We start from the raw sequence: 72089 nt of genomic DNA, 5'->3' as shown, positions 1-72089 counted from the left end.
GAATCTCTGAGTCCATTGTCGATCACAACCACGGGCCCACTCCAAGGATAAGGCCGGCGTCCTCTGGTCTCGGTGGATACATCTCTGGTCTCAATGCTGACCTTGGATGTGTCTGTCTTCTTGGTGAAGTCCCCAGTGGTTTGGACAGAGGAATCTCTGAGTCCATTGTCGATCACAACCACGGGCCCACTCCAAGGATGAGGCCGGCGTCCTCTGGTCTCGGTGGATGCATCTGTGGTCTCCATGCAGGCCCTTATGATATCGGTCTCATGTCTGATCTTTCGGAATCTGGGTCGTCTTACTATTTTCACTTTCTTGATAATTGCTACATATTTTGTTTTCATCACTGCCCTCTGTTGATGTTTTATGATCCACAAGTGGCAGATGATGAGAATAACATGAATAGCAGACATGTCTATGGATATTTTATGGACAATGGTCCACAATAAATTTGCAGTTTTCATAATCCCGTTATATACCATTGCATGCCCAACACCATTCCATATCTTTTTTAACAACTCAAACACTGCAGTTGCATCTTTGATGGAGGCCTCGCTCATAGCAATTATCGCAGAACTGGCCATATGGCCAAAGGTTTGCAGCCAATCCAGGTACTGACTGTTGAAAAGTATGAGAAATATGTAAAAAATCAAACCAAACGTTGCCATTTTTTCGAATTCTTTACACAAGCTCCAATATTAAATCGGTCTGGTGCAAGATGCTTTGTTTCCTGTGACGAGTCGACACTGCTGACAGTTTGAGAGTGCTTCAGCTTATATAGCCTGAGGGCCGGTGTGACGTCATTGTGACGTCACAATGATGGCACAGTAACGTCTGTGACATAACTGTTATGTCATTGTCACGTCACGTGATGTGATGTCACATTGCTGGTGCGCTCTAACATTATTTCAATGCAATTACAATTGACTGTATACCATTAAAACTGATAATTTGATGTTATAATATAGTACAATAACAGGTGTACATTTTATGTTGATTATTATCACGTAAAATGTTGAGTATTACTTGTGGGAATTTCGGCAAACCTGTCCGTAACCGTTTAAATTGACTTACTCTTGTTAAAACTATCATGATCCTTTTTATAATATCTCAAAAAAATTACAGTTTGAAATTGTGAATTCGCTTATAAAAAAATGTTTCCACATGATCAGCATGCCACCATCAGAGACAACCACGTTGTTTCAGTGAGGTTACAATAAAAAAAGACTTGGCAAATCGCTTGACAATCTATAATACGTTGACTTTAGGCATAATTTAAACTTGATGTGGATCCATCTTCTTTGGTTCTTTCGGTAAAGTCACGTAGAATGAGAATAAAATAATAAATTGATAAAATAAAATAACACAATAATATTCTCACGACATTTCGGCCACAACACAAGCGGCCTTCATCAGGTGAAGGGGACGAGACTGTCTGGAGGACAGCGCTGGAGTGAGAAAGCCACGCTGAGATCACGACCTTTAAGCTGTGTGAGAAGAAACAAAGCGCCTTGACAAAGGAATTAGCATATAATTTAGCATTGAAATGGCTGAGTGATTAGCTTGTGACTGGTCACAGAAAAGGCTATGTTAAAGTTAAAGCATACACATCCGCAAAGGCACCCCTTGACAAAGGAATTAGCATAGAATTTAGCATTGAAATAGCTAAGTTAAAGTATACACATCCGCAGAGGCACTCCTTGACAAAGGAATTAGCATAGAATTTAGCATTGAAATAGCTGAGTGATTAGCTTGTAACTGGTCACAGAAATAGCTATGTTAAAGTCAGAGCATATACATTCACCGAGGCACCTAGTACAAATCAAACAGGAGAATTTAGCATTGAAATAACTGGGCGAATTTAGCATTGTTGAAGCTAAGGCCTACACATCTGAGCTATTCACAGTAACTGGGTATACAATACAATATATAATGAATACTATATAGTGAACCAATAAAAAATACTAAAATATAAATTACCTCAATGTTATCAATACACTCTATATTCTCCAATCAGCTAAGCTACCAACAATAAGTCGTTATATATCACAATGCTATATGGCGAAAAATGGGTGGATTCTTACCCTCAACTTTAGCAACACGGATAGCTACGGGTCCCGTTCAAACGGACGAGTTCATCCATGGTCGGAACAGAGGAGGGGGAGAGAGAGAGCTGCGAGGCGCTGTTATACTCCATGTTGTAAACTATACCATTAACCGTGGTGTGAGAGGTATTAAGAGTCAATGCCAGCGAAAGAGCTGCGGTCTGAAGGTCATCGTAAAATACAATTAATTAAGAATGGAAATGGTTTAAAACATCTTTCCAATGGTTACTAAGCCAGAATCCATCTTCTCGGTTGAAATGGTCTGTGTGCTTGTATATGTGAATGGCCTCATTAATTATTTTATTCTCATTCTACGTGACTTTACCGAAAGAACCAAAGAAGACGAATCCTTGCAGTCACGAAAGCTTTAAATTGATGTGGATCCTGAAGTTCAGTCAAATAACTTTGGAGGAAATATTTCACGCGGTGTATTTCCCCTGTGGGTATGTGTCAATGAATCTGTCAGTTTGTATGCATGATTCACGTACAAGCAGCACAATAATTAACTGCTGACCATGTTGTGTTGGTTGATTTGGATGTTGCTGAGGAAAGATGGATTCCATGGAGACAATGTTTTTTTTTTCTTGCTCACTGTAGCCTCTTTCTGATACAATGGGGTGCACTGCATTGTGAGATGTTCGCACGGATTCTTTGTCTCGATTGAAAGACGAAACAAGTATTAAATCAAGAAACGAAACTCTGAGCAATTACCAAAAAGACAGGAAGAATTCGGGAAATATGTTTTAATGTTTGAATTTCGGTACAATGGTAATTGAAAACAACATAACATGTAAGGAGAAATCCTGGCGGGTGGCATACATAGTATTTAAAGTGTAAACCTCCGTGTATGCGAGTTTGCATATGCATGCCTGTGTGCATGTGTGAGACTTACATATCAGTCAGTCAACCCATGGCACCTGGGTCTGTCCCGTGACCTTCTGCCACAACCACTGGCCCACTCCAAGGATAAGGCCGGCGTCCTCTGGTCTCGGTGGATGCATCTTTAGTCTCAATGCTGACCTCGGATGTGTCTTTCTTCTTGGTGAATTCCCCGGTGGTCTGGACAGAGGAATCTCTGAGTCCATTGTCGATAACAACCACGGGCCCACTCCAAGGATAAGTCCGGCGTCCTCTGGTCTCGGTGGATGCATCTCTAGTCTCAATGCTGACCTTGGATGTGTCCGTCTTCTTGGTGAAGTCCCCGCTGGTCTGGACAGAGGAATCTCTGAGTCCATTGTCGATCACAACCACGGGCCCACTCCAAGGATAAGGCCGGCGTCCTCTGGTCTCGGTGGATGCATCTCTGGTCTCAATGCTGACCTTGGATGTGTCTGTCTTCTTGGTGAATTCCCCGGTGGTCTGGACAGAGGAATCTCTGAGTCCATTGTCGATCACAAACACGGGCCCACTCCAAGGATAAGGCCGGCGTCCTCTGGTCTCGGTGGATGCATCTCTGGTCTCAATGCTGACCTTGGATGTGTCTGTCTTCTTGGTGAATTCCCCGGTGGTCTGGACAGAGGAATCTCTGAGTCCATTGTCGATCACAACCACGGGCCCACTCCAAGGATAAGGCCGACGTCCTCTGGTCTCGGTGGATGCATCTCTAGTCTCAATGCTGACCTTGGATGTGTCTGTCTTTATGGTGAAGTCCCCAGTGGTCTGGACAGTGGAATCTCTGAGTCCATTGTCGATCACAAACACGGGCCCACTCCAAGGATAAGGCCGGCATCCTCTGGTCTCGGTGGATGCATCTCTGGTCTCAATGCTGACCTTGGATGTGTCTGTCTTCTTGGTGAATTCCCCGGTGGTCTGGACAGAGGAATCTCTGAGTCCATTGTCGATCACAACCACGGGCCCACTCCAAGGATAAGGCCGGCGTCCTCTGGTCTCGGTGGATGCATCTCTAGTCTCAATGCTGACCTTGGATGTGTCTGTCTTCTTGGTGAAGTCCCCGCTGGTCTGGACAGAGGAATCTCTGAGTCCATTGTCGATCACAACCACGGGCCCACTCCAAGGATAAGGCCGGCATCCTCTGGTCTCGGTGGATGCATCTATGGTCTCAATGCTGACCTTGGATGTGTCTGTCTTCTTGGTGAATTCCCCGGTGGTCTGGACAGAGGAATCTCTGAGTCCATTGTCGATCACAACCACGGGCCCACTCCAAGGATAAGGCCGGCGTCCTCTGGTCTCGGTGGATGCATCTCTAGTCTCAATGCTGACCTTGGATGTGTCTGTCTTCTTGGTGAAGTCCCCAGTGGTCTGGACAGAGGAATCTCTGAGTCCATCGTCGATCACAACCACGGGCCCACTCCAAGGATAAGGCCGGCGTCCTCTGGTCTCGGTGGATGCATCTCTAGTCTCAATGCTGACCTTGGATGTGTCCGCCGTCTTCTTGGTGAAGACCCCGCTGGTCTGGACAGATGAATCTCTGAGCCCATTGTCGATCACAACCACGGGCCCACTCCAAGAATAAGGCCGGCGTCCTCTGGTCTCGGTGGATGCATCTCTAGTCTCAATGCTGACCTTGGATGTGTCTGTCTTCTTAGTGAAGTCCCCAGTGGTTTGGACAGAGGAATCTCTGAGTCCATTGTCGATCACAACCACGGGCCCACTCCAAGGATAAGGTCGGCGTCCTCTGGTCTCGGTGGATGCATCTCTAGTCTCAATGCTGACCTTGGATGTGTCCGTCTTCTTGGTGAAGTCCCCGCTGGTCTGGACAGAGGAATCTCTGAGTCCATTGTCGATCACAACCACGGGCCCACTCCAAGGATAAGGCCGGCGTCCTCTGGTCTCTGTGGATGCATCTCTGGTCTCAATGCTGACCTTGGATGTGTCCGTCGTCTTGGTGAAGTCCCCGCTGGTCTGGCCAGAGGAATCTCTGAGTCCATTGTCGATCACAACCACGGGTCCACTCCAAGGATAAGGCCGGCGTCCTCTGGTCTCGGTGGATACATCTCTGGTCTCAATGCTGACCTTGGATGTGTCTGTCTTCTTGGTGAAGTCCCCAGTGGTTTGGACAGAGGAATCTCTGAGTCCATTGTCGATCACAACCACGGGCCCACTCCAAGGATGAGGCCGGCGTCCTCTGGTCTCGGTGGATGCATCTGTGGTCTCCATGCAGGCCCTTATGATATCGGTCTCATGTCTGATCTTTCGGAATCTGGGTCGTCTTACTATTTTCACTTTCTTGATAATTGCTACATATTTTGTTTTCATCACTGCCCTCTGTTGATGTTTTATGATCCACATGTGGCAGATGATGAGAATAACATGAATAGCAGACATGTCTATGGATATTTTATGGACAATGGTCCACAATAAATTTGCAGTTTTCATAATCCCGTTATATGCCATTGCATGCCCAACACCATTCCATATCTTTTTTAACAACTCAAACACTGCAGTTGCATCTTTGATGGAGGCCTCGCTCATAGCAATTATCGCAGAACTGGCCATATGGCCAAAGGTTTGCAGCCAATCCAGGTACTGACTGTTGAAAAGTATGAGAAATATGTAAAAAATCAAACCAAACGTTGCCATTTTTTCGAATTCTTTACACAAGCTCCAATATTAAATCGGTCTGGTGCAAGATGCTTTGTTTCCTGTGACGAGTCGACACTGCTGACAGTTTGAGAGTGCTTCAGCTTATATAGCCTGAGGGCCGGTGTGACGTCATTGTGACGTCACAATGATGGCACAGTAACGTCTGTGACATAACTGTTATGTCATTGTCACGTCACGTGATGTGATGTCACATTGCTGGTGCGCTCTAACATTATTTCAATGCAATTACAATTGACTGTATACCATTAAAACTGATAATTTGATGTTATAATATAGTACAATAACAGGTGTACATTTTATGTTGATTATTATCACGTAAAATGTTGAGTATTACTTGTGGGAATTTCGGCAAACCTGTCCGTAACCGTTTAAATTGACTTACTCTTGTTAAAACTATCATGATCCTTTTTATAATATCTCAAAAAAATTACAGTTTGAAATTGTGAATTCGCTTATAAAAAAATGTTTCCACATGATCAGCATGCCACCATCAGAGACAACCACGTTGTTTCAGTGAGGTTACAATAAAAAAAAGACTTGGCAAATCGCTTGACAATCTATAATACGTTGACTTTAGGCATAATTTAAACTTGATGTGGATCCATCTTCTTTGGTTCTTTCGGTAAAGTCACGTAGAATGAGAATAAAATAATAAATTGATAAAATAAAATAACACAATAATATTCTCACGACATTTCGGCCACAACACAAGCGGCCTTCATCAGGTGAAGGGGACGAGACTGTCTGGAGGACAGCGCTGGAGTGAGAAAGCCACGCTGAGATCACGACCTTTAAGCTGTGTGAGAAGAAACAAAGCGCCTTGACAAAGGAATTAGCATATAATTTAGCATTGAAATGGCTGAGTGATTAGCTTGTGACTGGTCACAGAAAAGGCTATGTTAAAGTTAAAGCATACACATCCGCAAAGGCACCCCTTGACAAAGGAATTAGCATAGAATTTAGCATTGAAATAGCTAAGTTAAAGTATACACATCCGCAGAGGCACTCCTTGACAAAGGAATTAGCATAGAATTTAGCATTGAAATAGCTGAGTGATTAGCTTGTAACTGGTCACAGAAATAGCTATGTTAAAGTCAGAGCATATACATTCACCGAGGCACCTAGTACAAATCAAACAGGAGAATTTAGCATTGAAATAACTAGGCGAATTTAGCATTGTTGAAGCTAAGGCCTACACATCTGAGCTATTCACAGTAACTGGGTATACAATACAATATATAATGAATACTATATAGTGAACCAATAAAAAATACTAAAATATAAATTACCTCAATGTTATCAATACACTCTATATTCTCCAATCAGCTAAGCTACCAACAATAAGTCGTTATATATCACAATGCTATATGGCGAAAAATGGGTGGATTCTTACCCTCAACTTTAGCAACACGGATAGCTACGGGTCCCGTTCAAACGGACGAGTTCATCCATGGTCGGAACAGAGGAGGGGGAGAGAGAGAGCTGCGAGGCGCTGTTATACTCCATGTTGTAAACTATACCATTAACCGTGGTGTGAGAGGTATTAAGAGTCAATGCCAGCGAAAGAGCTGCGGTCTGAAGGTCATCGTAAAATACAATTAATTAAGAATGGAAATGGTTTAAAACATCTTTCCAATGGTTACTAAGCCAGAATCCATCTTCTCGGTTGAAATGGTCTCTGTGCTTGTATATGTGAATGGCCTCATTAATTATTTTATTCTCATTCTACGTGACTTTACCGAAAGAACCAAAGAAGACGAATCCTTGCAGTCACGAAAGCTTTAAATTGATGTGGATCCTGAAGTTCAGTCAAATAACTTTGGAGGAAATATTTCACGCGGTGTATTTCCCCTGTGGGTATGTGTCAATGAATCTGTCAGTTTGTATGCATGATTCACGTACAAGCAGCACAATAATTAACTGCTGACCATGTTGTGTTGGTTGATTTGGATGTTGCTGAGGAAAGATGGATTCCATGGAGACAATGTTTTTTTTTCTTGCTCACTGTAGCCTCTTTCTGATACAATGGGGTGCACTGCATTGTGAGATGTTCGCACGGATTCTTTGTCTCGATTGAAAGACGAAACAAGTATTAAATCAAGAAACGAAACTCTGAGCAATTACCAAAAAGACAGGAAGAATTCGGGAAATATGTTTTAATGTTGAATTTCGGTACAATGGTAATTGAAAACAACATAACATGTAAGGAGAAATCCTGGCGGGTGGCATACATAGTATTTAAAGTGTAAACCTCCGTGTATGCGAGTTTGCATATGCATGCCTGTGTGCATGTGTGAGACTTACATATCAGTCAGTCAACCCATGGCACCTGGGTCTGTCCCGTGACCTTCTGCCACAACCACTGGCCCACTCCAAGGATAAGGCCGGCGTCCTCTGGTCTCGGTGGATGCATCTTTAGTCTCAATGCTGACCTCGGATGTGTCTTTCTTCTTGGTGAATTCCCCGGTGGTCTGGACAGAGGAATCTCTGAGTCCATTGTCGATAACAACCACGGGCCCACTCCAAGGATAAGTCCGGCGTCCTCTGGTCTCGGTGGATGCATCTCTAGTCTCAATGCTGACCTTGGATGTGTCCGTCTTCTTGGTGAAGTCCCCGCTGGTCTGGACAGAGGAATCTCTGAGTCCATTGTCGATCACAACCACGGGCCCACTCCAAGGATAAGGCCGGCGTCCTCTGGTCTCGGTGGATGCATCTTTAGTCTCAATGCTGACCTCGGATGTGTCTTTCTTCTTGGTGAATTCCCCGGTGGTCTGGACAGAGGAATCTCTGAGTCCATTGTCGATAACAACCACGGGCCCACTCCAAGGATAAGTCCGGCGTCCTCTGGTCTCGGTGGATGCATCTCTAGTCTCAATGCTGACCTTGGATGTGTCCGTCTTCTTGGTGAAGTCCCCGCTGGTCTGGACAGAGGAATCTCTGAGTCCATTGTCGATCACAACCACGGGCCCACTCCAAGGATAAGGCCGGCGTCCTCTGGTCTCGGTGGATGCATCTCTGGTCTCAATGCTGACCTTGGATGTGTCTGTCTTCTTGGTGAATTCCCCGGTGGTCTGGACAGAGGAATCTCTGAGTCCATTGTCGATCACAACCACGGGCCCACTCCAAGGATAAGGCCGGCGTCCTCTGGTCTCGGTGGATGCATCTCTAGTCTCAATGCTGACCTTGGATGTGTCTGTCTTCTTGGTGAAGTCCCCAGTGGTCTGGACAGTGGAATCTCTGAGTCCATTGTCGATCACAAACACGGGCCCACTCCAAGGATAAGGCCGGCGTCCTCTGGTCTCGGTGGATGCATCTCTGGTCTCAATGCTGACCTTGGATGTGTCTGTCTTCTTGGTGAATTCCCCGGTGGTCTGGACAGAGGAATCTCTGAGTCCATTGTCGATCACAACCACGGGCCCACTCCAAGGATAAGGCCGGCGTCCTCTGGTCTCGGTGGATGCATCTCTAGTCTCAATGCTGACCTTGGATGTGTCTGTCTTTATGGTGAAGTCCCCAGTGGTCTGGACAGTGGAATCTCTGAGTCCATTGTCGATCACAAACACGGGCCCACTCCAAGGATAAGGCCGGCGTCCTCTGGTCTCGGTGGATGCATCTCTGGTCTCAATGCTGACCTTGGATGTGTCTGTCTTCTTGGTGAATTCCCCGGTGGTCTGGACAGAGGAATCTCTGAGTCCATTGTCGATCACAACCACGGGCCCACTCCAAGGATAAGGCCGGCGTCCTCTGGTCTCGGTGGATGCATCTCTAGTCTCAATGCTGACCTTGGATGTGTCTGTCTTTATGGTGAAGTCCCCAGTGGTCTGGACAGAGGAATCTCTGAGTCCATTGTCGATCACAACCACGGGCCCACTCCAAGGATAAGGCCGGCGTCCTCTGGTCTCGGTGGATGCATCTCTGGTCTCAATGCTGACCTTGGATGTGTCTGTCTTCTTGGTGAATTCCCCTGTGGTCTGGGCAGAGGAATCTCTGAGCCCATTGTCGATCACAACCACGGGCCCACTCCAAGGATAAGGCCGGCGTCCTCTGGTCTCGGTGGATGCATCTCTAGTCTCAATTCTGACCTTGGATGTGTCTGTCTTCTTGGTGAAGTCCCCAGTGGTCTGGACAGAGCAATCTCTGAGTCCATTGTCGATCACAACCACGGGCCCACTCCAAGGATAAGGCCGGCGTCCTCTGGTCTCGGTGGATGCATCTCTAGTCTCAATGCTGACCTTGGATGTGTCCGTCTTCTTGGTGAAGTCCCCGCTGGTCTGGACAGAGGAATCTCTGAGTCCATTGTCGATCACAACCACGGGCCCACTCCAAGGATAAGGCCGGCGTCCTCTGGTCTCGGTGGATGCATCTCTGGTCTCAATGCTGACCTTGGATGTGTCTGTCTTTTTGGTGAAGTCCCCAGTGGTTTGGACAGAGGAATCTCTGAGTCCATTGTCGATCACAACCACGGGCCCACTCCAAGGATAAGGCCGGCGTCCTCTGGTCTCGGTGGATGCATCTCTGGTCTCAATGCTGACCTTGGATGTGTCTGTCTTCTTGGTGAAGTCCCCAGTGGTTTGGACAGAGGAATCTCTGAGTCCATTGTCGATCACAACCACGGGCCCACTCCAAGGATGAGGCCGGCGTCCTCTGGTTTCGGTGGATGCATCTGTGGTCTCCATGCCGGCCCTTATGATATCGGTCTCATGTCTGATCTTTCGGAATCTGGGTCGTCTTACTATTTTCACTTTCTTGATAATTGCTACATATTTTGTTTTCATCACTGCCCTCTGTTGATGTTTTATGATCCACATGTGGCAGATGATGAGAATAACATGAATAGCAGACATGTCTATGGATATTTTATGGACAATGGTCCACAATAAATTTGCAGTTTTCATAATCCCGTTATATGCCATTGCATGCCCAACACCATTCCATATCTTTTTTAACAACTCAAACACTGCAGTTGCATCTTTGATGGAGGCCTCGCTCATAGCAATTATCGCAGAACTGGCCATATGGCCAAAGGTTTGCAGCCAATCCAGGTACTGACTGTTGAAAAGTATGAGAAATATGTAAAAAATCAAACCAAACGTTGCCATTTTTTCGAATTCTTTACACAAGCTCCAATATTAAATCGGTCTGGTGCAAGATGCTTTGTTTCCTGTGACGAGTCGACACTGCTGACAGTTTGAGAGTGCTTCAGCTTATATAGCCTGAGGGCCGGTGTGACGTCATTGTGACGTCACAATGATGGCACAGTAACGTCTGTGACATAACTGTTATGTCATTGTCACGTCACGTGATGTGATGTCACATTGCTGGTGCGCTCTAACATTATTTCAATGCAATTACAATTGACTGTATACCATTAAAACTGATAATTTGATGTTATAATATAGTACAATAACAGGTGTACATTTTATGTTGATTATTATCACGTAAAATGTTGAGTATTACTTGTGGGAATTTCGGCAAACCTGTCCGTAACCGTTTAAATTGACTTACTCTTGTTAAAACTATCATGATCCTTTTTATAATATCTCAAAAAAATTACAGTTTGAAATTGTGAATTCGCTTTTAAAAAAATGTTTCCACATGATCAGCATGCCACCATCAGAGACAACCACGTTGTTTCAGTGAGGTTACAATAAAAAAAGACTTGGCAAATCGCTTGACAATCTATAATACGTTGACTTTAGGCATAATTTAAACTTGATGTGGATCCATCTTCTTTGGTTCTTTCGGTAAAGTCACGTAGAATGAGAATAAAATAATAAATTGATAAAATAAAATAACACAATAATATTCTCACGACATTTCGGCCACAACACAAGCGGCCTTCATCAGGTGAAGGGGACGAGACTGTCTGGAGGACAGCGCTGGAGTGAGAAAGCCACGCTGAGATCACGACCTTTAAGCTGTGTGAGAAGAAACAAAGCGCCTTGACAAAGGAATTAGCATATAATTTAGCATTGAAATGGCTGAGTGATTAGCTTGTGACTGGTCACAGAAAAGGCTATGTTAAAATTAAAGCATACACATCCGCAAAGGCACCCCTTGACAAAGGAATTAGCATAGAATTTAGCATTGAAATAGCTAAGTTAAAGTATACACATCCGCAGAGGCACTCCTTGACAAAGGAATTAGCATAGAATTTAGCATTGAAATAGCTGAGTGATTAGCTTGTAACTGGTCACAGAAATAGCTATGTTAAAGTCAGAGCATATACATTCACCGAGGCACCTAGTACAAATCAAACAGGAGAATTTAGCATTGAAATAACTAGGCGAATTTAGCATTGTTGAAGCTAAGGCCTACACATCTGAGCTATTCACAGTAACTGGGTATACAATACAATATATAATGAATACTATATAGTGAACCAATAAAAAATACTAAAATATAAATTACCTCAATGTTATCAATACACTCTATATTCTCCAATCAGCTAAGCTACCAACAATAAGTCGTTATATATCACAATGCTACATGGCGAAAAATGGGTGGATTCTTACCCTCAACTTTAGCAACACGGATAGCTACGGGTCCCGTTCAAACGGACGAGTTCATCCATGGTCGGAACAGAGGAGGGGGAGAGAGAGAGCTGCGAGGCGCTGTTATACTCCATGTTGTAAACTATACCATTAACCGTGGTGTGAGAGGTATTAAGAGTCAATGCCAGCGAAAGAGCTGCGGTCTGAAGGTCATCGTAAAATACAATTAATTAAGAATGGAAATGGTTTAAAACATCTTTCCAATGGTTACTAAGCCAGAATCCATCTTCTCGGTTGAAATGGTCTCTGTGCTTGTATATGTGAATGGCCTCATTAATTATTTTATTCTCATTCTACGTGACTTTACCGAAAGAACCAAAGAAGACGAATCCTTGCAGTCACGAAAGCTTTAAATTGATGTGGATCCTGAAGTTCAGTCAAATAACTTTGGAGGAAATATTTCACGCGGTGTATTTCCCCTGTGGGTATGTGTCAATGAATCTGTCAGTTTGTATGCATGATTCACGTACAAGCAGCACAATAATTAACTGCTGACCATGTTGTGTTGGTTGATTTGGATGTTGCTGAGGAAAGATGGATTCCATGGAGACAATGTTTTTTTTTTTCTTGCTCACTGTAGCCTCTTTCTGATACAATGGGGTGCACTGCATTGTGAGATGTTCGCACGGATTCTTTGTCTCGATTGAAAGACGAAACAAGTATTAAATCAAGAAACGAAACTCTGAGCAATTACCAAAAAGACAGGAAGAATTCGGGAAATATGTTTTAATGTTGAATTTCGGTACAATGGTAATTGAAAACAACATAACATGTAAGGAGAAATCCTGGCGGGTGGCATACATAGTATTTAAAGTGTAAACCTCCGTGTATGCGAGTTTGCATATGCATGCCTGTGTGCATGTGTGAGACTTACATATCAGTCAGTCAACCCATGGCACCTGGGTCTGTCCCGTGACCTTCTGCCACAACCACTGGCCCACTCCAAGGATAAGGCCGGCGTCCTCTGGTCTCGGTGGATGCATCTTTAGTCTCAATGCTGACCTCGGATGTGTCTTTCTTCTTGGTGAATTCCCCGGTGGTCTGGACAGAGGAATCTCTGAGTCCATTGTCGATAACAACCACGGGCCCACTCCAAGGATAAGTCCGGCGTCCTCTGGTCTCGGTGGATGCATCTCTAGTCTCAATGCTGACCTTGGATGTGTCCGTCTTCTTGGTGAAGTCCCCGCTGGTCTGGACAGAGGAATCTCTGAGTCCATTGTCGATCACAACCACGGGCCCACTCCAAGGATAAGGCCGGCGTCCTCTGGTCTCGGTGGATGCATCTCTGGTCAAAATGCTGACCTTGGATGTGTCTGTCTTCTTGGTGAATTCCCCGGTGGTCTGGACAGAGGAATCTCTGAGTCCATTGTCGATCACAACCACGGGCCCACTCCAAGGATAAGGCCGGCGTCCTCTGGTCTCGGTGGATGCATCTCTAGTCTCAATGCTGACCTTGGATGTGTCTGTCTTCTTGGTGAAGTCCCCAGTGGTCTGGACAGTGGAATCTCTGAGTCCATTGTCGATCACAAACACGGGCCCACTCCAAGGATAAGGCCGGCGTCCTCTGGTCTCGGTGGATGCATCTCTGGTCTCAATGCTGACCTTGGATGTGTCTGTCTTCTTGGTGAATTCCCCGGTGGTCTGGACAGAGGAATCTCTGAGTCCATTGTCGATCACAACCACGGGCCCACTCCAAGGATAAGGCCGGCGTCCTCTGGTCTCGGTGGATGCATCTCTAGTCTCAATGCTGACCTTGGATGTGTCTGTCTTTATGGTGAAGTCCCCAGTGGTCTGGACAGTGGAATCTCTGAGTCCATTGTCGATCACAAACACGGGCCCACTCCAAGGATAAGGCCGGCGTCCTCTGGTCTCGGTGGATGCATCTCTGGTCTCAATGCTGACCTTGGATGTGTCTGTCTTCTTGGTGAATTCCCCGGTGGTCTGGACAGAGGAATCTCTGAGTCCATTGTCGATCACAACCACGGGCCCACTCCAAGGATAAGGCCGGCGTCCTCTGGTCTCGGTGGATGCATCTCTAGTCTCAATGCTGACCTTGGATGTGTCTGTCTTTATGGTGAAGTCCCCAGTGGTCTGGACAGAGGAATCTCTGAGTCCATTGTCGATCACAACCACGGGCCCACTCCAAGGATAAGGCCGGCGTCCTCTGGTCTCGGTGGATGCATCTCTGGTCTCAATGCTGACCTTGGATGTGTCTGTCTTCTTGGTGAATTCCCCTGTGGTCTGGGCAGAGGAATCTCTGAGCCCATTGTCGATCACAACCACGGGCCCACTCCAAGGATAAGGCCGGCGTCCTCTGGTCTCGGTGGATGCATCTCTAGTCTCAATTCTGACCTTGGATGTGTCTGTCTTCTTGGTGAAGTCCCCAGTGGTTTGGACAGAGCAATCTCTGAGTCCATTGTCGATCACAACCACGGGCCCACTCCAAGGATAAGGCCGGCGTCCTCTGGTCTCGGTGGATGCATCTCTAGTCTCAATGCTGACCTTGGATGTGTCCGTCTTCTTGGTGAAGTCCCCGCTGGTCTGGACAGAGGAATCTCTGAGTCCATTGTCGATCACAACCACGGGCCCACTCCAAGGATAAGGCCGGCGTCCTCTGGTCTCGGTGGATGCATCTCTGGTCTCAATGCTGACCTTGGATGTGTCTGTCTTTTTGGTGAAGTCCCCGCTGGTCTGGACAGAGGAATCTCTGAGTCCATTGTCGATCACAACCACGGGCCCACTCCAAGGATAAGGCCGGCGTCCTCTGGTCTCGGTGGATGCATCTCTGGTCTCAATGCTGACCTTGGATGTGTCTGTCTTCTTGGTGAAGTCCCCAGTGGTTTGGACAGAGGAATCTCTGAGTCCATTGTCGATCACAACCACGGGCCCACTCCAAGGATGAGGCCGGCGTCCTCTGGTTTCGGTGGATGCATCTGTGGTCTCCATGCCGGCCCTTATGATATCGGTCTCATGTCTGATCTTTCGGAATCTGGGTCGTCTTACTATTTTCACTTTCTTGATAATTGCTGCATATTTTGTTTTCATCACTGCCCTCTGTTGATGTTTTATGATCCACATGTGGCAGATGATGAGAATAACATGAATAGCAGACATGTCTATGGATATTTTATGGACAATGGTCCACAATAAATGTGCAGTTTTCATAATCCCGTTATATGCCATTGCATGCCCAACACCATTCCATATCTTTTTTAACAACTCAAACACTGCAGTTGCATCTTTGATGGAGGCCTCGCTCATAGCAATTATCGCAGAACTGGCCATATGGCCAAAGGTTTGCAGCCAATCCAGGTACTGACTGTTTAAAAGTATGAGAAATATGTAAAAAATCAAACCAAACGTTGCCATTTTTTCAAATTCTTTACACAAGCTCCAATATTAAATCGGTCTGGTGCAAGATGCTTTGTTTCCTTTGACGAGTCGACACTGCTGACAGTTTGAGAGTGCTTCAGCTTATATAGCCTGAGGGCCGGTGTGACGTCATTGTGACGTCACAATGATGGCACAGTAACGTCTGTGACATAACTGTTATGTCATTGTCACGTCACGTGATGTGATGTCACATTGCTGGTGCGCTCTAACATTATTTCAATGCAATTACAATTGACTGTATACCATTAAAACTGATAATTTGATGTTATAATATAGTAAAATAACAGGTGTACATTTTATGTTGATTATTATCACGTAAAATGTTGAGTATTGCTTGTGGGAATTTCGGCAAACTTGTCCGTAACTGTTTAAATTGACTTACTCTTGTTAAAACTGTCATGACATTTTTATAATATCTCAAAAAAATTTACAGGTTGAAATTGTGAATTCGCTTATAAAAAAATGTTTCCACATGATCAGCATGCCACCATCAGAGACAACCACGTTGTTTCAGTGAGGTTACAATAAAAAAGCCTTGGCAAATCGCTTGACAATCTATAATACGTTGACTTTAGGCATAATTTAAACTTGATGTGGATCCATCTTCTTTGGTTCTTTCGGTAAAGTCACGTAGAATGAGAATAAAATAATAAATTGATAAAATTAAATAACACAATAATATTCTCACGACATTTCGGCCACAACACAAGCGGCCTTCATCAGGTGAAGGGGACGAGACTGTCAGGAGGACAGCGCTGGAGTGAGAAAGCCACGCTGAGATCACGACCTTTAAGCTGTGTGAGAAGAAACAAAGCGCCTTGACAAAGGAATTAGCATATAATTTAGCATTGAAATGGCTGAGTGATTAGCTTGTGACTGGTCACAGAAAAGGCTATGTTAAAGTTAAAGCATACACATCCGCAAAGGCACCCCTTGACAAAGGAATTAGCATAGAATTTAGCATTGAAATAGCTAAGTTAAAGTATACACATCCGCAGAGGCACTCCTTGACAAAGGAATTAGTATAGAATTTAGCATTGAAATAGCTGAGTGATTAGCTTGTAACTGGTCACAGAAATAGCTATGTTAAAGTCAGAGCATATACATTCACCGAGGCACCTAGTACAAATCAAACAGGAGAATTTAGCATTGAAATAACTAGGCGAATTTAGCATTGTTGAAGTTAAGGCCTACACATCTGAGCTATTCACAGTAACTGGGTATACAATACAATATATAATGAATACTATATAGTGAACCAATAAAAAATACTAAAATAAAAATTACCTCAATGTTATCAATAAACTCTATATTCTCCAATCAGCTAAGCTACCAATAATAAGTCGTTATATATCACAATGCTATATGGCGAAAAATGGGTGGATTCTTACCCTCAACTTTAGCAACACGGATAGCTACGGGTCCCGTTCAGACGGACGAGTTCATCCATGGTAGGAACAGAGGAGGGGGAGAGAGAGAGCTGCAAGGCGCTGTAATACTCCATGTTGTAAACCATACCATTAACCGTGGTGTGAGAGGTATTAAGAGTCAATGCCAGCGAAAGAGCTGCGGTCTGAAGGTCATCGTAAAATACAATTAATTAAGAATGGAAATGGTTTAAAACATCTTTCCAATGGTTACTAAGCCAGAATCCATCTTCTCGGTTGAAATGGTCTCTGTGCTTGTATATGTGAATGGCCTCATGAATTATTTTATTCTCATTCTACGTAACTTTACCGAAAGAACCAAAGAAGACGAATACTTGCAGTTACGGAAGCTTTAAATTGATGTGGATCCTGAAGTTCAGTCAAATAACTTTGGAGAAAATATTTCACGCGGTGTATTTCCCCTGTGGGTGTGTGTGTGTCAATGAATCTGTCAGTTTGTATGCATGATTCACGTACATGCAGCACAATAATTAACTGCTGACCATGTTGTGTTGGTTGATTTGGATGTTGCTGAGGAAAGATGGATTCCATAGAGACAATGTTTTTTTTTTCTTGCTCACTGTAGCCTCTTTCTGATACAATGGGGTGCACTGCATTGTGAGATGTTCGCACAGATTCTTTGTCTCGATTGAAAGACGAAACAAGTATTAAATCAAGAAACGAAACTCTGAGCAATTACCAAAAAGACAGGAAGAATTCGGGAAATATGTTTTTATGTTTGAATTTCGGTACAATGGTAATTGAAAACAACATAACATGTAAGGAGAAATCCTGGTGGGTGGCATACATAGTATTTAAAGTGTAAACCTCCGTGTATGCGAGTTTGCATATGCATGCCTGTGTGCATGTGTGAGACTTACATATCAGTCAGTCAACCCATGGCACCTGGGTCTGTCCCGTGACCTTCTGCCACAACCACTGGCCCACTCCAAGGATAAGGCCGGCGTCCTCTGGTCTCGGTGGATGCATCTCTGGTCTCAATGCTGACCTTGGATGTGTCTGTCTTCTTGGTGAATTCCCCGGTGGTCTGGACAGAGGAATCTCTGAGTCTATTGTCGATGACAACCACGGGCCCACTCCAAGGATAAGGCCGGCGTCCTCTGGTCTCGGTGGATGCATCTCTAGTCTCAATGCTGACCTTGGATGTGTCTGTCTTCTTGGTGAATTCCCCGGTGGTCTGGACAGAGGAATCTCTGAGTCCATTGTCGATCACAACCACGGGCCCACTCCAAGGATAAGGCCGGCGTCCTCTGGTCTCGGTGGATGCATCTCTAGTCTCAATGCTGACCTTGGATGTGTCCGTCTTCTTGGTGAAGTCCCCGCTGGTCTGGACAGAGGAATCTCTGAGTCCATTGTCGATCACAACCACGGGCCCACTCCAAGGATAAAGCCGGCGTCCTCTGGTCTCGGTGGATGCATCTCTGGTCTCAATGCTGACCTTGGATGTGTCTGTCTTCTTGGTGAATTCCCCGCTGGTCTGGACAGAGGAATCTCTGAGTCCATTGTCGATTACAACCACGGCCCACTCCAAGGATAAGGCCGACGTCCTCTCGTCTTGGTGGATGCATCTCTGGTCTCAATGCTGACCTTGGATGTGTCTGTCTTCTTGGTGAAGTCCCCAGTGGTTTGGACAGAGAAATCTCTGAGTCCATTGTCGATCACAACCACGGGCCCACTCCAAGGATGAGGCCGGCGTCCTCTGGTCTCGGTGGATGCATCTGTGGTCTCAATGCTGAACTTCGATGTGTCTGTCTTCTTGGTGAATTCCCCGGAGGTCTGGACAGAGGAATCTCTGAGTCCATTGTCGATCACAACCACGGGCCCACTCCAAGGATAAGGCCGGCGTCCTCTGGTCTCGGTGGATTTATCTCTAGTCTCAATGCTGACCTTGGATGTGTCTGTCTTCTTGGTGAATTCCCCGGTGGTCTGGACAGAGGAATCTCTGAGTCCATTGTCGATCACAACCACGGGCCCACTCCAAGGATAAGGCCGGCGTCCTCTGGTCTCGGTGGATGCATCTCTAGTCTCAATGCTGACCTTGGATGTGTCCGCCGTCTTCTTGGTGAAGTCCCCGGTGGTCTGGACAGAGGAATCTCTGAGTCCATTGTCGATCACAACCACGAGCCCACTCCAAGGATAAGGCCGGCGTCCTCTGGTCTTGGTGGATGCATCTCTGGTCTCAATGCTGACCTTGGATGTGTCTGTCTTCTTGGTGAATTCCCCGGTGGTCTGGACAGAGGAATCTCTGAGTCCATTGTCGATCACAACCACGGGCCCACTCCAAGGATAAGGCCGGCGTCCTCTGGTCTCGGTGGATGCATCTCTAGTCTCAATGCTGACCTTGGATGTGTCCGTCTTCTTGGTGAAGTCCCCGCTGGTCTGGATCGAGGAATCTCTGAGTCCATTGTCGATCACAACCACGGGCCCTCTCCAAGGATAAGGCCGGCGTCGTCTCGTGTCGGTGGATGCATCTCTGGTCTCAATGCTGACCTTGGATGTGTCTGTCTTCTTGGTGAAGTCCACAGTGGTTTGGACAGAGGAATCTCTGAGTCCATTGTCGATCACAACCACGGGCCCACTCCAAGGATGAGGCCGGCGTCCTCTGGTCTCGGTGGATGCATCTGTGGTCTTTATGCAGGCCCTTATGATATCGGTCTCATGTCTGATCTTTCGGAATCTGGGTCGTCTTACTATTTTCACTTTCTTGATAATTGCTGCATATTTTGTTTGAGTATGATCTTTAAATTGATCCTGGACTCAGTCGGGGGATATTTGAACAATTTGAATATTGGGGCGATATCGTCTTGCTACGGGTCTGAGTGAGAAGTCTCCCAGCGGTTGTTTGAGTCCATAATCGAGATTTTTGGGTTAGAGCACGTAAACATGCACTCAATAATACACTAAATATGCACTATTTATTTATATATACAGTGAGGGAAAAAAGTATTTGATCCCCTGCTGATTTTGTACGTTTGCCCACTGGTAAAGAAATTATCAGTCTATAATTTTAATGGTAGGTTTATTTGAACAGTGAGAGACAGAATAACAACAACAAAATCCAGAAAAAACGCATGTCAAAAATGTTATATATTTGACCCCCTCTCAATCAGAAAGAAATTAGGTTAGCTTTACATTTGTCTGACAGTGAATCAGCAGAAGAAGCAGTCATGTTGTCTATGTGATTCCAATCAGAAGGTGACATTTTTTGTGTTAACATTAAATGAGCTTGTAGGAGAGTCCTGTCTAAAGTATCGAGTTCAAATCGGAGTAGCCTTATCCTCTCTGAGATTTAAGATAGGCTGGCCTTAAACAGAATCTGTTTAGAATTTGGAGAAGATACAGCAGAAGAAATGAGTGTGAAAGCGATGGGTATTACCTTGTGATCGCGGCATCTTTTGAGGAAGGTCAGAGTCTCGATGAGCTGTGACTTCTTGTCCCGTTGTCTGTTTAAAGCTCTAACAGATGGGTGAAGGCCCTCCCCGTAGAGGTTATCAATTCTAGATTTAAAGCTTTCGTGACTGCAAGGATCCATACTCTTTGGTTCTATTCGGTAAAGTCACGTAGGTAAATAATAAAACAACAAAAATCACGACGTTTCGGCCACAAAACAAGCGGCCTTCATCAGGTGAAGGAACCAGGCTGTCTCGAGGACAGCGCTGGAGTGAAACACAGCCACGCTCAGACCGCGACCGTTAAGCTGTGTGCGAGGAAACAAGGTGCCTTGACAAAGGAATTAGCATAAAAATTAGCATTTGATTGGCCGACTTAGCATGATGAACGGTGTAGAGGTGGTGTACATGCGGGTGCACATACCGGTTGGTGCGGATTGGAATCACATAGACAACATGACTGCTTCTTCTGCTGATTCACTGTCAGTCAAATGTAAAGCTAACCTGATTTCTAAATTCAACCAGCTATTAAAGAAAAACCCAGTTCCACATATAACAAAACTCGACGTCAACAAAATCGTCATTAATCAGAGTAGCACGCCGATTTCGGACAATCTGAAAACAGTACTGGCTAGGGGACTGAATTTTGCTGTCACCCCAAAACACATACCAGTAGATGATATCATCTCTCAGGTCGATGTAACCCTCAAAGGCGTGGGACACATCCAAGCAGACGTTGCGAGAGCTGAAATAGCCCCGATTCTTAAGAATGCTAAGAAACCCATTAGTAACATCAGCAAAAATGAACGCTCTGAACTCGCGAATTTAAAAAAACAGAAGTGATATAGTCATCCTCTCAGCCGATAAAAGCAACGCTACTGTAATCATGGATAAAGACTCATACAACAACAAAATCCAGAATCTGCTCAATGATGGAAGTTACTCAAAAATTAAAAATGACCCTATCAATAGCCTAGCGATAAAAACCAACAAGATCATCACAAGTTCGACCTCCCTAATCGACCCAACTAAACGTCCCTCCCTAAAACCTTCTGCTGCAAGACTCCCTAGATTATATGGTCTTCCCAAGATCCATAAAGAAGGCACCCCACTACGACCCATCATATCCATGATCAACTCCCCTACCTATAGACTAGCCCGTTTTCTGTCATATTCCTTGCTGCCTTTCACTGGCAAGACCGCCTCAGCAGTACTTAACTCAGCCCAATTGGTCTCTATGGTCAAAGACGTTGTACTGTCCCCTGACGATATCCTTGTCAGCTTCGATGTGGTCTCTTTGTTCACCAAGGTCCCAGTACCTGATTCCATTGAAATAATTGAAAATTTGGTCCAACATGGACTAGATGCCGATACACCTGTACTGGTTAGGCACTGCCTCAACAATACCTACTTTACTTGGAATGGCTCCTTCTACAAACAAAATGAGGGTACCCCCATGGGTTCCCCCTTGTCACCAGTGATAGCCAATATTTTCATGGAGAAATTTGAATCAGATGCCATCCAGACTTCCACCCTCAGACCTTCCCAGGGGAAGAGATATGTGGATGACACTTTCGTCATTTGGCCACATAGCCTCCCAGCTTTGAACCTTTTCCTACACCACATCAATTCCAGACATCCCGCCATCAAATTCACCATGGACGTGGAAAAAGATGGCAAGCTACCATTCTTAGATGTTCTGTTTCAGAGGAGACCTGATGGCTCATTGGGGCATTCTGTCTACAGGAAACCCACCCACACAGATTCCTACTTGAAACCTCATTCCCACCACCACCCAGACCAAAAGAATCATCTCATCAAAACTTTATACCATTGGGTTAATTGCATTTCGGACCAACACCACCTGACCAGTGAATTAAAACATGTGCACCTGGCCCTCAAAAGGAATGGATACTCTGACCGTACCATCCGCCAAGCTGTTTCTCCCTCCATACAGAAACAACCACTTGATACTCTGGTCAAAACCATCACACTACCATATATAGCAGGCGTTACTAAAAAGATTTCCAAAATTCTAAACAAACACAAGATCCAGGTCCAGTTCAATACAGTACACAAAATTCGTGATCTGATCCCATCCGTGAAGGATGTCATTCCTGACTTACAGTACCCCGGGGTTTACAAATTGAGTTGTACCTGTGGTGATTGCTATATCGGGGAGACAAAGCGACATGTCTATGACCGAATTCGCGAGCACAAATGAGATTTGAAACACGGCAGAACGAATTCTTCTGCTGTGGCTGATCATTGTCACAACGCTATGGGTGATCATGAGATTGTCTTCTCCGATACCAAGGTTCTCTGTAAACCTATAGGTTATCACCAGAGATGTGTTCACCAAGCCATTCAGATATACAAATACAGGCATACCTTCAACCGAGAGGATAGTTTCAAATTAAGCAACCACTGGAAGGACGTTTTAAATCATACCAAACGTCAACTAATTTCTAACAGCAATTTCAAGTAGTGGTATACCAAGCATATTCCTTCCGAACTTTCTATTTCCCTTTTTTCTACTTCCCCCTGACAGCACATTCTTGCCGATCTTTAATTTTTCTATTTTTTTTCCGTTTCTATTGCACACACACAGTGACCCACCCCCCACACCCTCTACACAACAAAAGACGGATTAACTCAGCCCCTCACCCCACCAAGGTCCCCCTACATGGCTCCTCCCGCCCCCTCCCTTAACCTGTATTTAAGCCAGAGGTTTCCAGAGCCTCGCCACTTGGTGCAGCGATTTTTTGCTGTGACTGTTTCCACCTGAAGACGGAAGCTTGTGTTGCCTTCGAAACGTCGTGTTTTATTTTTTTCTTTTATTTAATTTTAGTTTACTTTTTTACCTACGTGACTTAACCGAATAAAACCAAAGATTATAAAATAAAACCCCAATTCAGGACCCTACTGTGACTCAGTGTGGATTTCTTGGAGTAATTCTTTTATTATAAAGAATTACAGGGGCTGTTTGATGACACGACTAGGGAGCTGGCTTGCATTGCGGGGAACTTAATATTCAATTTGGATTCTGCAACCCTCAATGGCCTTTTTAAGTTCCATTTGTGCATGTAAAACTCGCACAAACAACCATACCCAGAAACCCATAGACTCCAAGAGAGACCCATGCATTCCTACAGACAATCAGACTCACACAGCAACCCCATAGACTCACACAGAGTCCTTTTGACATGCACATAGACCAATAGCCTCACACAGAGATCCATACACTCAAGAGACCCAAAAACTCACACAGAAATCCATAGATTCGCACAGAGGTCAATAGAATTTTAATCTGAATATTTATTTATACTGGATGAATCTGATGAGCTATGACGATCTGTTTTCACAGACGTCCAATCGGGCGGGTCAGAACATAACAAAAATACAATACAAAAACACGACAGGAAAGGTAAACAAATTGTTTGAATATATACAAATTAAACTGAACTGTTTTTATCTTACCATAGACTAAAATAAACCTGTTGGACTCGCACAGAGACCTTAACCACTAAACCTCGAACAAATAAAACCCTCTAAACCTCTAAACCCCGTAACTATCTAAATCCCTAACCATTTAAACCCATAACCATCTAAACTGCTAACCCTCTCAAAAACTTTACCCTTAAAACCCTAACCCACCAAAAACCCCTCACTCTCCAAACCCCTTAGTCTTTTAACCCTAACCTTCGAAGCCATTAAAAACCAAACCCTCAACCCTCTGAATCCCTAACCCTCTAAACCTTGAAACTCGATCCTTCTAAAACCCTAAATCCCTAATATTCTAAATACCAACCAATCTAAACCACAACCCTCTAATGAACTAACCCTCTAGACCCCTAACCCTCTGAACTCACAACCTTCTAAATCCTCAACTTCTAAAACCCAAACCCTCAAAACCCTAACGTTCTAAAAATCTAAATCCCTAATCTAATCCCAACACATTTAAACCCCAACCCTCTAAAGAACTAACCCTCTAGATGCCTAACCCTTAAAACACCTATACCCCTAAAATGCTAACCCTCTAAACACATAACCCACTAAACCCTCTAAACCCATAAATGTTTTTTTGGGGTTAGATTGTGTAACTATAAATGTGTCGTTAAACCAGCCACCACCCGACACAGCCAATTAGGAAAATTTGTCACATCAACAAAAAGTACCATTTAGTGTTGGAGACTAACCCAATATTAGTTGTGAAAGTCTAGGTGTTAAACCCTCAACTCTCAAACCACTAAACCCCTAACACTCTAAATCCCTAACCCTTGAAACCCCTATACCTCTAAACCCCTAAACACATACCCTTATAACCTCCTCAACTCCTAACCATCTAAACCATTCAACCTCTAACAATCGAAACCCATAAACCTCTAAACACGTAACTCTCTAAACCCTCTAAACTCAAAACGTTCTAAACTCTAACCCTCTAAACACCAAATCCTCTAAAGGACTTTACCCTGAAGACTCCAACCGTCTAAACACCTCACCCTTTAGAACCCTAACCCATAAACCCCAAAAACTCTTAACTGTCTAAACCCTTAACCTTCTAAACCAGACATGGGCAAAGTACGGCCCCCGGGCCGTATACGGCCCGTTGGGCTTTTTAATCCGGCCCGCCGAACTTATACAAATATTATTATTATTAAATTAAATTTTACCTTTCTCCTGTAATGCCCCCATTTCCCCATTTAGATGGCGCACTTTGACCGGGAGTTACGACATGTTTTTGTATTGTTCATGTTCGTGCAATTTGTTAAATTGCCTTGCAAATAAATGCTTTGCTACCTGTTAAAGGCCAAATCCTTTCATGTTATTATTTTTACACGACATTTATATTAGTTCACACAAACACTCCATCCATCTGTTCCTGGCCCGGCCCCTCTGTCAAATTTTAGAACCCATTGTGGCCCGTGAGTCAAAAAATTTGCCCACCCCTGTTCTAAACCCTTAAGCCCCAAACTGTCTAAACACCTAAACCTGTAAAACCATAACCCTTTAAACCCCTCACCTTATAAACCTCTAATCCCCGAAACACCGAAACCTCTAAACCCAAAACCTTCTAAAACTCGTAACCTTGTAAACCAAAACACCGAGCAATCAAAACCCATAAACCCCCTAAACCTCTAAACACCGACAGTAACTCTAAACCCTTAACCCTCTAAACCCATAACCTTCTAAACTCTACCAAATAAAAACCTCAGCCTCTTCACCCTTAAAACCCTATCTGTCTAAACTCCTCACCCTTTGAAATCCTGACCCAAATACCACGAAAACCCCAACCCTCTAAACCCCTCACCCTCTAATCCCCTAACCCTCTACACCCTTAACCCACTAAAACCCTAACCCTCAAAACCCCTAATACGCTCAACCCCTAAACATCATAACCCTTAAAACCCCCCAAACCTCTAAACTGCTTACCCCCTAAAAGCCCCAAAACCTCTAAACCCCTAAGTCCATAACCTTATAAACTCCTAACCCTCTAAACCACTAACCCTTTAACAATTAAACCCCATAAACCCTCTAAACACCTAATTCTCTAAACCGAGAACCCTCTAAAACCACAACCTTCTAAACTGTAACCCTCTAAAACTCAACCCTCAAAACCCCTTTACCCTTAAAACCATAACGGTCTAAACCCATCACCCTCTAAAATCCTAACCCATAAACCCCCAAACCTCTAACCCACTGAACCCCTAACCTAAACCCTTAAACACAAAATCGTTAAATTCAAAACCCTCTAAATCCCTAACCCTCTTAACCCCTCTACCCTTAAAACCATAACCCTCTGAACCCCTAAACCCCTAACTCTTTAAACCCCTATACGCCTAATAGCCTAATCCTCTAAACACCTAACCCTTTAAACCCCTTTACCCTTAAAACCCTAACCCTCTAAACCCCTAACTCTAGAATCCCCTAAACCGCTAACACTCTCAACCCCTAAACCCTATAACCCTCGAAATACCTAAACATATAAACCCCTTATCCCCAAAATACCCCAAAACCTCTAAACCCATAACTTTATAAACCCCTAACCCTCTAAACGCCTAGCTCTTTGTGTAGTGTGTGGTGGGTGTCACGGGGTGGGTGGGTGCAGGATGTGTGTGGTGGGTGGTGGGTATCACAGGGGGGTGTATGTGTGGAGTGTGCATGTGGTGGGTGTGGTGATAGTGGTCGTGGTGCACAACTGTCCATAACCACCACCTCTACTGTGTGGTGGACCGGCCACCACACAGCAGCGCGCGTCGGAGGAGTGAACGGATGGTTCTCCCTATGCGGGCCAGGCCCCCTCGCTTCCTCTTCTCCTCCTGCATCACCATCGCCTGATCCTCTTTCCTTGTCATCTCCTTCTCATCCACCACCATCTCCTGCACCACCATCTCCTCCTCCTGCTCCTTCTTCGTCTCCACCTCCTCTGTCTCCCCCCCCATCTCCTCTTCGTCCTGCACCACCAGCTCCTCCACCCGGGTCTCCTCCTCCTGCACCACCAGCTCCTCCACCCGGGTCTCCTCCTCCTGCACCACCAGCTCCTCCACCCGGGTCTCCTCCTGCACCACCAGCTCCTCCACCAGGTTCTCCTCCTGCACCACCAGCTCCTCCAGCAGGGTCTCCTCATCCTGCACCACCAGCTCCTCCACCAGGGTCTCCTCTTCCACCACAACCGTCAGCTTCCCTTTAGAGGCCAGGGCAAGCGCGGAGGATGGGGGCAGCGCCGGCTCCGCTCTGTGAAGAGATGCGCACGACACCGTTCCAACTTCCTGCTACAGCAGAGATCACAGTCCGTCCCCCCTCCCCCCATCGTCCGCGTACGGACTGTGTGCAGAGATAGATTAACTAGGCTAATAACGATGCTGCAATAATGCAGCATACCATGCCCATCGTGGGTCTGGTTACAAAATGGGCATTAGTCTTGCGATATCACACTGGATGAAGGGCTACATGGCAAAGATATGGCTGCCTCATTATTTGTCCTCACCCAGGAACCAATTATAAAAATACATCCGTATATAACCGAATGTACACGTGGGGTTTGAACTGTACATGTGTTCGTTTGCGGGTGGCAGGGCTGGAACTCAGTCAAAGAAGGACCTGGGTTTGATTCCCATACTTGGGCCACTTCTCCGTGTGGAATGTGGAGTGTGTTTTACCCCTCCCCCCCCCCCCCCGTTTTGTCCTGCATTGGTTTCCAAATCAGAATACATTATTTAGACTGGATGAAGAGGAATCCGATGAGCTATGAAGCTCTTTCTTCACAGATATGCAGTCGAGGCACAGGGTAAGCAAGTTACAACAACAAACAAAAGGAGTGCAACGTGTAAAAATGTAAGCAAGTCACAAAAAATTGAGCACATAAGCACAAAGTACATAAAATCCTGCCAGTTTTCAACACTAACTGTAAATTTGAGCAAGGCAGCAAAACATCAACAAAAACAGCCCCAGACCCCACCAAGACAACACACAGTCCCTCAATAAAATTGTACATTAAAATGTAACTTTCATTCCTTTGGGTTTGGCATTTTCCTCCACGTAACTGAACCCTGACACACGCCACGCAACCAGTTTTGGATGGACATCCTCGTCAGTGTTAGAAATTGAACCTCCAAATCATTAAATCGGGATCGCATAGCAGCAGTAGCAAAAGCAAATTTGTTCTGTACTGCAAACAACTTGGCAGGACTCTACTGAAAAAGAGTCTTGAGACTGAGTGAGGCTCATGCTGGCTAAATAAGGGTAGTAGTAATAAATATAAATACATTAACAGGAGCAGAGCCGTTCCCCGGGTACGGTGTACTGGGGAAACCGCCCCGGGCACCGTGCTTTTGGCGGCCCTGTGCTTCGATGTCACGGTGTCAGACGTAAAATGTCTTTTTAACACGTAGGCTTTCGCACCAGATTGGCTCACAAATGATGACATCACATTCACATTTATCACTATTTAAGACCGAAACAGGAGTATTTCTCCACAATTCTGGCCGTCACCTTATGAGGCTGGTTGCAATCCCCGGCAAAATGTCGTACTCGAATAGTAAATGTGGTGGGTTTACTTTCCAACACACTGGTGTGCTGATCTAGTAACTAATTGGCACATTTTGTTTACATGATACACCTTACTAATTGGCTGTGTTGGGTGGTGGTGAGTTTAACAACACATGTATATCTATGCGATCTAACCGAAAAAAAACCCTGTATTGTTGGTAATACTTCCGATTTAATTGTGACTTGCCCCGGGCCCCACACCTCCCTATGGACTGCCTTGAATATTGGACAAGCAGCTCATGGCTTACCGTCGCTCAGCAGCTCCAAAACACTGTACACTGCCAGGAGCAGCAATGGTGGTGGCGGTGGCGTTGCTGGTGGTGCTGGTGGCCACCGTCCGGAGCCAGCTGTGACCCAGCGCCTGCGCTGGCGTCATGCGACAATCCGGATCCCATCTGTTGAGAGACGCACGGGGGTCACACGCAGCGCACGTGGTGAGAGAGGCGTGGTGAGAGGATTGACGTTCCTTCCCTTTCTCCCACGAGGTCCAGGATCGCACGGCATCAGCGGTAGTCTTGGTAGCAGCGGCAATCCTTCAATACGCGGTACTCTAAAAATGTCCTGAGCCTTGCACTGCCGAGGATCATCTTTAACGGACCTCCAAAGAGGGCGATCTTAACAAGGGTGGTACTGGTTATCGGCAGGTTAACTCAGCTCCACATCTTCCTGGTGATCGGTGGAGGGCGATCGTTGATCACCTTGGTGGGAGAAATCCTCATGGGGAGGGGGGAGGGGGTGGGGGATGATTCTTACTGCAGGCAGGAGCTGACAAAGTCAACAAACTCCGGGTCGTGGCTTTTGAGTGCCCCGTGAAGTGACAAGCTCCCTGGCACCCTTCTCTTGACTGGGGAGAACATCATGCCCAAACGATCTGCAGGAGACATGCACAGCAGAAGAGACACACAGTCACCAACCACCACTTTGCCCACCTACCCACTTGCCCACGCGCCCATTTACCCACCCACTCACCCAAGGAATTGAAAATACAAAGAGGCCCCCCCCCCCATGGCCACCCCCCCAAAAAGAACTACAACAGCTCCAGGCCACACCCTAACACTGAATCCGGCCGGTTGCTCGCCCCACCCTTCAACTCACCAAAGTAGTGCATTCCGTCAGGAGCTGCATCCATCATGCATCTTGGAGGCAACCCGAGGATCTGCACATGGTTGAGATAAAGGCAAAAGTCACCCGTGTAGCCGCAGCAGACTGTAGGGGCAAGTGCTTATAGTAGTGAGTAGAAACATCAGCAGCAACAGTAGCGGCACCTGTTGAGGGCCAGGACTGTGGCACACACAGAGAGGGGATGGTTGGCCATATTGAAGCAGGTACACACGGCACCAGGTACTCATTTGAGGCTGATTTATACTAGGGGATGCCCAGTACCGGTTCAGATAATCCTCACTGATGTTGGCCGTGAATTGGAATCAAACTCGCATTACCGGGTTTGTAGCTGAGCACGCTAACCGCTACACCACTGCTCCCACAACACGTACAAGACACACACGTGTACACACATACAACATACGATGGCTGCCATTCGCCAGATCACCAAGTAGCCAATCGCCCCCCCCTCTCCTGGCTCCCCACCCCCCCATAGCCTACAACTTCAAGAAAGGAGGGGGGAATCACGAGCGGGTGAACGTCCAGTTGGAAATACCTCCATGCAGCACGGGAGGTGGTCGTCGCGGCTGTCCGAATGGAATAATTCCCTGCCGGTCGCCAACTCTGCCACTGTGCAGCCCAGTGCCCACATGTCCACTGCACACGTTAATCTGTAGCCCAGCAATACCTCCGGAGAGAGGTATGGCAGGGTCCCACCCACATGCAGAGCTGCACAACAACAACAAATATATATGTACGTGTGTGTGTATACTCACTGTGTCATGAACAGCATCGTTATCACACACTGTCACATGTACAGACACTAAGAGACTTACACACACACACTGGAACACAGACACACCCACATGCAGAAACTCACACCCACACGCAGAAACTCACACCCAGGTGAATTTACTCACGTTGCCTTTTCACAAAAAAGCTGTTGCCAAAGTCCGTGACCCTGACGGTGCCGGTCACGGTATCCTTGAGTAGAACATTTTCCTAAAGGAAGAAAGACAGAAGGAATTCACACTCGGAGGTTACGCCGATAGCATTCAGCCAGCAGTGGATCAATCACGTACCACGGTACAAACTAAACAGGGGAACTAGGTGAGGCGTAGCGCCGTCATCAACCTTGAGTCAAGTGCAACAATCGCTGTTTTCTGACAGCTGCCACTGGGGGTGCCCCTTTCAAATGCGTCAAGATGAGCGATGTTAGTCGAGGCTCATCACATTTAAAGCTCTCTGAAGCACCATATAAGTAAAAGGGTGCGGCTCTATCGACAACTTATCATAGATGCTCACAGCTGCCCGATAACGAGTTATGGACCAAAAACCACACTCAAGGGCGCACGGATTTCGTGACGCTTTCCACCGCGCGTTTGTCTTGGGAAGTTTTCCATTCACAGCATGGAAGCTGACAACGGGCAGCTGTCAGTTCAAACGCGTGTTTGGCACGTTTTGAAAATCATTCTTTTCGGCTCCGGTTTGTGTTTCCCAAAGTTTGGGGCAACGCTGTGATCTACATTGCTAGTTTTCTCTGTGGTGAGTACCCCAATAGCGACACGACTCTACACGACAGTTTAATTCATACCAGATCATCACCAGAGGTAACGTGACCCTGCTTCCTTCCAGATAGACGGACAGAGCTAACACATCGACCCTGTGACCAACGTGGTCAGTTTTCTCTATGGACCGAGTCCCCAATAATGACACAACTCCGGAACAAAGTCACGCTGATTGCTGTGTCCACTCACTGGCTTGATGTCTGCATGGATGATGCTCCTGGCCTTGGTGTGGCAAAGGAACTTGAGGATGCCCCTGGTGTAAGTTTTCACCATCCCCATGTGCAATTTCCGGAGCCCCGCTTCCATAATCACATCATAGAGGCTCTCCCTGTGAAAGAGGCAGCAGCAGCAACAATGACAACAACGAAGCAGCGTCAGTGTCATACCCTGCAATACTGCGTGGATTCTGATAACGAAATATTAATATTCTATTTGCACATTCACGACTAATACGATTCATAGCTCAGTGTGGGTTTAGGTCATCGGTTTGCTGATAAACCAAATCAGTTAGCACCATTGTCCACTTGCTTTCATTGGCTCTGTTTCCGGGTGGTGGAATTATCCATTAGGAGATACAAACTCCACAGAGAAAGGCGTCCGAGTTGAGAATCGAACTCAGGGATTTTCACCGAGGGGCTCAAGCATCACCACTGCGCTGATCGAGTGGAGGCGTGGCTATATAAAAGTGGGCGGGGCTGATTGAGAAAAGAGGCGTGGCCTCGTGCACCGGGGACACATGACAGCTCCACAGTATCACAATGCGTGGGTGGCACAGGAATCCCAAAAGTAACATCTAGCCCCGGTGGTGTGACGTTATCACCCTCCCCTGGTGTGGAAGAGATCGGGGCTTTGATCCCGACCGTGACGCATGTATATTTTGAGTTTGCATGTTCTACCCCTGGTCACGTGGCTTTTTCTCCGGGTTCTCTGGTTTTTCCCACCACATTTAGAAACATATGTTTAGAGTATTTGGCTGCTATACATTTCCACATCAGCCACTTTTTTTAGCTATCATTTGTAGCCAGGCCGCTTGTGAAAAATAACTGATAGGGCAGTGGGCTTTACCTGTTAAATAAAAGTTTTAGTTTAGCTAATGAAGTTAACCACGCTATGGGTGGGAGGGGGGGGCGGTGGGAACACATGGTACGTACTTCAACAGCTCCAGGACAATGCAGTGGTGTCCTCTGAAGTCAAAATGATTCAGGACTTTGACAACGTTGTAGTCCTCATCACTGTCCTCGCCCTGAAGTTCCAGAGCCATCTGGAGCTCCATTCTCTGAAATTTATCATGCTTGGAGCTGTGCAGAGAAAATCCACAAATGAATCATGACTTAGACTTGCTTAAGGAATGACCAGAAACAAATTCTATTCAGAATTAAATAAATAAATATTCGTTCCCCGGGTGTAATGGCATTGTGAGTTCCGGTAGTGCGCTCATGGAAGGTTCCAGAAAGGATCGGGAAGAGGATCAAATAAGCAAGGGATAGAAGGGGGCTTGGGGTGCTGCCTGAGCGTAGTGATTCCCTAATGTGTGAATTGAGCCGACTCCGAGCATGGCCCCAGCCACACTCAGGATTCCCAGGAGCTGAGCCAAGCCACGGCTGAGCCACTCATGTATCTTTAACAGTAGCTGAGCGGCTCAAGCCTGGGCCAAACCACGGCTGAGCTAGAGCTGAGCCTGAGTTTTAGAGACTGAGCCACAGCTGAGTCATGACTGAATGTGGCTCTCACAGAGCAAGGCATTATAACGTGGAATATCATGGGACCTCCTTTGCCAGTACCAAAATATCACAATATATTTTCTCCTTTTTTCTAGCAAGAAAACAGGTGTTAAGATGTTAAAATACCAAACTGAAACCTTTTACAAGGAATTCTGTCTGCATTAACCACAATACTTGTGGTCAGAATGCAAACAAAAAACATACTCTGATAATATATGCATTGTCTTTGAAACTGATTGGTCCACACCAGAAACAGCTTTCTTTTGAGCATCGTCTCAAAAACGGTGTTAGACCAGGGGACGCCAAAAGGCGTACAGCACAAAGACAAGCGTTATCAGAGTAATGAGAGCTCGGGGTGAATGGCTACATCATGGGAAATCCTTTGGGAGTATATTTTGGTACTGGCAAAGGAGATCCCATGATGTAGCTGCTATAACGCAGAACGCACACGTTATAACACGGAACACACCCGTTATGACATGGGACAACTCCATTACAGCGTGGAACATGCCTTTTATAGCGTGGAACGTGCCCATAATAACGTGGAAGGCTCCCATTATGACGCGGACTGCACCCATTATAATCCGGAATGCTTCTGTTCTAATGCAGGAAAGCGCCCATTATAACGTGGAATGTGCCCGCTATAAAATTGCACGGCTGAGCGGTATGACACAGTAGGCAGAATGCAGAATGATCACGTGACGTGACAGCATGCCCTCCGTTATTGGTCTCTTCACATCACTGTGTGCGTGTATTATATCTTGCAAAACTTTATCGTTACATTATATATGGTGATATTATGTTTGCTTAATGTGCTTTCCCTTAACGTGGCACTTTTCAGGAATGCCTCTACTAGGTTAAATGAAGACTTAATGTAATGTAAGCGTGAACTGATCCAGAACAGGGGGAGAACATAAAAACTCCACACAGGAGGGCACCCGAGTCAGGAGTCGAACCGGGGACTCTGTACGTGAGGCACGAGTTGTCACCACCTCATCACACGGCCGCCCACAGCACTGGACGTAACAACATCATCCTTGTGACGACACCGCTCTGAATTCTTACCTCAATGGTGATACCAAGATCTTCACGGCCACCAGGGTGTTCATCTTGTGGTCAAGGCACCGGATCACCTGGCCTTGACCTCCGCGCCCAATCCTCTTCAGCACCTCATAGCGGTAGTGAAGGTGCTCATGGTGGACCTGCACAAATATTACACAAATTTAGACTGACTGTATTTTGAAAATCACAACATGTGAGCATTATTTTACGAAATAATTGCTTTTTTTAAGTGTTTGGTTTTCTTAAATCTGTAATTGTGGAATGCTCTGATGTCTGCTGGCCGAGTCACCCTAAAAAAAGCTCTTTAGCTCAATGGGCTTAACTTGGGAAATAAACTTCTGATTGTGGAGTGTGTGGAAGAGTGCACGTGTGCTTTCTCTGGTTGGTTGGTGCTTAAGTTGCAATGACAAGAAGCCATAAACCCCGCGACCGCTACGCCCTGTGACCGCCCCCACGGCGGGGGCTTTGTGGCGAGTCTCACCGGAATGTAATGATGTTCGTGGTTGTCGTATCCATCGTTGTTGTGTCCCCGGAATCTGTTGCTGAGCGCAAAGTACCATACTTTCTGTATGGCGACAAGCTCCAGCTTCTCCCGGTGGGTCATTTGAGGGCCAAAGAGAGCCAGGATTGCTGCAGGCAAGAGAATGACAGCTGTCGGTGATCTTTCGTTTACGCAGCACAGCCTCAAAAAGTCTCAAGATTCCTTTTCAGGAGGTTCCTGCAGATGATTTACAGAGAATGGGGGTGACTCTGCTGCCATTACGTCTGCTGTGTGATCCCAATTTGAGGAATTTGCAGGGGATTTGGATGTTTTGGCCAATACCAGTTATGTCCGTATGTTAAACCGTGCTTCGGCAGCCGTGCTAATCAGAAGTGAGGGGGAAAGGCAACAAACTAACAAGTTCGCAAAAAATATTGATTTAAAAGTGCATCGCTCTAGTGGCTGCCTAATGTCGGAAGAGCATTCCAGATGAATGCAGAAGCACATCTGAAAGCGTGCCATGCAGTGACCATCTTTGTTTGATGTCCAGCTATATGTAGCTCTGAGGACATCTTAGGTTGCTTGGGTTTGACAACAGGGTTAATGAATTAGATAAATATAACACAGATATGCCATGAAGGATTTTATGAAATAAGAATAGCTTTTACCCTTTCTGGCACAAAAACAGGTGTTAATATGTTCAAACACCAAATAGCTACCTTTTGCAAGGCATCAAGTCTGCATTTACCACACGTACTTGTGGAAAAATATGCAAACAAACATGCTCTGATAATATATGGGCATTGTCTTTGAAACTGACTGGCCTGCACCAGAGACAGCCTTCTTTATGACCTTGTCTCGTCGGTGTTAGACCAGAGAACGGCAAAAGTCGAACGGTACATCACCCATGCAACATGGCCACCATGAAGTCCCCCCATGCATCATGGTCACTGTGACGTCCCCCTTGAAACATGACCATCGTGATGTCCCACCATTCAGCGTGGCCATCTTGACGTCACTCATTTCTGTTCTTACCTTGTGGCGATTTGCTGCGGATGGAGCCGGTGCGCGCTGAGGACAACGCACTCCACGTGGTGCAAGACTCGCCGTTACTCCGAGCCTCTCCAGCTCGGCTGATCTACACACACAAAGAGGAAGGTCCACCACATGGGCTTGATTAAGATGTTGGAGCAAGTGCAGTGGGCGAGCACTGAGCCAGCATCTCTGACATCCTGGGCTCCACATTCAGGAGAGTCCTGCCGAGATGTTGCCAGTTCTCAGCGTTGGGATATTTGGCCAATATCAGTTGCCATGCTTGGATTTACAATGAAAGACGTGTGGATTTCGAGGTCACAGGCAGGTCAATGGGATCGTTCAAACTGTTAAGAGGAGTGAGTGGGACTCGGGCCGGACGAGCCATGGCTAGTAGGGACAACAATGGCTCACGGTCAAGAATAATAACAGAGCGACAACCAAGGAACAGAACACATCAGAGAGGAGAGCCGCCAGAGAGATGGTGCGACGAAATCGGCGCTTGGCAGATTATTCCATCACAGGATGTGAGGGGTAGTAGGGTCTCAGGGAGGGAGGCGTTCATCCATCAGTGGATAGATAACAGCGCTGTAGATGCTCACGCGTAGACGGGCACGTACACCAACAGGATCTCAGAGAGACACTCTGATAGACGCGCACACACTTAGGCGGGCAAGGAGAAGCACACCCAGGTATACAGGTGACAGGTAGGCATACGCAGAGGGGAGAACACACGTCCACCCATACTTCACCACACGAGTCAAGGAGCCACATGTACCTCCATAGTAGCAACTTGCAGACGAGGGTGCTCAGAGCTCACGGTGTCTCTCGCGCGGTCCGGGTCTCTGCGTGGAGAGCGGGAGACAGAGGTGAGGGACACGCAGAGTTGAAGGGGCGTGACACACCCACGTCTAAACGCACGTCACGTCACAATGCGGACTCTCATCATCAACACGGACTCACATCCTCACCAGTCACCCACAATACGAAAAACACAAAAAACAACAACTGACATTCGCCACTAAGTAGCGGTGATGTGACCACGGCGCCTGTGCCAGGCCAGGTGCACTTTGAGACCACGTGAAGTGCCGAAGGCTCACTGACAGGCGGTCACAGGTCAGACCCAGGTGCCATGAGTTGTCTGACTGAGATGACTGTGCCAACTTGCTGCATTTTAGATGCCCGGCTCAAAGGTTGTTGTCGTGAGCGTTGCTCCTCTGTTCGGACACCACTACTAACACTACTCCTAACACCACCAACACCACCACTACGAACACCACCACTACGAACACCACCACTACGAACACCACTACTACGAACACCACTACTAACACCACAATTAACACCAAGAACAAAGACAAAGATCCCCCGTATAGCCTTAACAGACTGTTGGGGCAAGTGCTGTCCGCGAGCACCTATGAAGGCCGGCACGGCACACGAGGGGGTGGGTGGCCAACACCACGCCCGGCCGCCTTTGTCTCCCCAGTGGCAATGTTTGCACCTCGCACCAGGTACTCATTTAAGGCTGAGTCGATCTAGGGTGAGGCCCAGGACCAGTTCAGATAATCGTCACCAATGTTGGCCGTGAGCGGGAATCAAACCCAGGTCGCCAGGTTCTTAGCGCAGCACGCTAACCGCTACACTACCCCACTAACACCATCACTAACACCACTACTAACACCACCACCAATAATACCACCACCACCAACACCACCACTAAGACCACCACGAACACCACTACCAGCACCAATAATACCACCATCACTAACACCACCACGACTAAGACCAGCAACAAAAATTACACCATCACTAACACCAACAACAACAACAACCGCCATTCGCCGCTAAGTGGCGGTGATGTCACCACGACGCTTGTGCCAGACCATGTGCACCTTGAGGCCACGTGAAGTGTCGAACGCCCGCCCGCTGGCAGGAGGTCACAGGGCAGACCCAGGTGCCACAGGTCGACTGACTGAGATGACTGGCTGATGCACCACCTGTGCCCCTTACTGTGCCAACTTGCTGTGCTTTAGCCATCCGGCGCTCTGCTCGTTGTTGTGAGCGTCGTTCCTGCGCTCTCCGTTGTTGTTGGAGGGCGACTGCCTCCAACTGCCCAGTAGCGTCCTTCACGAGCCTCTTCCACAGAGGCCGATCTTGACACAGCTGGTACCAGTTATCGGCAAGTCCACTCAGCTCCACATCCTGCTGTACCACATCACTCCATCTCTTCTCTAGCCCGTGCCGCGTCCGTTCAGCCCCCTCGATCCGGCCGAATAAAAGCTGCTTGCGCATGCGGTGATTGGGCATGCGGGCTACATGGCCCAGCCAACGCAGCCTTGCCTGCTGGAGGAGCTCACTGATGGGGCTTTGTCCAGATCTTTCGAGGATTTGTGAGCTCCTCACACAATCCAGCATGGGTAAACCCAGGATTGATCGGAGGCAGGCCAGCCTCAACGTTTCTAACTGGCAAAGATGTTCCATTAGGGGGGTCCACGTTTCACAAGCGTAGAGAAGGGAGGGAATGACTGCGGCTGAGAAGACCCGAAGCTTCGTGTGGAGCGACAGACCAGGTAGCTTCCACACAGCGTTACGCAACTGCTGAAAAGATAATGCCGCTCGACTGATTCGGAGTGAGACCTCTGCTGTTAAACCGGAGACGGTCATGAGCACACTGCCCAGGTATGGGAAACTTTCCACTCTCTCCACAACTGCCCCATCACCGATTGGGAGTTGTGGGGGTGGAGTGCTCGATGGTACAAAATACCCAGACAGGTGCTTCATTTTGGTGGGGCTGATGGTAAGGCCCCACCTCTTAGTGGCACACTCCAGTTTTAGCAGAAGCGCCTCCAACTCCTCCTCTGAGTGAGCCGCAATTATCAGGTCATTGGCATACATAACGTGGTTGACCAATAGGGAGCCATCCCTTGACGGCATCCGGGCATTGATCAGCCTCCCACTGTATCTGTACCAGATGGAAATTCCTCCGGTACTGCTACTGAAGGCTTCACGAACTACGTGGTTGAAATAGATGTTAAATAATGTTGCAGCCAGAGGACATCCCTGTCGCACCCCAAGGTGAACAGGGAATGGCTCCGACTCCCGGCCATGTAGTTTTACCCGGGTCCGCTAACCATAATGAAGGTCCTTAAAGATCGTGAGCAGCGGGTCAGGGACTCCGAAAGCACGAAGAACCCAGAGCCCAGGCCTACTGATGGTGTCATAGGCCTTTACCAGGTCAATAAAGCAGAGATGAAGGTCTTGTTGGAATTCCCTACACCTCTGCTTTAGCAAACGGACAGAAAATATGGCATCTGTGCAGGACCGCCCTTTCCTGAAACCACATTGGGGCTCCGCAAGCCTCTCCTCAGCATGCCTGGTAAGGCAGTGTTGAATAATCCTTGCCAGGACCTTTCCCGGCACACTGAGTGAGATGCCCCTGTAGTTGTTACAGTCTGTGCGTTCTCCCTTCTTAAAGATGGGGATCACCATGGCATCCGATCACCTCACTTACACCACCATCACTAATACCACCAACACCAACACCACCATCACTAACACCAGTAACACCACCACTATCACCACTACTAACAACCACAATCACTAACACCACCATCACTAACACAACTAACACCACCACCATCACGAGCACCACCACCACTAACACCACCAACATTAACACCACCACTCCTCCCCCTGCCAGTATGGGACACCAAAGACAAAGATCCCCGTAGAGACTTAACAGGCTGTAGGGGCAAGTGCTGTTAGCCAGCAGTACGTATGAAGGCCGGCACGACACACGAGGGTGTTGGATTGCCAGGACCACGCCCGGCCGCCTTTGTCTCCCCAGTGGCGATCTTTACACACCACACCAGGTACTCATTCGAGGTTAAGTCGATCTAGGGGAGGCCCAGCACCGGTTCAGATAATCGTTACTGCTGTTGGCCTTTAGAGGGAATCCAACTCGGGGTCGCCGGGTTCATAGCGCAGCGCGCTGTCAGCTCCACGACCGTTCCACACACACACAGACTCACACAGACTCACACACACAGAGAGACTCACACAGAGCGTCTCACACACACAGACTCACACAGAGACTCACACACACACAGAGACTCACGCAGAGATACACACACACAGACTCACACACACAGACTCACACACACACAGAGACTCACACAGGGAGACTCACACAGAGTCTCACACGCACACAGAGACTCACACAGAGAGACTCACGCACACAGACTCACACACACACAGACTCACACACACACAGACTCGCACAGAGAGACTCACACACAGACTCACACAGAGAGACTCACACAGCCTCGCACAGAGAGACTCACACCACCACCGCCACCACTCACCCACAGCTCGGTTCCACTCCTGCTCTGGGGTCTGTCCGGGCCTCTCTAACGGCCAAACTGCCAATGGGAAGCACGTGGCACGAGACGCGGGGGCGGTACAAAGTAACCACGCCCCGTGACGTCAGAGCCATGAGCTCCTCCCCCTCACACCTGAGCTCCTCCCCCCCTGCTCCCCATGCGCGACCACGCCCCATGGCCCGACATTTCCCTCCCCCTCGCTACCCCCCCTGCCCCCCCCCGCCCCTCCTCGTGACCCCCCTTCCCCCCCCGCCCCTCCACATTCGCAACCCCCCATGCCCCCTCACAACCCCCCATGCCCCCCCTCGCGACCCGCCCCCTCACCCCCCATGCCCCAACCCCCTCCCCTCGTCACCCGCCCCCTCACCCCCCATGCCCCGCCCCCCTCCCCCGCTGCTACTTCCGCTTAGGCCGGGGCCGAGTGGAGGCGGCGCGCGCTGTGGATTGTGGGTGGCGAGCGGCTGATTTGGATTCCAGCTCACGGCCACCGTCAGTGGCTCGCGAAAGCTTCTGAAGCGGCGGCTCGCTGGGCCTCCTCTACGTCGACTCAGCCTGAAGGTGAGAACCTCGCGCGGTGTGTCCACATCAGCAGTGGCGGCGGCGGCGGTGGGGGGAGACAGAGGAGGCGCCTGGCCCACAGCCGTCACGTTCTGCTGAGTTTGCTTCAAGCAGAGCTCGGCCCTGCTGCTGCTGCTGTTGAGAGGCACTCCCAGAGGGCCGTGTGGCTGATGGGAATTATAGTTGTGGTTAAATTATAGTTGTGGTTACAGTTCATAATAACGGTTTTTGGGTTAGATCGCGTTTATTTATAAATGTGTCGTAACCCTCCACCACCCGACACGGCCAATCAGCAAAAAAAGTGTCACGTTGACAAAAGACAAATAATTCACTACTTTAGCCCAGTACTCAAACTGTAAATGTGGATTCACTCTTCAACACACCGGTGGGCTAAAGTAGTGAATTATTTGTCTTTTGTCAACGTGACACTTTTTTTGCTGATTGGCCGTGTCGGGTGGTGGAGGGTTACGACACATTTATAAATAAACGCGATCTAACCCAAAAACCGTTATTATGAATAATATTGGTCGCGAAAGCCTACGTGTTAAACTGTGGTTACAGTTGTTGGTCGTGGTTATTGTTGTGTGGTTGTTATTGTGGTGGTTGTGCAGGTGGTGGCACACGAGTTAACCCATAGCACCAGGGTCTAGCCCTCCTCTTGTACCTAGCCAGGTAGAGCAGTCAACCCATGGCACCTGAGTCTGGCCCGTGGCCTCCTCCTGCACTTAGCCTGGCACAGCCGTCAAACCTTGGCACCTGAGTTATTGTGGGGACATCACCGCCACGTAGTGGTGAATGGCGACAGTTGATGTGTGTGGGCTTGTGTGTGAGTATGATGGTGAATGCGTGAGTATGATGGTGAGTATCATGGCGAGTGTATCATGGTTAGTTAGTAATACTGAGTGTGAGTTTGACTAATTCTCCTCTCTCTCGCTGTCTCTGCTTTCCCCCCTAACTACCTCGCCTGGTGTACAGGAGGTTGTGGGTTCGACCCCGACCCTGATGCCTGCTGTATATTTGGAGTTTGCGTGTCTCTGTCTCTCCCCGTGGTCGTGTGGACTTTTTCTCCGGGTCCTCCGGTTTTTCCCTCCACATTTAGAAACATTCGTTTAAAGTTTTTACTTAAAACTTTCGTGACTGTGATGATGAGCCACTTCGTTGAGCTATCATTGGTGCCAAATCGCTTCTGAAGAAGAGATGTTTAGCTCAGTGGACCTTAGTCTAGTTTTCTCTCTCCTTCCCGAGCACAAAAACAAGCAGGAGCAGGGGTAGGAGCATTCTCCACTTAGTGGTGGTGATGACGCCACGGCGCTTGTGCCAGGATATGTGCACCACAGATATCCATCACATAGAGACCCATAGAGTCATCACACATAGACCTATACACTCACCACGCACATACCCTCAGACTTGCACAGAGAACCATAGACTCACCACAGAGACCCATAGACTCATCAGACAGAGAACCACAGACTCAAACAGATCCACAGACTCGCACAGAGCCCTATAGACTCACCAAACAGAGACATAGACTCACCAAACAGAGACATAGACTCACCAGACAGATACCCATAGACTCAATCGTACCCATACTCACACAGAGACCCATAGACTCACCACAGAGACCCATAGACTCACCACAGAGACCCATAGACTCACCACAGAGACCCATAGACTCACCACAGAGACCCATAGACACATCAGACAGAGACGCATAGACTCACCCCACAAAGACGCATAGACTCACCCCACAGAGACCCATAGACTCAGAGAGAGACCCATAGACTCACCAAACAGACCCATAGAATCACCACATAGAGACCCATAGAGTCATACAAAAACGCATAGACTCATCACACAGAGAACCACCGAATCAAACAGACTCGTACAGAGCCCTATAGACTCATAAAACAGACACACATAAACTCACCACACAGAGACCCACGGACTCTCACAGAGACCCATAGACTCACCACACACAGATCCATCGACTCACAGAGAGCCCCAAGGGCTCGCGTGTGTGGTTATTTAGTTGAAGATGGAGGGGGATTACCAGCCCCTTGCACCCATCCAGAACTCCCTGTTGCCACTGTGTGGCTGCGAGGCGACGTGAGGTTTACAGCTGGTCAGGTTTGGCGCCCCCCCCCCCCCCCCCCCCCCCCAAAATGGCATTTCTCACAACCACCGCCGCGTTATCGACCGTCGCCATTCGCCAATATGTGACAGTGACGTCACCACGGCGCCTGTGCCAGGCCAGGTGCACTTTGAAGCCACGTGAAGTGTCGAAGGCTCGCTGACCGGAGGTCCTGGAACAGACCCAGGTGCCATGGGTTGGCTGACTGAGATGACTGGCAGATGCACCACCTGTACCCCGTACTGTGCCAAATTGCTGCATATTTATCATCCGGTGTTCCGCTCGTTGTTGTGAGCGTCACTCCTCCGTTGTTGGTGGAGGGCGACTGTCTCCAACTGCCCAGTAGAAGCGTCCTTCACGAGCCTCCCCCGCAGAGGCCGATCCCGACACCGCTGGTACCAGTCGTCGGCAAAGCCCACTCAGCTCCATATCCTCCCGTAACGCATCAGTCCGCCTCCACTCCAGCCCATGGCGTTCCCGCCCATCCCCCTCCATCCACCCACATACTCACCTACCGGCTTACTGACGCACTCACCCACTCATATCTGCTCACGCACCCACACATTACATTTTAAATGCAGGCCACGCAAAGCATCGTGATCAGTTTACACCAAAATCTACTCTCAACCACTTAAACCACATATTCGTGAATGATGCGCACCCTAATCTGCCACTACGGTTGTGTGCAGGGTGTTGTGATGTCACGTAGTACGACGTTTCTCCTGGTCCCCCCCTTCTCCGTTATAACGCGCCGTCTATCTATGGCCTCGTCGCATTGGCCTTCATGGACGAGTGGTGATGGTGAAAGATGATTCAGCGGTGGACACTGAATTTACCGGGGCCCCATTTAACGTTTAGGTGACACGGGACACGGTACGTGAAGAACCTTTTATCTTTCGATTTAAAGCTTTCGTGACTGCAATGATTCATCTTCTTTGGTTCTTTCGGTAAAGTCACGTAGAATTAGAATAAAATAATAAATTGATAAAATAAAATAACACAATAATATTCTCACGACGTTTCGGCCACAACACAAGCGGCCTTCATCGGGTGAAGGGACGAGACTGTCTGGTAGGACAACGCTGGAGTGTTGTCCTACCAGACAGTCTCGTCCCTTCACCTGATGAAGGCCGCTTGTGTTGTGGCCGAAACGTCGGGAAAATATTATTGTGTTATTTTATTTTATCAATTTATTATTTTATTCTAATTCTACGTGACTTTACCGAAAGAACCAAAGAAGATGAACCTTTTATCTGTCCTATAAGCAGACTCCTCTGCGTGGGATATTTAACACCTCTTAATGCACAGACAACAGCCAACTCAGCCTCGCCTGCCGGAGGAGCTCACTGATGATCGGACAGTGCCCAGATCTCTCAAGCATCTGTGAGCTACTCGCACACAAAGATCCCCCGTGTAGCCTTTAACAGACTGTTGGGGCAAGTGCTTTATAACATCATCAAAGGGGCGCTGCAATATGATGCAATCCAAATCACCGATCAGAGATTTTCCTATATATGGTCTTTGTTGATCGTGAATCAAGACTAATTGTATTGATTCCACTCAATCGATCCTGCAGCAAGCTCGAAATGTCCGATTTTATCTGCAATATTCTGCGTTTCACAGATCATACAAAGCAACGGTATTGATGCCCGATTTGTATGAGCGAGTGGGTGGCAGGGTGAGTGGGTTTTTTAGTGGGTGAGTGAGGGTGTGGGTGGCTTTAGTAGTTGAGCGGGTGGGTGAGTCAGATAATGAGGCACCGCAGTGGCGAGATGTTAACTCCCTCGCCCAGAATACAGGATGTAATCAATTCGATCCCGACCCTGAAGCCTGTATATTTGGAGTTTTCATCTTCTTCCGTGGTCGCATCGATTTTTTTTATTCCTTGGGATTTGTTTTACACGTAGGCTTTCGCGACCAATATTATCCATAATAGAGGGTTTTTTGGGTTAGATCGCATAAATATATAAATGTGTCGTTAAAACCCACCACCACCCGACACAGCCAACTAGTAAGGGTTGTCACGTAATCAGAACATGCCAATTTATCACTAGTACAGCACACCGGTGTGTTGGAGAGTCAAGCCACAACATTTACAATCTGAGTACAACTTTTCGCCAGTAATTACAACTAGCTTCATCAGGCGACAGCCAGATTTGTGGAGAAGTTAGTCTGTTTCGTTCCTTATAAAGAGGCATAGATGTGGTGACCACACTTTGGCGCTCTTGATGCAAAGTGGGGAGGGGGGGAGAGATTAATGAGTCAACGTACATTATGCATGCGCATTATGTGAACCCTTTGCGCTTGTCCTTCTGGTCCATTGTGTGCATTAAAATAGCCGGGTTTTCCCTCCGCATTTCAAATCAACATGCGTTTAAAGGATTTGAATGCAATAAATGTTTACGTGATAAGCCACTTCGTCGACCTATTATTTGTAACCAGGTCACTTGCTATACCTCTGTGTGCCTTACCTGGTAAAAAAAAAAATGTTTAGTTTCAGTTTATTGGATGGTTGAGTGGGTAGGTGGGATTTTGAGTGCGTGGGTGGGTCAGTTGGAGATTGAGTGGGTGTCAGGGTGAGTGGGTGGGTAAATTGGTGAGTGAGTGTGTTTGAGATCCAGTGGGTGGGTTTGTGAGTGGGTGGGTGAGTAGGTGGCTGAGTCGGAGTGTGGAGTGCCATGGTGGCGAGATGTTAACTGCCTCGTCTTTTATAAACGAGGTCATGGGTTCGATCCCGACCCTGACGTCTGTATATTTAGAGTGAGTGGGTGTGTAGGTGGGTGCATAGGTAAGTTCTTGAGTGAGTGGCTTGGTGTGTTGATGAGTCAGTGGGTTAGTGAATGAGTGGGTTTGTGAGTGGGTGAGTGAGTGTGTGGGTGGCTTTAGTAGTTGAGTTGGTGGGTGAGTCAGATAATGAGGCGCCACAGTGGCGAGATGTTAACTCCCTCGCCTGGTATATTGGAGTTCGTAGGTTCCCCCCAACCCTAAAGCCTGTATACATTTGGAGTTTGCATCTTCTCCCCATGGTCGGGTGGAATTTTCTCCGGGTTCTCCGGGTTGTCCCTCCGTATTTAGAAACATGCATTTATAGAATGTGGCTGCTATAACGTTCTACGTGAAAAGCCACTTCATTGAGCTGTTATTTGTGGGCAGATTGCTTCTGATAAAGATTTATATAGCTGTGGGCCTTACCTGGAAAAAAAAATCGTTTTAGTTCAGTGTTTTTTTATGATTGGCTGGGTGCGTGGGTGAGTGGGTTGGTGTGTGGGTGGGTGGATGAGTGGATGGGTGAGTAGCTGGATGCATGAGTGTGAGTTATAGATTGAGAGAGTGGCTTGGTGAGTGTGTGAGTGGCTCGGTGGTTGAGTTTGTGGGTGGTTGAGTAAGTAGCTGGTTGAGTAAGTGGCTGGTTGAGTTAGTGGGTGGTTGAGTTCATGGGTTGTTGAGTTAATGGGTGGGTATTTGAGTGGGTGGGTGTGTGGGTTCATGGATGGGAGAGTCGGAGAATGGAGCGCCATTGTGGTGAGATGCGAGCCACTTCACCTGGAAAACAGGAGGTTGTGGTTTCGATCTCGACCCTTCTGCCTGTATATTTGGAGTTTGCACGTTCTCCCCTTGGTCGCATGGATTTTTCTCCATGTCCTCCGGGTTTTCCCTCTGCATATAAAATCAACATGCATTTATAGGATTTGGCTGCAATAAATGTCTACGTGATAAGCCACTTCGTTGGCCTATCATTTGTAACCAGGTCACTACTGAAAGTGATGTACAGTATATAGCTCTGTGACCCTTACCTGGTAAAATAAAATTAGTTTAGTTTATTGGCTGGGTTGGTGAATGGGTAGGTGGGTTGTTGTGTGCTTGGGTTGGTGGGTTAGAGATTGAGTAGTTGTCAGGGTTGAGTGGGTTTGTTGTGAGTGGGTGGGTGAGTGGGTGGCTACGTCAGATAGTGGAGTGCCATTGTGGCGAGATGTTAACTTCCTCGTATTTTATGCAGGAGGTTGTGAGTTCAATCCCGACCCTGACGCCTGGAAATTTGGAGTGTGCATGTTGTTCCTGTGGTCGCGTGACATTTAATCAGAGTTCTTCGGGTTGTCCTGCTGCATTTAGACACATGCATTTATAGAATTTAGCTTCTACGTGAAAAGCCACTTCATTGAACTGCTATTTGTGGTCACGTGGCTTCTGAAAAATATCTATTTTGCTGTGGGCCTGACCTGGTAAAATAAAAAAAAATATTTAACATTTAGTTTAGTTTGTGGATAATTGGGTGGGTGGGTGAGTGGGCAAGTGCATGGGTGAGTGCCTGGGTGGGTTTATGGGTACTGAGTGGCTGGGTGAGTCAGTGCCTGGATGCATGTGACGGTGGGTATTTAAGTGAGTGGGTGACTGTGTGGGTTAGTGGGTGGGAGAGTCATATAGTGGGGGGCCACAGTGGCGATATGTTAACTACCTCGCCTCGTATACAGAAGGTTGTGGGTTCGATCCTGAACCTAATGCCTGTAGATTTCCCTCCACATTTAGAAACATGTATTTAGAGGAGTTGGTTGCTATAAATGTATACATGATAAGCCACTTTTTTGAGCTATAATTTTTGGCGATGGTGCTTCTGAAAACGATATTTATAGCTCAGTGGGCCTGACCTGGTAAAATAAACCTGGTTGAGTTAGTGGGTGGTTGAGTTAATGGGTGGTTTAATTATTGGGTGGCTTTATTATTGTTTGGTTGAGTGATGGGTGGATGATTAGTTATTTGGGTAGTGGGTGATTTGGTGAGTCGGTGAGTGGCTGAGGGAGTGGGAGGTGGTTGGGTGAGTGTGTGGGTTAGAAATGGAGTGGGTGGCAGGGTGAGTGGATGTGTAAGTGGGTGAGTGAGTAGGTGAGTGGCTGGGTAATTAGGTGAGTGGCTCGGTAAATTATTGAGCAGCTGGGCGAGTAGGTGAGTGTATGGGTGAGTGTGGGTGGGTATGTGGTTGGGTGAATGAGTGTGTGGGAAGGAGGTTAGGTGGGTAGTGGGTGGGTTATACATTGAGTGAGTGCGTTAGTGACTGGGTGAGTGAGTGGGCAGGTGGGTGGGTGAGTGAGTGGGCAGGTGGGTGGGTGAGTGGGTGGGTTAGCAATTGAGTGGCTCGGTGAGTGAGTGCTGGGTCGGTGAGTGGGTGAGTAGGTGAGTGTGTGGGTGTTAGTTAGTGGGTGGGTGATTGATGGGGTGGGTGTGTGAGTGAGGAGATGGGTGGGTGGGTTGGTGAGTGCATGAGGGAGTAAGTGGGTGGTTGGGCGAGTGCATAAGTGAGTGGGTCAGTGAGTGGGTGTGTGGGTGTGTGTAGATTAGTTTGGTATGAGATTGAGTGGGATGCTGGGTGAGTGGTTGAGAAGATAGGTGGGCAAGTTAATGAGTGAGTGGGTGGGTTAGTGGAGGGGTGAGTGACGGGTTGGGTGAGTGAGTGAATGGGTGAGTGACGGCTGGGTGGGTAATTTAACATGGGAAGTTGAGTGGGTAAGTTAGCGTGTAAGTGAGTGGATGGCTGAGTCAGAGAGTGAGGCGCCAAGGTGGTGAGATGTTCACTATTTTGCCTAGTATACAGGAGGTGGTAGATTCGATCCCGACCCTGTCGCCTGTATATTTGGAGTTTGCAAGTTCTCACCCGTGGTCGCCTGGATTTTGTTCTAGATACTCAGGGTTTTCCCTCTGCATTTAGAAGCAACATGTGTTTAGAGGATTTGGCTGCAATAAATGTATCTGTGATAAGCCACTCGTATATCTATCATTTGTAGCCAGGTCTATTCTGAAAAGGATCTATATAGCTTAATGGGCCTTGCCTGGTGAAATAAAAAGTAAATTTCAGTTTAAAGCTTTCATGACTGCAAGGATTCATCTTCTTGGTTCTTTCGGTAAAGTCACGTAGAATGGGAATAAAATAATAAAATTAAATAAGACAATAAAATTCTCACGACGTTTTGGCCACAACACAAGTGGCCTTCTTCAAGTGAAGAGACAGGTCTGTCCGGAAGACAGAGCTTGAATGAACGCTGACATGCAAGGACCGCGTCTATTAAGCTGTGTGGGCGGAGTTAAAATATGAATTTGCATGTTACCTGCATCACCTCCGGAGAGGAGGAGGGAGGGGGCTGGGAACACAGGCAGAGAGGAAACAAGAAAAGGGGCAAGTGCAACAGCCAAGGTGCGCTGTTGTGTCCTGAGTTGCCTTATGACTATGCTGTAAACTGGACTACTATATAATACAATATTATACCTTCCAATCTAAACTACATTGTATAACATCATATCATAGACAAATTCCACTTTTGAATTATACAATGCGTTACTTTACACTACCCTATACTTTAGATTATAAACTATTAGACTTGTGATATTACACTATGTCTTATTCTATGAACCCAACTATATACCACACTGATGTATATTCATTATGCAATTACGATGCTATATATTGCCTTATGAGTTATGTTAAACATTACAATGTTATACTATTAATTATTATACTACATGTTGTAAACCATACCATTGACCGTGGTGTGAGAAGTATTAAGAGGCAGTGCCAGCGAAAGGGCTGCGGTCTGAAAATCACCATAAAATACAATCAATTAAGAACCGAAATGGTTTAAAACATCTTTCCAATGGTTACTAAGCCAGAATCCATCTTCTCGGTTGAAATTGTATCTGTGCTTGTATATGTGGATGGCCTCATGAACGAATCTCTCATGGTAGCCGGTTGGCTTGCAAAGAACCTCTGTCTTGGAGAAGTCAATGTCATGTGAGCCCACTGAATTATAACAGTGATCTGCCACGGCAGAGGAGTTCGTCCTACCGTGTTTCAAGTCTGCTTTATGTTCGCGGATGGGGTCTGATATATGTCGTGTGGTTTCTCCAATGTAGCTGCTACCACAGACGCACTTTAGTTTGTAAACGCCCGGGTACTGTATGTCTGGAACCACATCCTTTACAGATGGAACCAGATCACGGATTTTTTTGTACTGTGTTGAATTGGACCTGGATTTTGTGTTTATTCAGGATTTTGGAGATATTTTTGTGACCCCCGCAATGTACAGTGAGGGAAAAAAGTATTTGATCCTCTGCTGATTTTGTACGTTTGCCCACTGACAAAGAAATGATCAGTCTATAATTTTAATGGTCGGTTTATTTGTGGTGAAGGTTGTTTTGAAAACGAGCTACGTAGCTCATTGGGCCTAACCTGGTAAAATAAACATAATTTAGTGTGTAGGTGAGTGGGCGGTGGGTGAGTGAAATATTGGGTTAGAGATATAGGTGGGTGGCTTGCTGAGTGGGTGAGTGGCTCGGTGGTTAAGTTAGTGGGTGGTTGAGGTAGTGGGTGGTTTAATTAATAGGCGATTTAGTTTGTGAGTGGTTGAATTATTGGGTGGTTGACTGATGGGTGGGTGAATAATTCCGTGGTAATGGGTGAGTAGATGAGTGGGCGGGTGGTTGGGTGAGTGGGGGATTAGAAATTGAGTGGATTGCAGGGTAAGTGGATGTGTAAGTGGGGTGGGTAAGTAGGTGAGTGGCTGAGGGAGTGGGCAGCTGGTTGGGTGAGTGGGTGGGTTAGGAATTGAGTGGGTGGCAGAGTCAGTTGATGTGTAAGTACTGGGTGAGAAGGTGAGTGGCTCATTGAGTAAGTGAGTGGATGGGCGAGTAGGTGAGTGGATGGATGAGGGAGTGAGTGGGTGGGTGAATTAGTGGGTGGGTGAGTGGATGTTTGGGTGGGTGGATGAGTGAGTGAGTGTGTGGGTGAGTGAGTGAGTGTGTGGGTAGGTGGTTAGGTGGTTAGTGTGTGGGTTATAAGTTGAGTGGGTTAGTACCTGAGTGAGTCGGCGGGTGGGTTGGTGAGTTCGTTGTTGGATGAGTGGGTGAGTATTAGTGGGTAGGTATGTAGGTGAGTGATTGACTGTGTGGGTGGGTGAGTGAGTGAAGAGATGGGTAGGTGGGTTGGTTGGTGGGTGCGTGAGTGAGTAAGTGGGTGCGTGAGTGCATAAATGGGTAGGTGAGTGAGTTAGTGGGTATGAGATTGCGTGGGTGGTTGGGTGAGTGGTTGAGAATTAATTTTGATGAGTTAGTGGGTGGGTGAGTCGGTGAGTGAGTGGTTGGGTTAGCGTATGGGTAAGTGAGCAAGTGGTTGGGTGAGTGTGTGGGGTAGTGAGTGATTGAATAAGTGGGTGAGTGAGGGGCTGGGTGGTTGGCTTGGCTAGTGAGATTGTGGGTGGGTAAGTGAATGGGTGAATGGGTGTATTGGTCGGTGAGTGTGTGAGTAAGTTAGTCGGCACGTGATTGAGCGGGTGGCTGGCTGAGTGCGGGAGAAGATGGGTGGGTGAGTTAGTGGGTAGGTGAGTTGGTGCGTGGTTGGGTGAGTGAGGGGGTGGTTGGGTGAATGGGGGAGTGACTGGTGGGTGGGTAAGTTAATGTGGGAGGTTGAGTGGGTGAGTTAGTGTGTAATTGGGTGAGTGGGTCAGAGAGCGGGGTGCCACTATGGTGAGATATTAACTACCTCACTAAGTATACAGGAAATCGTGTATTCGATTCTGACCCTGCTGCCTGTATATTATGAGTTTTAATGTTTTGCCTGTGTCTTCGTAGATCTTTCTCCGGGTCCTCCAGATTCATCCCTCCCCATTTAGAGTCAAGATTTGTTTAGAAGAAATGTCAGCTTGATAAGCCACTTCGTTCACGTATCAGTTGTAGCCAGATCACTTCTAAAATGTTTTATATAGCTCTGTGGGGCTTACCTGGTAAAATACAAAATAGTTTAGTTGTAGTTTATTGGATGGGTGATTGGGTAGGTGGGTAGTTCGGTGCGTGGGTGGGTTAGAGGTTGAGTAGGTGGCAGGATGAGTGGGTGGGTGAGTAGATAAGTGGCTGGTGAGCAGGTGGGTGGATGAGTGCATGAGTTATAGATTAAGTGGGTGAATGGGTCAGTGTGTGATTTGGGGCATGAATAGGTGATTGGGTGGGTTAGTGGAGTGTTGAGTGAGTGGGTCGTTGAGTTAGTGAGTGGGGGGTATGCAGGTGGGTTCGTAGGTAAGTGGTTAAGTGAGTGGCTGGGTGTGTTGATGAGTGAGTGGGTTTCGCGATTAAGTGGGTGCCACGGTGATTGGGTTCATGAGTGCTTGGCTGGGTGTTTGAGTGGGTGGGTGGGAGGCTGAGTCAGAGTGGAGCGCCAGGGTAGCGGAATGTTAACTCCCTCGCCATTTGTATAAGACATCGTGGGTTCGATCTCGATCGTGACGCCTGTATATTTGGAGTTTGCATGTTCTCCCTGTGGTTGCATGGATTTTTCTCTGGGACCTCCGAGTTTTTCATGCATATTTAGAAATATACATTTAGAGGCTTTGGCTGCTATAAATGTCCACGTGATAAGCCACTTCTTTGAGCTATCATTTGTTTGCCACGTCGTTTCCGACAAGGATCTATATAGCTCAGTGGGCCTTGCCTGGTGAATTTAAAATAATTCAATTGTAGTTGAACTATTTTAAGTGAATAGGTGGATGAGTGGGTCGGTGGGTTGGTGAGTGGCTGGTTTAGTAAGTGAGAGGTTGGATGAGTGGGTGGGTGGTTGAGTTGTTGGTTTAGAGATTAAGTACGTGGCAGGGTGAGTGAGTGGGTGGTTGAGTTGTTGGTTTAGAGATTCAGTACGTGGCAGGGTGAGTGAGTGGGTGGCTTTACGAGTGGGTGGGTGGGTGGATAAGTCAGAGAATGGGGCGCCATGGTGGCTAGGAGATGTTAACTGCCTCGCCTGGTATATTGGACTTCGTAGGTTCGATCCCGACCTTGACGCCTGCTGTATATTTTAAGTTTGCATGTTCTCCCCGTGGTCGTGCAGATTTTTCTCCGGTTTCTCCAGTTTTTCCCTGCACATTTAGAAACATGAGTATTTTGAGCATTTGGCTGCTATACATTTCCATGTGATAAGCCACTTCGTTAGGCTATCATTTGTGGCCAGGTCGGTTCTGAAAAATAGCTCTGGTAATATAAAAAATGGTTTCATTTATAGTCTACATAGGATTGACTTCCCAGGAAGTAACACTCATTGTATAAACCCCAGAAGAATATTGTTTTGAGTCACCTAAACCAGAATGTGAACTGATATATTCGTATTTTCAAGCGAGGTTCTTGGCCACAGACCACCTGGACAAATATGATGTAGTTTAGTTTGCATATGAATTATTACTTGGGGTTTGTTGACATGATAAAGTTAATGTTTTCTTTGACAGGTCTATTGTGTTGTACACTCTGACAGGGGCTCAGGCTTGTTGGGGCAGCATCTGGCTGAAATGCACCTTCACAACAGGAAGATTGGAGAGAGGCTTCACAAGGAAGAGAAACTATCGGTATTGAATCATGAAAATGTAAAACATGTGGAAAACTAGGCCCACCGATCCAACCCTAGCATCATGTCAACTATGTATTATGTTGACATTCCTTCGCACTGAGAGTAGGCATGCTAATCGGATCTAATGAATATGTGTAAACAGGCGATTTGTGTGTAAACAAACACACATTTCATACAGCTGTTTATTAATCGTAAAAATCAAGCGATTGAGCTAGTGAATGAGATAGACACATGCTGTCATTATTTCATACATGAACACAACTAGCCAGCCAGCGGTCATGCTTTTCCACACCTAATCACATTCATCTCTTTGTTTTAGCCATCTTTGTGATGAAGGGAACTGTATTGTTCATGTGTGTGCAATGTACTTTTCAGAATATGAATTATGTTGGGTAATATATGAATTATGGCTATTAAAAGTATCTGTATTTAAGTCCATCAGGGCAAACTCTTCTGCAAAGGAGACTTAGAGCATTCAACATTGCGTCCCTTTATATTTTTGCTAATCGCAATATTTTTCGATTTAAAGCTTTCGTGACTGCAGGGATTCATATTTTTGTTTCTTTCGGTAAAGTCACGTGGAAGGGAAATAATAAAATAATACAAATAAAACATTATATAATAAATTTTTCACGAAGTTTCGACCACAACGCAAGCAGACGTCCTCAGATGAAGAAACAGAGCTGTCGGAAAGACAGCGTCTTAATGAACGCTGGGTAGTGTTCATTAAGACGCTGTCTTTCCGACAGCTCTGTTTCTTCACCTGAGGACGGCTGTTTGCATTGTGGCCGAAATGTCGTGAGAATTTTATTATATTATGTTTTATTTGTATTATTTCCCTTCTACGTGACTTTGCCGAAAGAACCAAGAATATAATCGCAATATGTTCAGGAGATAAATGTCAAGGTCTGCTAGCCAAAAGAAGGCTTTAGGAGAGAGTTCATGTAGTTTTGCTATTCATTCATTAAAGGGCAATAGAGTAAATGCTAAAATAAATGTTTTCAGCTAATTATTTATATACGCTAGATTTACAAGTCTATAATGTACAGAAAATACCATGGTTGGCCAGACCATTGCTCGGCATCTGCATGTGGCTCCTGGGCAGTTCAAGTGTGGCTCTGCAGAGGCGCTGCTAATTTGTAACTCTTCAATTTAACTTTATATGAAGTGAGAACAATCTGGTATCGGAGGCAGGCCATGAGTACTCCCAGGGCACTGAGATTTCTAAAGTCAAAATTCCACAGCCAGTCGACACGAGTCAACTTCTGTATGGCTAATCTTTATCTCTTGTGGCTCCCGCGGCCATCTGAAGATTATGGTATGCTGCTGGTAGGGTCAGGAAAGTTGGTCACCCTTGGTATATATCTGTATATGCGTTGATGATTTTGTGCAATGTTCAGCTGCTCCGTCACGACAGGGGTCCCAGTCAGTTTGAGACTGCTAAATTAAGGTTCTCATGTGTTTTACAGATTTTGATAAAAATTTCAGTCTTGAATTTCTCCCAACAGGTATAGACCCTGGGCAGGAGGATGTAGAGTATGTGGGTTTCATACGGCTATATGCTGTGGTTACATCCCACATGTGATCTCCGCTTTAAAGTCATGAAACTGGTTGTAGCCCATTTAAATTTGAATATACCCGTTTAACACGTAGGCTTTCGCGGCCAATATCATCCATAATATCGGTTTTTTTTGGGTTAGATCGTTGAAATATAAATTTGTCGTTAAACCCGCCACCGACAGCCAATTCGTAAGGTTTGTCACATAAACAGAACATTCCAATTCGTGAAGGGCTCACAAGTGACGTCATCACATCTATCCCTCCAAGGAATGAAACAGGAGGATTTCTCTATGATTTTGGCTGTCCACCTAATGATGATAGTTGTAAATACCAGCGAAACGTCATACTCAGATTGTAAATGTTGTGGATTTTCTCTCCAACACTTCGGTTTGCTGTTCAAGTAGCGGATTGGCATGTTCCGTTTACGTGACAACCTTACTAATTAGCTGTTAGGTGGTGGTAGGTTTAACGGCTCATTCATTTTTATGCGATCTAACCCAGAAAAAACTATGTTATAGATTTAATATACCCTTTTGTTGAAGGACAGCCTGGGTGACCAAAGTTTTATAGGAACGGCAATAATGTTTACTTGATTAAATTAGTTTTATCATGGAGCGGTGAAATCAGCTGTTGTTCAGATGTCAGTATAATTAGTATTACATCGTAGAAATATGAGAGTCCTTTGTGTAATATTCTATTAACCACTGATGATGGTAACATTGGTTTAAGGTTACATTTTAAGAAGAACTAGATTGGCGTACATTTTATCTTGTGCAAGTACACAAATTTATAAAACAATATATTTGATAAAAAAATGCATATATTTTCTTCCATTGCACACAGTTGTACCATTGATAACAGGGCACACAGTTACAACTGACATCACCAGATATCACTGAAGTTCCCTCAGAGATCGATCTTGCATAACCAGTGTTCACGTAATCAGTTATGTTTTCGCTAATTACCAATTACACTCAGCCGGGTTTGAGAGACTTGTATGAATGTATGTTGAACTTCCTTTCCACCGTACATAGCCAACCGTGCTAAACGGAGGTGTGGGAATTAAGCGCAGAACCTATCGTTAGGATCAATGCTGTTGTAATTTTTTTATGAGGATATCAATTGGTGGCTAAAATGAGATGTTCAAAGACTACAGCATGATAATCGGTACATAACATGAGTGTCGAATTATGTCTTAAGAATTACCCAGCCATTTGTACGTAAAATTCAACGTTTCTGGGTGACATCTTAAGTCCGTGTTCTTCATTGCAAGGCCCGTGGGCCGGTGGCAGTCCCTGGTGTCCTTTTTACTGCGACCCCTGACGTGCAGTCCCCGACAATACACACAAGTGAAAACACCCCATCATGCTGTCAAACCCCCCAATGGTTTCAAATGTGAGATGGCTCTTTCACTGATAATGTCTTATTCGCGAAAGTGGCCCCCCTCCGAAAATGAGTGAATATCACTGTTTTAGGTCAAGGATTGGCCAAATAAAGTAGGTATTATTTGCTTATGTTTCTAAATGTCCGTAATAAAACTATATTTATGCCACCAGCTGAATGAGTGGCAGGAGGACTGGGTGACGTTCTTCTCACGGCAGCAACTGCAGCTTCAGCTGGACATGATAGAGAAGGACTACGGTGAACGGGAAACCCGCGAGCTCTGGTCTCGGCTTCAGGTTCGTAAGCTGTTTCACTCTCGCCCTTAACCCTTTCCTGTTCCGAGACGACTGCTCATTTCAGGATGGGTCTCGTTCACCACCGAATCTCGGAACCCGCAAGCGGTTCAGCGGTAATTTTATTTAGAGAGGCATAGCGCCGTTGTTTTTAAAGACATTGTACTCGCCGCAGAGCACCGTAGCAACAGGACAGCACTCTATTATAGCTGGTACCAAACTGTGCTACACACGTTCCCGCACGGCCTTGTGGGATCCTCGGTACTAATAAAGTTAATTAATATTTACTTCCTATTACGTTCCGATGACGTACACGAGATTCAGCGGTGAACGGGATGCACCCCGCAACTTGCGGTCATCTCTGAGCAGGAAAGAGTTAATACATGCAGCAGTGTAGCTCATCATGTGCACAGCCATATGGGAAACCCATTTGATCGCAGTGGGTTTTCGAGGTGACTTTAAAGGTAAAGTGGTGTTTCACACGCAGGCTTTCGCGACCAATATTATTCATGATAAAGTTTTTTTTGGCTTAGATCGCCCATTAGTAATGTTTCTGACATGAACAGAACGTGCCATTTATGTTATTGCTTCGGCACTCTGGTGTGTTAGAGAGGAAACGCGGAACATTTTAAAATGAGTACGACCTTTCGCTGGTGATTACAACCAGCATCATCAAGCAATTGCCAGAAGCGTTCTGACTTCTGGCAATTGCCTCATTGCAATTGGAGGTGGGTGTACGACGCATGTAAATTTATGCGATCTAACTCGAAAAAAACGTTATCATGAATAAAGCGGTGTTGTTTTTTGCGTGGTGTGCAGCTTCGGTTGGGGGATTTTTTCCGGGACGTAGAGGTGGTTCTGGCACTGCTCCACAGTGATATATGGACTGGAAATGCTGCAGAGATTAATGAAGGGCCCGTCATCTTTGACCCAGCCTCCTTCTATGGGCACTCGGAGTACGAGCTTGCCATCGCTGGGTACAAAAAAAAGCTACAAACAACCAAAACAATAGCAGCAACTGCCGTTCACTGCCCTGTCTGTGGCATGCAAGGTTCATTCGTATAACCTCAGTGTGGCAAGGGCTGGCTCATTTAATAAATAACAGAGACCAGGTAGAGTTGTGGTTGAGATGTCTACATGCTGAGGTCTCCACCCTCTCTATTTGCTAACTTACAAAGACTCATCCTTCCTTGCTAAGGCGTTTTGGGCAAATCCTGTTAAAGCTGATACAGTCAACAAAACAATAGTGGAACGATAAAACTCTTACTTATCCACGGCACTTGAGGATGCTTGAATGTTCCAGAAACACAGTTTGTCGAACAAGGAACCCCTGGTTCAGAGACAAGTTGCCACTGATGTGCTTTACCAGAAATCCAAGCTGAAGATAATTCATTACACGTCAAATGGAATTCAAACCCTCAGAGCTGGGATATGCTTCAGTGAACAAAAACACATTTGACATGATGTTTACTGTGCAGCCATTGGTGACCAAGTTGAGACCACAGCATTCCTGCACTTAATTCGCAGGAACGTTTGTTGATAGATGGCTCACTGAATTTTGAATGGAGGACCTCAATGGCATTGGCTCGGTGCTCTGACATTGAAATTAACCTCGAGCCACTCAATTACCTGCATTACGTTGAATTTGTTAAAATGTGTTCATTGTTATGTTGTTCGTGCTGGAACAGCAGCATTGTAAGATTTTGAATGTTTGGTGTTGTTTGGGTACAGGATGTTCCAGGAGCTTTAGCTCTACGCTTCACTCATCCTACCACGCTCTCATCCCAAAGTCACAAGGCTTCGGCAAGAACCAGAAGCTCTAGCAACTCTTCCACTACCTGAACCACTGGAATTACTTTGGGACAGGATACCGAGGGTAATCCATCTCCACCATGCGCAGTCTCCTCAAGTGAATGAACGGTGCAGGAAATCGTGGGCTATGGTGTATAACTATAAAAATTCTTATCGGCCATGATATACATTGTTGAATAAAGGCCTTCCCTAAGCCACCAAATAAATCTCACAAAACTAGTCCATTTAATTGCTGTGCAATGCCCTAGGCATTCCACGTGAGTGTGACCGGGGGTCCCTTTGTTCCGCATCCTGGCCATGATATCTGCGCGAAAACTGGGTCAGTTAATGTTAGAATCAGAATCTTTAATTAGGCTGGACGAATCTGATGAGCTATGAAGCTCTTTTTTTCACAGATGTCCAGTCGGGGCGAGTCAGAAAGTTACAACAACAAACAGCAATACAAACAGATAGGAGGGCAAAGTAAAGGAACGCGAAGCAAATTTTGACTTAAAACTTTCGTGACTGCAGGAAATCATATTCTTGGTTCTTTCGGTAAAGTCACGTAAATAGAAAACAAAAAACAATAAAATAAAGACCACTTGTGTTGCGATTGAAACGTCCTGGGTTTTTTGCTTTTATTATTTTCAATTTATTTTTTATTTGTTATTTTTTATTTAATTTGAATTTTATTTCTTGTTTTCTATTTACGTGACTTTACCAAGAATATGAACGCTAAGCAAGTCATGAAATGAAAATATATAAGAGTTCAAATTGCATTAGTGCATCAATTCCTGCCAAATTTTTTTATCACCAAATGCCATTTTGGGCAAGGCAGCATAACAAAAACAATCCCAGATGTTTGGCTAGTACCAGTTACAGTGTATGTTTTTGTTGTTGTTTTGCTATGGGAGTAAACCCATGCAGAGAAAGGGACCAGAATTAGGAAAGCGATGCCAGGCACTCCTTCAGAAGATGCCATGCACGGGCGTGACCACTGCACCACCCTGACGCCCAAACAAATGTAATTCAAATAATCTACAATACTGGAAAAATAAACCCTATTAGTATCAACCGAATGTCTGGACAATCTGACCCCCTCTACACAAGTAACAGTTGAGAGTCAACGCTGTGATGTTGTGCGATTGGTGCAAGCGACCCATCGTTGTGTTTTAATGTTGAGCGGTTAAACTTGCACTGTTGTGGGGTGAGGTCAAGTCCGATGGCTGCTTCCAGCGGTGTCAAGGTGAGCGTTTTGAAGAGGCTCGCGAAGGATGATACTTGGCAGTTGGGCGCAGTCTCCCTCCATTAACAACAGAGGACAGAGGAGCGACGCTCACAACAATTGGCTGAGCACTGGGCGTATACAACGCATGAAGTCGGCAGCAAGTTTATCTCAGGGAGTTGACCCGCACACGACAACTGGGTCTGTCCCGCGTGTTCACGCTATAACGCGGTTGCCTTCATTTAGGGAACGCGCACCGCCATAAGGCGACTTGTGAGCAGTCGACGCCGAACTACTTTCTTGAGCTGCGCGGTTGAGCGAGACGAGACGGTAACGCGGCGGCGTCCCCTCAAGTTGTTTGTAACCCAATTCTGACTGCGCTTGGACATTCATTACGGGGGAAATAGTTTTCGCTTAGCGCGGCACTTTTCAGGAACGCATCTACTGCGTTAAACGAGGACCCGTCGTACAGGTGCTGTGCACACTGTACTGGGAATCAAAATCTGTTTTGACCCTGGAGAAATCCGAAGCGCTATCAAGCTCTCACTCACAGGTGTCCAGTAAAAGGCGGTGGGGGGGTCACCAAGTGACACGCAGCTTGACCGTGGAGTAGACCGCGAGGACGCCAACGTCGCCTAGGCAACGCCGCCCCCCCGCCCCTCTGGCTCTGCCTGCCTCGCTCTGTGCACGTGAGGTGCCAACCACGTGACGCGGGCCACTGCGCGCGTTGCGTCACCGCTCACCGTGGGGGGCCCCTCCGCTACGTCCACATCGTACAGTCGCACATTCATTACTAGTTACTCTTAATCATGTTTATGGTCATCGTCATTAAAGGTGAGTTTAATAATAATACCACTACTACACAATGTGTGCATTAATATATACGGCATGAATAAAATGCACCTGTAAATATCCTAAGTAAGTTTGACCTGACATTATTGCACAACAATTGCCCAGCCACCGTGGGATGTTTATCCTCCAATGTGTATCTGGCTCTGACCTGACTTATATAAAAGTGCAGCTCTGCAATTGCTTGGTCACACCACCGCTGGTGAAAAGACTTTCATGAGAGCGAACTCTTTACGAGTATTTGGTCTACTTTTCCATATAACAATAGGTTTTACCCTTTCTGGCAATACAACAGGTGTCAAGATGTTAAAACACCAAACAGAATCCTCATTCAAGGAATCCTGTCTGCATTAACCACACGTACTTGTGGTGAACATGCAAACATGCTCTGATAATATATGCATTGTCTTTGAAACTGATTAGTCCACACCAGGAAGGTCCCATATTCTACTTTTCCACGTTGACCAGATGTGTTGGAAGAGCCGGCTGAAAGCCACACTTTGCTGCATCACACGTGACTTGCCGATCAGCTAACTGTGGTGTACCCATTTAGCGACCTATGGTCTGTGAGTTCAGTTTACTAACCATTAACAGCATGGCAGCTTTCTAATTGGCTTGTGTGACAATTAACCCATGTCATTATCTCTTGCACAGCCTGAAATAAGTTTTGGCGTCAGGGATGGAAATTATGACTCACCCACCTGCACCTGCCTTGTGCTCCCAGACACCTAAGGACCTTACTACCGCTGTGAGAAATTGACGGGCGTAGACTGCTGCATGGCGATGATGTATTCACGTCGTTCCTGCTGTTTTCCTCTTTTGCTAGGTGATGCAATTGGTGTGCCAACACCTCCAGATGCAGTTCCTGAAGGACGTGGGCATTCGGGACATGTTCGTTTTGCCTGTGATGAATGAGTTTGTCCAAACACACAGGGAAGTCAGCTTGTTCATCGAGGTGCGTTTCCCATGTTTATTTCACTCGATTGGTCGTCTGTTTGCAAGGTCATGCTCTGCCCAGAGGTCACCCACTGAGATTTTTTTTTACCGTAACATTACCGTCACTTGGGTTTGGTGATCGATTCAACAGGGCAAAAATATTTGTAAGAAGCGTAAACATGGCAACGTGATCATTGTCAGACCACGGAGGACCTTCAGAATGCCGAGTATGATCTTTAAATTGATCCTGGATGTCATTCCTGACTTACAGTACCCCGGGGTTTACAAATTGAGTTGTACCTGTGGTGATTGCTATATCGGGGAGACAAAGCGACATGTCTCTGACCGAATTCGCGAGCACAAATGAGATTTGAAACACGGCAGAACGAATTCTTCTGCTGTGGCTGATCATTGTCACAACGCTATGGGTGATCATGAGATTGTCTTCTCCGATACCAAGGTTCTCTGTAAACCTATAGGTTATCACCAGAGATGTGTTCACCAAGCCATTCAGATATACAAATACAGGCATACCTTCAACCGAGAGGATAGTTTCAAATTAAGCAACCACTGGAAGGACGTTTTAAATCATACCAACCGTCAACTAATTTCTAACAGCAATTTCAAGTAGTGGTATACCAAGCATATTCCTTCCGAACTTTCTATTTCCCTTTTTTCTACTTCCCCCTGACAGCACATTCTTGCCGATCTTTAATTTTTCTATTTTTTTTCCGTTTCTATTGCACATACACAGTGACCCATCCCCCGCACCCTCTACACAACAAAAGACGGATTAACTCAGCCCCGCACCCCACCAAGGTCCCCCTACATGGCTCCTCCCACCCGCCCCCCCTTAACCTGCATTTAAGCTTTTCTATTTCCACGGTTTTCTACTCCGCACCTTACAGCACATTCTTGCCGATCTTTAATTTTTTTCTATTTTTCCGTTTCTATTGCACATACACAGTGACCCTCCCCCCACACCCTCTACACAACAAAAGACGGATTAAGTCAGCCCCTCACCCCACCAAGGTCCCCCTACATGGCTCCTCCCCCCCCCTCCCATAACCTGTATTTAAGCCAGAGGTTTCCAGAGCCTCGCCACTTGGTGCAGCGATTTTTTGCTGTGACTGTTTCCACCTGAAGATGGAAGCTTGTGTTGCCTTCGAAACGTCGTGTTTTAATTTATTCTTTTATTTAATTTTAATTTATTTTTTACCTACGTGACTTAACCGAATAAAACCAAAGATTATAAAATAAAACCCCAATTCAGGACCCTACTGTGACTCAGTGTGGATTTCTTGGAGTAAGTCTTTTATTATAAAGAATTACAGGGGCTGTTTGATGACACGACTAGGGAGCTGGCTTGCACTGCGGGGAACTTAATATTCAATTTGGATTCTGCAACCCTCAATGACCTTTTTAAGTTCCATTTGTGCATGTAAAACTCGCACAAACAACCATACCCAGAAACCCATAGACTCCAACAGAGACCCATGCATTCCTACAGACACTCAGACTCACACAGCAACCCCATAGACTCACACAGAGTCCTTTTGACATGCACAGAGACCAATAGCCTCACACAGAGATCCATACACTCAAGAGACCGAAAAACTCACACAGAAATCTATAGATTCGCACAGAGGTCAATAGAATTTTAATCTGAATATTTATTTATACTGGATGAATCTGATGAGCTATAACGATCTGTTTTCACAGACGTCCAATCGGGCGGGTCAGAACATAACAAAAATACAATACAAAAACACGACAGGGAAGGTAAACAAATTGTTTAAATATATACAAATTAAACTGAACTGTTTTTATCTTACCATAGACTAAAATAAACCTGTTGGACTCGCACAGAGACCTTAACCACTAAACCTCGAACAAATAAAACCCTCTAAAACCTCTAAACCCCGTAACTATCTAAATCCCTAACCATTTAAACCCATAACCATCTAAACCGCTAACCCTCTCAAACCCTTTACCCTTAAAACCCTAACCCACCAAAAACCCCTCACTCTCCAAACCCCTTAGTCTTTTAACCCTAACCTTCGAAGCCATTAAAAATCAAACCCTCAACCCTCTGAATCCCTAACCCTCTAAACCTTGAAACTCTAGGCTTCTAAAACCCTACATCCCTAATATTCTAAATACCAACCAATCTAAACCAAACCCCTGTAATGAACTAACCCTCTAGACCCCTAACCCTCTGAACTCACAACCTTCTAAATCCTCAACTTCTAAAACCCTAACCCTCAAAACCCTAACGTTCTAAAACCCTAAATCCCTAATCTAATCCCAACACATTTAAACCCCAACCCTCTAAAGAACTAACCCTCTAGATGCCTAACCCTTAAAACACCTATACCCCTAAAATGCTAACCCTCTAAACACATAACCCACTAAACCCCTAACCCTCTAAACCCATAAAAAAAATTTTGGGGTTAGATTGTGTAACTATAAATGTGTCGTTAAACCAGCCACCACCTGACACAGCCAATTAGGAAAATTTGTCACATCAACAAAAAGTGCCATTTAGTGTTGGAGACTAACCCAATATTAGTTGTGAAAGTCTAGGTGTTAAACCCTCAACTCTCAAACCACTAAACCCCTAACACTCTAAATCCCTAACCCTCTAAACACCAAATTCTCTAAAGGACTTTACCCTGAAGACTCCAACCGTCTAAACACCTCACCCTTTAGAACCCTAACCCATAAACCCCAAAAACTCTTAGCTGTCTAAACCCTTAACCTTCTAAACCAGACATGGGAAAAGCACGCCCCCCGGGCCGTATACGGCCCGTTGGGCTTTTTAATCCGGCCCGCCGAACTTGTACAAATATTATTATTACTAAATTAAATTTTACCTTTCTCCTGTAATGCCCCCATTTCCCCATTAGATGGCGGACTTTGACCGGGAGTTACGACATGTTTTTGTATGTTCATGTTCGTACAATTTGTTAAATTGCCTTGCAAATAAATGCTTTGCTACCTGTTAAAGGCCAAATCCTTTCATGTTATTATTTTTACATGCCATTTATATTAGTTCACACAAACACTCCATCCATCTGTTCCTGGCCCGGCCCCTCTGTCAAATTTTAGAACCCATTGTGGCCCGCGAGTCAAAAAATTTGCCCACCCCTGTTCTAAACCCTTAAACCCCAAATTGTCTAAACCCATAAACCTGTAAAACCATAACCCTTTAAACCCCTCACCTTATAAACCTCTAATCCCCGAAACCTCTAAACCCATAACCTTCTCAAACTCGTAACCTTGTAAACCAAAACACCGAGCAATCAAAACCCATAAACCCCCTAAACCTCTAAACACCGACAGTAACTCTAAACCCTTAACCCTCTAAACCCATAACCTAAACTCTACCAAATAAAGACCTCAACCCCTTCACCCTTAAAACCCTCTCCGTCTAAACTCCTCACCGTTTGAAATCCTAACCCAAATACCTTGAAAACCCCAACCCTCTAAACCCCTCACCCTCTAATCCCCTAACCCTCTACACCCTTAACCCACTAAAACCCTAACCCTCAAAACCCCTAATACGCTCAAACCCTAAACATCATAACCCTTAAAACCCCCCAAACCTCTAAACTGCTTACCCCCTAAAAACCCCAAAACCTCTAAACCCCTAAGCCCATAACCTTATAAACTCCTAACCCTCTAAACCACTAACCCTTTAACAATCAAACCCCATAAACCCTCTAAACACCTAATTATCTAAACCGAGAACCCTTTAAAACCATAACCTTCTAAACTGTAACCCTCTAAAACTCAACCCTCAAAACCTCTTTACCCTTAAAACCATAACGGTCTAAACCCATCACGCTCTAAAATCCTAACCCATAAACCCCCAAACCTCTAACCCACTGAACCCCTAACCTAAACCCTTAAACACAAAATCTTTAAACCCAAAACCCTCTAAATTACTAACCCTCTTAACCCCTCTACCCTTAAAACCATATTTTTTTGAACCCCTAAACCCCTAACTCTTTAAAACCCTATACCCCTAATAGCCTAATCCTCTAAACACCTAACCCTTTAAACCCCTTTACCCTTAAAACCCTAACCCTCTAAACCCCTAACTCTAGAATCCCCTAAACCCCTAACACTCTCAACCCCTAAACCCTATAACCCTCGAAATACCTAAACATATAAACCCCTTATCCCCAAAATACCCCAAAACCTCTAAACCCATAACTTTATAAACCCCTAACCCTCTAAACCCCTAGCCCTTTGTGTAGTGTGTGGTGGGTGTCACGGGGTTGGTGGGTGCAGGGTGTGTGTGGTGGGTGGTGGGTATCACAGGGGGGTGTATGTGTGGAGTGTGCATGTGGTGGGTGTGGTGATAGTGGTCGTGGTTCACAACGATCCATGACCACCACCTCTACTGTGTGGTGGACCGGCCACCACACAGCAGCGCGCGTCGGAGGAGTGAACGGATGGTTCTCCCTATGCGGGCCAGGCCCCCTCGCTTCCTCTTCTCCTCCTGCATCACCATCGCCTGATCCTCTTTCCTTGTCATCTCCTTCTCCTCCACCACCATCTCCTGCACCACCATCTCCTCCTCCTGCTCCTTCTTCATCTCCACCTCCTCTGTCTCCCCCTCCATCTCCTCTTCGTCCTGCACCACCAGCTCCTCCACCAAGGTCTCCTCCTCCTGCACCACCAGCTCCTCCACCAGGGTCTCCTCCTCCACCTGCACCACCAGCTCCTCCACCAGGGTCTCCTCCTGCACCACCAGCTCCTCCACCAGAGTCTCCTCCTGCACCACCAGCTCCTCCACCAGGGTCTCCTCCCCCTCCTGCACCACCAGCTCCTCCACCAGGGTCTCCTCCTGCACCACCAGCTCCTCCACCAGGGTGTCCTCCTCCTGCACCACCAGCTCCTCCACAAGGGTCTCCTCCTCCTGCACCACCAGCTCCTCCACCAGGGTCTCCTCCTGCACCACCAGCTCCTCCACCAGGGTCTCCTCCTGCACCACCAGCTCCTCCACCAGGGTCTCCTCTTCCACCACAAACGTCAGCTTCCATTTAGAGGCCAGGGCAAGCGCGGAGGATGGGGGCAGGGCCGGCTCCGCTCTATAAAGAGATGCGCACGACACCGTTCCAACTTCCTGCTACAGCAGAGATCACAGCCCCCCCCCCCCCACCATCGTCCGCGTACGGACTGTGTGCAGAGATAGATTGACCAGGCTAATAACGATGGTGCAATAATGCAGCATACCTTTGCCCATCGTGGGTCTGGTTACAGAATGGGCATTAGTCTTGCGATATCACAAAGGATGAAGGGCTACATGGTAAAGATATGGCTGCCTCATTATTTGTCCTCACCCAGGAACCAATTATAAAAATACATCCGTATATAACCGAATGTATACGTGGGGTTTGAACTGTACATGTGTTCGTTTGCAGGCAGCAGGGCTGGAACTCAGTCAAAGAGGGACCTGGGTTTGATTCCCATACTTGGGCCACTTTCTCCGTGTGGAATGTGGAGTGTGTTCTACCCCCCCCCCCCCCCCGTTTTGTCCTGCATTGGTTTCCAAAATCAGAATACATTATTTAGACTGGATGAAGAGGAATCCGATAAGCTATGAAGCTCTTCTTTCACAGATATGCAGTCGAGGCACAGGGTCAGCAAGTTACAACAAACAAGAGGAGTGCAACGTGTAAAAATGTAAGCAAGTCACAAAAAATTGAGCACATAAGCACAAAGTACATAAAATCCTGCCAGATTTTCAACACTAAATGTAAACTTGGGCAAGGCAGCAAAACATCAACAAAAACAGCCCCAGACCCCTCCAAGACAACACACAGTCCCTCAATAAAATTGTACATTAAAATGTAACTTTCATTCCTTTGGGTTTGGCATTTTCCTCCACGTAACTGAACCCTGACACACGCCACGCAACCAGTGTTGGATGGACATCCTCGCCAGTGTTAGAAATTGAACCTCCAAATCACTCAATTGGGATCACATAGCAGCAGTAGCAAAAGCAAATTTGTTCTGTACTGCAAACAACTTGGCAGGACTCTACTGAAAAAGAGTCTTGAGACTGAGTGAGGCTCATGCTGGCTAAATAAGGGTAGTAGTAATAAATATAAATACATTAACGGGAGCAGAGCCGTCCCCCGGGTACGGTGTACTGAGGAAACCGCCCCAGGCACCGTGCTTTTGGCGGCCCTGTGCTTCGATGTCACGGTGTCAGACATCAAATGTCTTTTTAACACGTAGGCTTTCGCACCAGATTGGCTCACAAATGATGACATCACATTCACATTTATCACTAAGACCGAAACAGGAGTATTTCTCCACAATTCTGGCCGTCACCTTATGAGGCTGGTTGCAATCCCCGGCAAAATGTCGTACTCGAATAGTAAATGTGGTGGGTTTACTTTCCAACACTGGTGTGCTGATCTAGTAACTAATTGGCACATTTTGTTTACATGATACACCTTACTAATTGGCTGTGTTGGGTGGTGGTGAGTTTAACAACACATGTATATCTATGCGATCTAACCGAAAAAACCCCTGTATTGTTGGTAATACTTCCGATTTAATTGTGACTTGCCCCGGGCCCCACACCTCCCTATGGACTGCCTTGAACATTGGACAAGCAACTCATGGCTTACCGTCACTCAGCAGCTCCAAAACACTGTACACTGCCAGGAGCAGCAATGGTGGTGGCGGTGGCGTTGCTGGTGGTGCTGGTGGCCACGGTCCGGAGCCAGCTGTGACCCAGCGCCTGCGCTGGCGTCATACGACAATCCGGATCCCATCTGTTGAGAGACGCACCGGGGTCACACGTGGCTCACATGCTGAGAGAGGCGTGGTGAGAGGATTGACGTTCCTTCCCTTCTCCCACGAGGTCCAGGATCGCACGGCATCAGCGGTAGTCTTGGTAGCAGCGGCAATCCTTCAATACGCGGTACTCTAATAATGCCCTGAGCCTCGCACTGCCGAGGAGCATCTTTAACGGACCTCCAAAGAGGGCGATCTTAACACCGGTGGTACTGGTTATCGGCAGGTTAACTCAGCTCCACATCTTCCTGGTGATCGGTGGAGGGCGATCGTTGATCACCTTGGTGGGAGAAATCCTCATGGGGAGGGGGGAGGGGGTGGGGGATGATTCTTACCGCAGGCAGGAGCTGACAAAGTCAACAAACTCCGGGTCGTGGCTTTTGAGTGCCCCGTGAAGTGACAAGCTCCCTGGCACCCTTCTCTTGACTGGGGAGAACATCATGCCCAAACGATCTGCAGGAGACATGCACAGCAGGAGAGACACACAGTCACCAACCACCACTTTGCCCACCTACCCACTTGCCCACGCGCCCATTTACACACCCACTCACCCAAGGAATTGAAAATACAAAGAGGCCCCCCCGCATGGCCACCCCCCCAAAATACTACAACAGCTCCAGGCCACACCCTAACACTGAATCCGTCCAGTTGCTCGCCCCACCCTTCAACTAACCAAAGTAGTGCATTCCGTCAGGAGCTGCATACATAATGCATCTTGGAGGCAACCCAAGGATCTGCACATGGTTGAGATAAAGGCAAAAGTCACCCGTGTAGCCGCAGCAGACTGTAGGGGCAAGTGCTTTTAGTAGTGAGTAGAAACAGCAGCAGCAACAGTAGCGGCACCTGTTGAGGGCCAGGACTGTGGTACACACAGAGAGGGGATAGTTGGCCATATTGAAGCAGGTGCACACGGCACCAGGTACTCATTTGAGGCTGATTTGTACTAGGGGATGCCCAGTACCGGTTCAGATAATCCTCACTGATGTTGGCCGTGAATTGGAATCAAACTCGCATTACCGGGTTTGTAGCTGAGCACGCTAACCGCTACACCACTCCTCCCCCCACACGTTCAAGACACACACGTGTACACGCATAAAACATACGATGGCTGCCATTCGCCAGATCACCAAGTAGCCAATCGCCCCCCCTCTCCTGGCTCCCCCCCCCCCATAGCCTACAACTTCAAGAAAGGAGGGGGGAATCACGAGCGGGTGAACGTCCAGTTGGAAATACCTCCATGCAGCACGGGAGGTGGTCATCGCGGCTGTCCGAATGGAATAATTTCCTGCCGGTCGCCAACTCCGCCACTGTGCAGCCCAGTGCCCACATGTCCACTGCACACGTTAATCTGTAGCCCAGCAATACCTCCGGAGAGAGGTATGGCAGGGTCCCACCCACATGCAGAGCTGCACAACAACAACGAATATATAAGTACGTGTGTGTGTATACTCACTGTGTCATGAACAGCATCGTTATCACACACTGTCACATGTACAGACACTAAGAGACTTGCACACACACACACACACTGGAACACAGACACACCCACACGCAGAAACTCACACCCACACGCAGAAACTCACACCCAGGTGAGGTTACTCACGTTGCCTTTTCACAAAAAAGCTGGTGCCAAAGTCCGTGACCCTGATGGTGCCAGTCACGGTATCCTTGAGTAGAACATTTTCCTAAAGGAAGAAAGGCAGAAGTAATTCACACTCGGAGGTTACGCCGATAGCATTCAGCCAGCAGTGGATCAATCACGTACCACGGTGCAAACTAAACAGGGGAACTAGGTGAGGCGTAGCGCCGTCATCAACCTTGAGTCAAGTGCAACATTCGCTGTTTTCTGACAGCTGCCACTGGGGGTGCCCCTTTCAAATGCGTCAAGATGAGCGATGTTAGTCGAGGCTCATCACATTTAAAGCTCTCTGAAGCACCATCTAAGTAAAAGGGTGCGGCTCTATAGACAACTTATCCTAGTTGCTCACAGCTGCCCGATAACGAGTTACGGACCAAAAAACACACTCGAGGGCGCACGGATTTCGTGACGCTTTCCACCGCACGTTTGTCTTGGGAAGTTTTCCATTCACAGCATGGAAGCTGACAACGGGCAGCTGTCAGTTCAAACGCGTGTTTGGCACGTTTTGAAAATCATTCTTTTCGGCTCCGGTTTGTGTTTCCCAAAGTTTGGGGCAACGCTGTCATCTACATTGCTGGTTTTATCTGTGGTGAGTCCCGCAATAGCGACACGACTCTACACAACAGTTTAATTCATACCAGATCATCACCAGAGGTAAGGTGACCCTGCTTCCTTCCAGATAGACGGACAGAGCTAACACATCGACCCTGTGACCAACGTGGTTAGTTTTCTCTATGGACCGAGTCCCCAATAATGACACAACTCCGGAACAAAGTCACGCTGATTGCTGTGTCCACTCACTGGCTTGATGTCTGCATGGATGATGCTCCTGGCCTTGGTGTGGCAAAGGAACTTGAGGATGCCCCTGGTGTAAGTTTTCACCATCCCCATGTGCAATTTCCGGAACCCCGCTTCCGTAATCACATCATAGAGGCTCTCCCTGTGAAAGAGGCAGCAGCAGCAACAACAATGACAACAACGAAGCAGCGTCAGTGTCATACCCTGCAATACTGCGTGGATTCTGATAACGACAATATTAATATGATATTTGCACATTCACGACTAATATGATTCATAGCTCAGTGTGGGTTTAGGTCATCGGTTTGTTGATAAACCAAATCAGTTAGCACATCTGTCCACTTGCTTTCATTGGCTCTGTTTCCGGGTGGTGGAATTATCCATTAGGAGATACAAACTCCACGCAGAAAGGCGTCCGAGTTGAGAATCGAACTCAGGGATTTTCACGAGGGGCACAAGCGTCACCACTGCGCTGCAGCCAACCTGCTGATCGAGTGGAGGCGTGGCTATATAAAAGTGGGCGGGGCTGATTGAGAAAAGAGGAGTGGCCTCGTGCACCCGGGACACATTACAGCTCCACAGTATCACAATGCGTGGGTGGCACAGGAATCCCAAAAGTAACATCTAGCCCCGGTGGTGTGACGTTATCACCCTCCCCTGGTGTGGAAGAGATCGGGGCTTTGATCCCGACCGTGACGCATGTATATTTTGAGTTTGCATGTTCTACCCCTGGTCACGTGGATTTTTCTCCGGGTTCTCTGGTTTGTCCCTCCACATTTAGAAACATGTGTTTAGAGTATTTGGCTGCTATACATTTCCACATCAGCCATTTTTTTTAGCTATCATTTGTAGCCAGGCCGCTTGTGAAAAATAACTGATAGGGCAGTGGGCTTTACCTGTTAAATAAAAGTTTTAGTTTAGCTAATGTAGTTAACCACGCTATGGGGGGGGGGGGGCGGTGGGAACACATGGTACGTACTTCAACAGCTCCAGGACAATGCAGTGGTGTCCTCTGAAGTCAAAATGGTTCAGGACTTTGATGACGTTGTACTCCTCATCACTGCCCTCGCCCTGAAGTTCCAGAGCCATCTGGAGCTCCTTTCTCTGAAATGTATCATCCTTGGAGCTGTGCAGAGAAAATCCACAAATGAATCATGACTTAGACTTGCTAAAGGAATGACCAGAAACAAATTCTATTCCGAATTAAATAAATAAATATACGTTCCCCAAGTGTAATGGCATTGTGAGTTCCGGTACCGCGCTCATGGAAGGTTCCAGAAAGGATCGGGAAGAGGATCAAATAAGCAAGGGATAGAAGGGGGTTTGGGGTGTTGCCTGAACGTAGTGATTCCCTAATGTGTGAATTGAGCCGACTCCGAGCATGGCCCCAGCCACACTCAGGATTCCCAGAAGCTGAGCCAAGCCACGGCTGAGCCACTCATGTATCTTTAACAGCAGCTGAGCGGCTCAAGCCTGAGCCAAACCACGGCTGAGCGAGAGCTGAGCCTGAGTTTTAGAGACTGAGCCACAGCTGAGTCGTGACTAAATGTGGCTCTCACAGAGCAAGGCATTATAACGTGGGATATCATGGGACCTCCTTTGCCAGTACCAAAATATCAGAATAGATTTTCCCTTTTTTTCTGGCAACAAAACAGGTGTTAAGATGTTAAAACACCAAACTGAAACCTTTTACAAGGAATCATGTCTGCATTAACCATAATACTTGTGGTCAGAATGCAAACAAAAAACATACTCTGATAATATATGCATTGTCTTTGAAACTGATTGGTCCACACCAGAGACAGTTTTCTTTTGAGCCTCGTCTCAAAAACGATGTTAGACCAGAGTACGCCAAAAGGTGTACAGCACAAAGACAAGCGTTATCAGAG

The 72089-nt window shown here is 46.7% G+C and overlaps 1 long non-coding RNA gene across 2 annotated transcripts; it reads left to right on the top strand.

Moving 5' to 3' along the window:
- The first annotated feature begins 40233 nt into the window (after positions 1-40233).
- LOC142905910 (uncharacterized) lies at positions 40234-59005 on the top strand. 2 transcript variants are annotated; one of them, XR_012929921.1, is made up of 4 exons: positions 40234-40407; positions 52786-52902; positions 56021-56143; positions 56960-56984. It is a non-coding gene; the product is annotated as an uncharacterized LOC142905910 (long non-coding RNA). The 2 variants fall into 2 exon arrangements; XR_012929920.1 differs by lacking the exon at positions 56960-56984 and adding an exon at positions 57872-59005 and having other exon boundaries at positions 40237-40407.
- Positions 59006-72089: the final 13084 nt, after the last annotated feature.

This window comes from Petromyzon marinus, chromosome 59, assembly GCF_048934315.1.
Source record: "Petromyzon marinus isolate PM22_M1 ecotype Great Lakes invasive population chromosome 59, UKy_Petmar_22M1.pri1.0, whole genome shotgun sequence".
NCBI lineage: Eukaryota > Metazoa > Chordata > Hyperoartia > Petromyzontiformes > Petromyzontidae > Petromyzon > Petromyzon marinus.
This window is presented reverse-complemented; position numbering and strand designations above follow the sequence as displayed.